General features: G+C 42.6%; 1 protein-coding gene across 2 annotated transcripts; it reads left to right on the top strand.

The window, feature by feature from the left end:
* The first annotated feature begins 4,330 nt into the window (after positions 1 to 4,330).
* Positions 4,331 to 45,787, top strand: RPS6KA6 (ribosomal protein S6 kinase A6). 2 transcript variants are annotated; one of them, XM_075186215.1, is made up of 22 exons: positions 4,331 to 4,565; positions 15,780 to 15,839; positions 16,132 to 16,248; positions 17,324 to 17,405; positions 19,100 to 19,180; positions 19,752 to 19,831; positions 27,677 to 27,783; positions 28,254 to 28,291; positions 29,117 to 29,259; positions 29,536 to 29,606; positions 31,223 to 31,311; positions 32,930 to 32,994; positions 33,196 to 33,298; positions 34,891 to 35,015; positions 35,112 to 35,237; positions 35,684 to 35,773; positions 35,878 to 36,039; positions 36,714 to 36,875; positions 37,769 to 37,845; positions 39,490 to 39,607; positions 39,960 to 40,100; positions 41,346 to 45,787. In XM_075186215.1, the coding sequence occupies exons 1-22, from the start codon at positions 4,518 to 4,520 to the stop codon at positions 41,469 to 41,471; spliced, it is 2,211 nt and encodes a 736-aa protein (XP_075042316.1). In that variant the 5' UTR covers positions 4,331 to 4,517; the 3' UTR covers positions 41,472 to 45,787. The 2 variants fall into 2 exon arrangements, with proteins under 2 accessions (XP_075042316.1, XP_075042315.1); XM_075186214.1 differs by lacking the exon at positions 4,331 to 4,565 and adding an exon at positions 11,967 to 12,080.
* Positions 45,788 to 64,664: the final 18,877 nt, after the last annotated feature.

The following is a 64,664-nucleotide window of genomic DNA, read 5'->3' as shown; positions in this document are numbered from 1 at the left end:
ACGAGCAGAAGTAAAAGTCAGAAGAGGTAGGAGCCGCGAAAAGTCAGCGGAAATCAGGATTCTGGAGGCAGCAAGAAGATGTTCATGCTGCACAGCTGGTGGTAAATGTCACAGAGGGGTTATATAGACGCACAGTAAGAGCACAGCTGAGGGCAACGGGGTAATAAGATTACACCGCAGAGAGCTCCGATAAACACTTGCTGATCTGTAAGATTACTGACGACAGACAGAGAAATCACAGATCAAACACCGAGAGGGGCAGACAACAAACGGTGGAGAAAATGCTGGAACATAACAGTCTCTGAAGATCAGACCTGTCGGGGCATTAAATATGTCTGGAACCTCGTTATCACTGTAGGTGCCTTATCCATCCCGGTTATATAAATGACATCAGCAGCTCAGCTTATAATCTCCAGGTGGATATATTTGCTAATAAATATACTAGTAACAGAATATAAGGAATCCTCCCCAGCACTGACCTCTGAAGAGATTGATTCCTGTGCTATGAAAAATATTTAGAATATGCAGTAAAATGATTATTCTTCTGCATGTTCCAATTAGCAGAGTATCATGGAAAGTTCCCGTTCTTCGACCTTGGCCGTTTCATGTAGAAAAACAAAAAGGTTTTGTTGTTTTCTAGAAGCTAAACACAGCATGGAAACCCACACACACACACACACACACATATATATATATATAAGAATGTCAGCTCCTAGGGTCAGTGTCCTCTCTAGCCCGTGTCTCATGTCTATGTATCTTGTTTGCCCGTACAGCGCTACCTAATATGGTGAAATTATATAAATAAACCATAATAATGAAATCAAATATATTAAATGGTCAATGATTTCACAATTGAAAATTGGCACATATGTACAAACTTTTCACGTTTATCAATCTCATTACACGATCTATCTATACAGTTGTGACGGTTTCCACTTATCAGTGATTATTAAATGCCCGGCCTGAGACACCATCGCCCATCTCTCTATTCTTCTACTGTACTTCTTGCAGATTTAGCCGGCAAACAAGGATCTTTCTGTCTCCTCTCTTATTGATTACAATATCCCATAAAGCCATTTATGTCCCTATTCTCAGCCGAGACAATGACTCTGTTACATTGTTCTCGGAATCTGTTGTTTTAGGATTCTGACGATATTGATTTGCTATTTCCTGACATGTTCTCTGAAATCTGTAACTTCCACCGTTCACATACAGATTGCAGTTTATCCCTGTTCCCAGCCTCTGGAACAATGATGTTATTTGTGGCAATATTTCTTCGATTGTACCTTCAATGCAACAAATGTATCAATCCACAATCTTGTATCATATCTAGAACCTGACACTTCCTCTGTGAGGGCACCACAGTTATTTTTCCTGCATATAACGGTAATACCACAAATTTACTGACCCCCTACATAGGCAAACCGAGGGGGGTTTCCTAGTGCCTGAAACCCCCTCCAAGCCTGGGGCACTGTATAATTGAGGTAGCTGGACCCTGCTCCTGCTTCACCCGGCTCTGCTTGAAAAGGGAGAGCTGCATGCACCTAACAGTAGTGCACGCAGCATTGCCCATGTGTATTATGGGGATAGGAAGAGTTGGAGAGCAGCCAAGCACTGTCTAATATTATAGCCACGCCCCCATGCATGCTGGTCACGCCCACTGGCGACGTGGTGTGGAAACCCCCCTCTACAAATCCTGTGTTTGCCCCTGCCCTACATCACTTACAATTGGCATTATTCTAATTACATCTTGTAAAGCACATATTAATCATTTCTGTAAAGCAACTGATCATCAGACACCAAGAAATGGCCCAAAACCTGTCTGTCCTTTTGCATATCTGGGAGAAGGTTTATTTAGGGTCCCCATGAATCCAGGATAGTCTGTTTTAGCTTCTATCCTGCATTTCATAAGCACTATATGAGCTGCCCGTAACTAGCCAGAAATGTCCAACATCTTAGTTTCATCCAACAAAGGACTTTCAGTAACTGTTCATTGATATCATTTTTGCAAGGCAAAAACTTTTTTTAAAAAACGGCGCATAACATTTGTAACAATATGAACCAACTTTAATTAACTGCACATTTTTCCATAACTGAAAAAAAATAAAAGTAACATTGTCTGATGTTATTTTTCAAAACACTAAATATATTATGTGCATATGACAAAGTTAAATATAAATATTGCATGACAGCAACAGATATCAGAGCATATGGTCATCATCCCTTCTGTCTTTTCATGGGGATTTAATGAAAAAAACGTGCGAGACACGATGATCCAGCCGTTTCCTCTACACATTTATTTCACCATATCGCAGCGTACACCCAGACTGCACTGCTGAAAGATCTGGATGCCAAACATTTTTCTTTTACACAATCTGTGATATTGTCTATCGCTATGGATTATTACATTTCAACAAAGTTATATGAATAGGAAATACAACTACATTAACAACAGATGTCTGTTCAACACAGAATTTCACTTTAAAACGCGAAATCTGCCAGTTCACTAGTCTTGGGATCAGCAGTCGAAGTGGAAAATTAGAAGTGGTGGTAGGACATATCCCCACTTCCACCACTGTATATACTGTATATATAATGTAAGTGACTGGAATGTGATAGTGTACAATGAAGGCAGTAGGAGAAGTGGCGGTGTGACATACCTCCGTATACCCCCAACTTCAAACACTGATTGGGATGATAGCAGCTGAGGCACAGAGGGTGCAGAATGGGAGCACAGTTTTCTGCTAGGCCTCCTATGATGTACTACTGGGTTATTGAAACACAAGTTTGTTGCAGGTAGCCAGGCTATGGATCCAGAGGGCAAACCACCCGACATTATACATTATAACGACATTATAATTTTATAATATATACCAATATAAGTGTGTACTGTAAAGGTCTGCAGAGTACACTGGTGCTATACAAATAATATATATATATATAAATCTTTGATACTGAGGCTAAAATAGGTTTAAACTAAAAGTAAAAAAAAATATAGATAGAGTAGGGAAATATTTACAAATAATACGTAATGGCAGAAACAGATGCACAAGACTCATTCATGTGTAGATTAAACATGTTGCATCTAGAATCCCAATGTACAATGACTGTCACACAGCAAGTGGTATTTCCAGTTCTCAATGTAACATAATAAACAGCATCAAAGAGATGACAGGTATACCATACTTTCCAACTTTACAATGTTGGTATCCGGAGCCTGCGAGGGAGGTGGGCGTCATGGGGGGCGGGCCTCCAAAATCTGTGTCATTTTGGCCCCGCCCCCGTGACGGCATGGCGCAAAAAGTGGCCAAATGCCGCGATTCACCAGGAATCGCGGCGTGAATCGCGGCGTTTGTGACCTAATTCTGCCCACTTCACTAGGAAGTGGGCAGATCCGGGATTTTGCCACACTCGCCCGGGAGACTCTCTCAAAATGCGGGAGTCTCCCGGACATTCCGGGAGAGTTGGCAAGTATGAGGTATACCATTACATCATCACGCCCCCCCCCCACGTCACACAGACCCCCACATGCCTCTCACACCTCCACACATGTGTAGTCTATTAATTTATTTTGGAGCTGCTTTGGGTGGGAGGGGTTCTACTTATTAAATGTGAATACTATTAATTTAACACTGGGGCTGGTTTCAGGTAGGGAGGCCAAATTACTAAACGCGGATGCTATTGATTTAACAGGTTGGGGAGAGGGAGGCCTAGAGTGTTCGCTCATTGCTCGGCTTTCCATGTATTTCTCCTGTTTCAGGAGCCCCAACATTCCAGGACCCAGACGAGCGGCCACTGAGCGGCCGCTGGTAGTGAAAGACTGAAGAACGGGGAGCAGAGGGCAGTGCAGTAACCGTCCTGATTGTGGGGGGCAGTTCTGATATTGGGTGACTGTCCCACCTGGTGGCGCTGGGCTTTAGGGGAGCGGTGTGCACCTAACAGTAGTGCCCAGCGATGCCCATGTAATCAGTGGGCTGGAGAGTGGCCTGACACTGCCTAAAATCACAGCTGTGCCCCTTGTGTGGGGGTCATGCCAACACTGGAGGCACTGTGTGGAAATGCCCCTCTAGAAATCCTGTATTTGGTGTTGCAGTCTCAGCACAGCCATCACATGTATTACACTACAAGGACATTATAAGTAATGTGACAGGAGTATAATAAGAATATAAAGCATCTTCCTCAGGAACCAATAGGGTTGACAGGGTTAATGACGTCACAGCCGCAGGCCCCGCCCCCGCACTCCTCATTAGCATGCAGGACGGGCGGTCACGTGGTCGGCAGGCCGGGGATCTCCTCGGTGACGTCACGATGACGCGGGTTTCCCATGCTGCTCGGGTGACGGCGGCCGCCATCTTGGCGGAGCCTGTGGCTGCGCGGACAGGGGACGAGTACCGGCGGCTCCTGAGGGGGGAGTCCGATCCTCCGCCCCACACACCCCCGCTCCCCCCCCCCGGGTGTCCCGATCACCACGTGAGGAGCTGGCGGGGGATGCGTGGACCGAGCCGCCCGTGAGGGGGATGCCGCAGCGGCTCAGTCATCTGGAGGACCCGGGGCTGACAATGGAGGTGTGTCCGGTCATACGTGTGTCATGTGTGTCTGTCATACAGTGCAGGTGTCATGTGTGTTGTATGTGACTGTCATATGTACATGTGTCATGTGTGTGTGCCTGCAGTACATGTGTGTGTGTGCTGTACATGTGTCATGTGTGTGCTGTACATGTGTCATGTGTGTGCTGTATGTGACTGTCCTACTGTACATGTGTCATGTGTGTGCCTGCTGTACATGTGTCATGTGTGTGTGCCTGCAGTACATGTGTGTGTGTGTGTGTGCTGTACATGTGTCATGTGTGTGCTGTATGTGACTGTCCTACTGTACATGTGTCATGTGTGTGCCTGCAGTACATGTGTCGTGTGTGTGTGCCTGCAGTACATGTGTCGTGTGTATGTGTGTGCCTGCTGTACGTGTGTGTGTGTGTGTGTGTGCTGTACATGTGTCGTGTGTGTGTGTGTGTGCTGTACATGTGTCGTGTGTGTGTGTGTGTGCTGTACATGTGTCGTGTGTGTGTGTGTGCTGTACATGTGTCGTGTGTGTGTGTGTGCTGTACATGTGTCGTGTGTGTGTGTGTGCTGTACATGTGTCGTGTGTGTGTGTGTGCTGTACATGTGTCGTGTGTGTGTGTGTGTGCTGTACATGTGTCGTGTGTGTGTGTGTGCTGTACATGTGTCGTGTGTGTGTGTGTGCTGTACATGTGTCGTGTGTGTGTGTGTGTGCTGTACATGTGTGTGTGTGCTGTATATGTGTCGTGTGTGTGTGCCTGCTGTACATGTGTCGTGTGTGTGTGCTGCTGTACATGTGTCATGTGTGTGCTGTATGTGACTGTCCTACTGTACATGTATCATGTGTGTCTGCTGTGCATGTGTCATATAGTGCATGTGTCTGCTGTACATGTGTCTGCTGTATGTGACTGTCATACTGTGCATGTGTCATGTGTGTCTGCTGTACATGTGTCATATAGTGCATGTGTCTGCTGTATGTGACTGTCATACTGTGCATATGTCATGTGTGTCTGCTGTACATGTGTCATATAGTGCATGTCTCCTGTACATGTGTCTGCTGTATGTGACTGTCATACTGTGCATATGTCATGTGTGTCTGCTGTACATGTGTCATATAGTGCATGTCTCCTGTACATGTGTCTGCTGTATGTGACTGTCATACTGTGCATGTCATGTGTGTCTGCTGTACATGTCATATAGTGCATATGTGTCTGCTGTACATGTGTCTGCTGTATGACTGTCATACTGTACATGTGTCATGTGTGCCTGCTGTACATGTGTCATATAGTGCATGTGTCTGCTGTATGACTGTCATACTGTACATGTGTCATGTGTGCCTGCTGTACATGTGTCATATAGTGCATGTGTCTGCTGTATGACTGTCATACTGTACATGTGTCATGTGTGCCTGCTGTATATGGGGCTGTCATACAGGGCATGTGTGTCTGTCGTACATGGTTTTGTCACACAGGGCACGTGTTGCATGTAAAGTTTTCAGCACTTGGGCCGTGCTTTACTCTCATGTAAAATTGTGTCTTGTTGGTCCTGGTAGTGCGTTTTGTGGCGGGCTACTATGTAACGTGTGTCTGTGCTGTGTTTTCAGATGGAGTTGTGTTGTATTTATTCTGTGTGTCTGTTCTGTACAGTAATGTGTGTGTGGGGTTGTGAATGTCCCGTGTCAGCGCTGCGTACGCGGTTATTTCCATCAGTCACATCTTCTCTTTGCCGTGAGATTTATAGAGAAGTGTTAGATACAATGTTTCTCCTGTATTATTCCTAACCCTACTTGAAGATAGGTATATAGCAGTGTGTATATGTGTGTATGTATATATATATATATATATATATATATATATATATATATACACACACATACTACTATATACATATCTACACTTATACTGTATGCTAGCTTGTGAGCTGCTATATTACACATTATATACACACACATGTTGCATCTCACAGGATAGCATACAGTATAAGTGTAGATATGTATCCCTTCATTATTGTCCACATCCAGGCAGTATATTATCACTGTATATTATTACGTTACAGCTCGTTAAAGCAACCTGTCATATGTGGTCATTTGTCCGGGAGCAGAACTACATAATCCTTAGAGTAACCCTTGGAGTTTGTAAAGTCCTATTTGGGGGGTAGAGGGGGTTGGGCCAAAATATGGTTTAAATTGGAAAACGTAAATGTCATGCTCTGGCGATATGCTCTGGCGATATGAGATTTTAGGAGGGGGGGGGGGCATTGTTTACCTGGGTCCTAAAGGGGAGAAACAAGTACAATAAATACTTTTGTGAGTCTCTAGGTGGATTGTGTATTTACGTTATAATAGTATATTAATAGTGAGTATTATTTATTATACTGTCTGTGAGTGTAATCTCTGCTCTATGTTGGTATAATGCCCCAATGAATGGTAATAGTCAGAAATTGGGTCTTTATGTGTTAGTGTTATTTAAATAAAGAATAATAAATATACTGAGAAGGGGACATTTAGTAAGATTTCTTAAGCACTGAATTTCAAGATATTGTTGCATTGTAGGTAACAATGTAACACAAGATTTTTGTACCTGCTGTCCCGTAATACAAATCTGCTTCCAACTGTGGTCTCTGTTGCCCTTATTTGTGGTGCTGAGATCGCTGAAGTAGGCTAGAAATTTGGGCCAAGAAGTCGATGCTCCTCGGTGATATCATAGATTGGAGCTTGGGCTCTTAGGGCTAGATTTACTAAACTGCGGGTTTGAAAAAGTGGGGATGTTGCCTATAGCAACCAATCAGATTCTAGCTGTCGTTTTGTAGAAAGTACTAAATAAATGAAAGCTAGAATCTGATTGGTTGCTATAGGCAACATCCCCACATTTCAAACCCGCAGCTTAGTAAATCTAGCCCTTAGTGTTCAATGAAATGCATTTAGTGGATGAAAAGATTTAGTCCCTGTGTCACAGAATGTACAGAGGGTTATTTGGTAGTTGTATCATTTGTTGTTGGAGTTATCAATGTGTGTGAATGTATAAATATATATATAATATATGCCACGGTCCCTTAGATACGAAAGTCGGTCATTTCCTGTTGTTCTCCGTTATGACGCTGGGTAGTCGGGATCCTCAGAACCGGTCACTCTAGTGACAGCATGATAAGAGGGGACCAGGTCGCTGGAGATGGGTGTGTAGGGTTTGATGGGCATTGCAGACCCATGATAGAGCGTTTACCTGGGGGGGGGGGGATATGACTAGATAAATGCTCTCTTTGGGTTAGGGTGTTCCCTGCCTCCTCTTATAAGTGGGTATTTGGTTTGGTCTGCTGCTTGTACCCCTGGGCCGCATTATCACCCATGAATTCTGTAAGTGGACGTTGGTTCCTGCCGCTTGGTCTTTTATTGACTGCGGAAAGGGAACAGAAAGTGGGGTCTGCGCATTGTGCCGCTCACGGAACTAGCGGTAGGGAAATTTTAGTTTCCGTATTCATGTGTCCGGAAATTTTGGGAATATTGTTTGGGAATGAAGGTGGATTATCTATAACAATTGTCCTCGGACCAGTCAGCATTTTCCAGGCCGCATCCTGGAATCTTTTCATCTTGGCTTCACGTGCGTTTATTAATTAGTACGGCTGACAAATAAGGTAAAATATGGTAAAATCTGACTGAGCAAATCCTGTATAAAATCTGTTTATCAGCCGGTGAAGTCGTCTTTGCCGTGACGGAATTGTTGTGCGATTTATTAGAGGTTCCCGCTTCTGTGCTGTTGGTCTTTGATCTGCGTAATACGTGAAGGTGGATACATAAAGGGTAACAGTGATACAATCAGACAGCTGTTTTACTCCTGCCCCCTACATGACATGCCACACGGGGTTACATCCATCTCATGGTAACTGTCTGACGTATGTTGTCGGTCTACGGGGTGAGTGTTTAATACCGTGATATTATACACCCATCTAAGTGACTCCTTACTAGAAATGCTCGTCCCCTCCCTTTGTCAGTGAGGGGGGTGGGGATTATAGAGCAGAGTGGGTTTTCATTTCTGGAACCGATCAATGATTTGCTATCAGACACCAGTGATGGCAATGACCAATGATGATGATTATGATGCCAGGGGTTTCCTGCCGGAAGGTAGATGTCACTTTTGGAGTCCTCGCTAGGTCATAGAGGAATCCTGTATCCCGGTCTGTGAAGACTGAGGGAAGAGGGAGTAATACAACTGATTCAGAGGTTCAGGATGAATAATGCAAGTGGGTGGTTTTGAAAAATACTGCAGTGCCTATTTATAAGTAGGGACTGCATCCTCTTTTCTGTGTTTTCTTATCTTTCTCACAGATCTTTCATTAAAAAATGTCTGACTTTTTAGCATGTTGGGTCTGATGTTCATTTGTTTTCTAATCCCCCAGACAGAAAACTTGCGGGTTAAATGGCTGCATTGGTATAAATGAGATGACGGTTGCTGGACCGCCCTGTGGCAATAAGATATATACCACAAATATATACACCCTTCCTAGCGTCTCAATGTGTTTTCTGCACTGCAACAATGTAACGTCTAAATAACGTGTAAAGTCCCTTAAGACTATCCACTTTCTCATTACAGCAGTGTTTTATATTCTCGTTACTAATGTAATGATTTGTCGCTCCGTTGTGGTGTGAGAGCTGTGTCTTCATTACACAGTGTCGCAGTCAGTTAGCCGACGTGCGCTGTGTATTGTTTGTGTTTATAGCGTCGTAAGACCATTAGTGGGGTAACTAGGAGACGATACCTGGAGGTTGCAGGAAGGGACACTAAGACGTGACTCATGGCCACATTGCAGATTTCTTAATAAATAAAAACAAAGCAAATTCTTTTTTAAAATCCTAGCCTTAAAAATCATCACAATTCATGCAGTGACCCAATCATGTCCACCGTCTGCCATAATTTATCTGTAGTACAATAAGTTTACGTTGGTTGTCTTTCCCTAACTCAGTGGTGGTTTAATTCCCAGTAAAAGCACAGTGCGTCTAAGCTTCATAGACATCTACATTACTGGGGAGAGGGGAATGTCCACATTAATGAGACAGTCGGGGGTGAACGGAGAGCCTAGGAGGTAGGTACAAGCTCTGGCAGGGATGAAAGTGATTGTTTTTAATTTTCATATTAATAATATGCTGATAATATGACTCTCTGTGACTACTATGGGGGGTATTCAATTGTTGCCGTTAACGCTCTCAAACGAGCGCTCTAAAAATATTAGCGTTAATACGGTAATTACTCGCTAAATTTCATCTCGCAGCAATATTTTTCGAGCGCTAGTTTTTTTTTGTTTTAGCGCGTTAAAAGCAACAATTGAATACCCCCCATACATCTTGTTGGGGAACACTTAGATACGTAACTTGTGTGAGAAGTGGGCACAGTCTGTTTATTTTAGGTTTGTCAGTGTCTTACGGAGCCAGTCTTATGGTCAGGGTAATGTCTGCATCCCCAGTACTGGGAAACGGGTAATGGTTCTGGACGGTTGGGGTCTGGTGATGTTGGTGGGATATAGTTGCAGACGGGGGTGGACAAATCTTTGGTGCTGAAATCAGCGGGTGAGAGAGAGGAGCCCTGGGGAGGGCACATGTTATGGTAACTGCTGTATGATGATGTTGGACTGTGTCTTTTAGATGGAGTAACGCCAACAAGTGTGGTGACTTAGGGCCTCATTCATTAAGGAAAGTAAAGCAAAAAAAATGAGTAACTTTGTACCTGGACAAAACCATGTTGCATTGGAGGGGGAGGTAAATTTAAAATGTGGGGACAGATTTATAGTTGGGGTAGGACATGTCCTAGATTAACTTTAAATTTCAGTGCAAAAATAAAGCTATCAAGTATTTGTGCTACATGAATAAGCAGCCGGTATTTATCTTATGTGCAAAATAATTAATGTGCTCCCCTTGCATTGTAACATGGTTTGTCCAGGAGAAAACTTGCTAATTTTTTTGCCGCACTTTTCTCAATGAATCCGATCCCTGGTGTTTACAAGTATGTCCTGGGAATCTGACATTCATTGAAGTGGGATTATTCAGAATGATGTTACTTCTCCTTGTTACCAGAATATTTCTGTATTTAGTCAGCAAACCCTTATATTAGAGGCTTGTTCAGTGTGGCCGTTCCTGGCTTTTACCATATCGATGTGACTTGCCTCTGGCGTGGCGATTGTACGATCCAGCGAGTTCTGCTTATACCGCAGCCTCCGCGGTGCAGGAACAGTGCAGCGTTTGGGGAGGTAATCAGAACAGTCTTTCTATGCTTTGATTCCAGCGTATACCCCATGAGACTATAGACCCATATATCCTCTCTTACACTGAGTTTCCAGGTTTTCTTTTCTTCTGCTTGGTTGCACTTTGGAAACAATCCTTCTGGGTCGGCCACCATTGTTGAAGCCTGATCTCACTTCTCCGTCTGGGTTATATATAATGTGTGATGTTACCGCGATGGTGCTGAAATGTCAGCTCTTGGCACACGAGGAAGATCTTCCCAGCTGCTGGTCGGTATGTGGACATGACTTTAAAACCTGATTAGCACCTCATGTAAGTGACGAATGGATACCAGGACTGCAGAATGCTAGCGCAGAGTATTTATGATGACTATGTGCCCCACTGTGTGCACACTTATACATCTGTTGTGTTATATGTATCTATAGGACATCTATGTATGTGATGGATAAACTGTACCTCAAATACCGGGCGCCAACGCAGCTAACACTACTGTCTCCTAAGGTTCCTATTTCTTTGTAGTTTTTATTTAGATTTTTTTATTTGTAAACTGAGTATTATTTTTATCACAATGGTTTCTATATTAATAAATGTACATCTGATATTCTCCCCATCTGTGTTGCGTCCAGATTGTGACAATGGTTTTGTGTCAGTCGCTATCGCCAGTTTAGGAGGTGAACTCGGAGCAATGGTCTGTTGCCGGCACCGACGTATAATGTGTCCTGGAGATCGATTTGGTTTCCGCCTTGACATTCGTTAAGTTGCCGACGATCCTGTATCTGGGCTTCCCAGGAGGGTGGGCAGCTCAGGTGAGGTTTGCGTCGATGACTTGCATCCCCTCTGGCTCCATTAGAGCAGTCACGGACCAACATATGTGCAGTGTGACTGGGCGGGACACCTGCCAAACCGTAACGCGGGGGTCCTAAGGCGGCTCGGGGAGGGCAGACATAAGACTTTACACGTCAGCTGTGACCTGCGAGATGCTCCTCTGGCATCTGCCCCTGTGATCTTCTCGCCCTTGTATCTCAGGAGCGTGGTTGTGTCGCGGTACAAACCTGCTGATTCACTTTTACTCACCCGTGTCACCTTCTGATGCGTACTATTTTTACCTACACTTCCCTTTCAACTTGTACAGACTTATTTTTTGACTTAGTCACCTAACCTGGGAAAATTACATACATTATGCTTTGGGTGTGTGTATCCAAATGACTCTCGTTACAGACAGGAGGAGCAGAAACTTGAACTCTTTTCAAGACTGGTCTCTTGTGAGAGAGAGACTGCTGAGGTTGGGACTGTCCGAGCAGGTGGGTGATGTGCTGACCATTCTGTGTTGTCTCTACCTGGCCTGCAGAGTTATACATTTGGGGCTAGATTTACTAAACTGTGGGTTTGAAAAGTAGAGATGTTGTCTATAGCAACCAATCAGATTCTAGTTATCATTTTGTAGAATGTACTAAATAAATGATAACTACAATCTGATTGGTTACTATAGGCAACATCTCCACTTTTTCAAACCCGCAGTTAAGTAAATATACCCCTTGATGTTACTTTGTGACGAGCAGATATTGGTGAATGTTGTGTTATGGGCATTGTATTAGGTTAGACCCTGAGACATGTCTGCATTGTTTCTTATATTCAGGGTATATAGGGGAAGGGTTTGAATGGCTTCACAAAGTGTGTGATTTGTAGGTAGGTTTGTGTCAGTCCTCTTGTTACACACAGGGACCGGATCTCTGCATTTCCTGCAGAATCCATCTGAAATCCCGGGTGATCCCATCATAATTACTTTGTAGCGAGTGTTTCCTGATTACTTTCTGTGTTTATAAAGACGTTTTGCTGTACCTTGTTGCTGTCTGTATATATAAAGTGCTGAACACTGAATTTTTCGGACAGTTTCTCAGTTTATCTTAAGTTGTTTAGTAATTTTCGGTGCCTGTGACTCGTGGAGATAATGTAACTGATTGAAAGTCACAAGGAGCCGCACCGAGGATTACAGATATGTTACTCCAGCAGTCTCTGTGTTTCTGTTTACAGATTGTGCCCACAGAAAACCACTAAACCTTAAAACTGACAATTCATATCACCCATGAAGATAAAATGTATAATTGTGTTATCCAGATATTGCACTGAAGCCCTGTTACAATGTATCACACCCCACTGCATGACGGAGATGGAGCCCCTCCCACATCATTAGCACAGTGTCCTGATGGGCTCTGATATAGTGTGACATCACTAACCCCTCCCCTATGTAGGAATCAGCCAAGCCACATTGTCCATTTCTGCAGTGCAAGTCTACAAGCCTGTCAGTCAGTCTCTGCCTGTTTAGTTGGAAAAGCCCCTACCTCCAAACATGGCAGTTTGCTGCAGAGGGGTGAGAGAGAGCAGGGTGGACACACTTAGGATAGAAGCGACCAGGGCTTAAAATTTATCTGTTTTCAGACTCTTCCATTCACCATAGACCTCTATTTGCCTGCATAATTCTTGTTTGTGATTTAAACAACGTTGATTGCTGCCAGGGTGTTTTCCAGTGGTCCGCAGTGTATATTGGGGAGCGGGAGTTTTTTATTGACCTCAATTTCTCAGCAATGCCCCTAGGTTAGATGACATAATGGGCAGCACGGTGGCTCAGTGGTTAGCACTTCTGCCTCACAGCGCTGGGGTCATGAGTTTGATTCCCGACCATGGCCTTATCTGTGTGGAGTTTTTATGTTCTCCCTGTGTTTGCGTGGGTTTCCTCCGGGTGCTCCGGTTTCCTCCCACACTCCAAAAACATACTGGTAGGTTAATTGGCTGCTATCAAACTGACCCTAGTCTGTCTGTGTCTGTGTGTGTGTGTGTGTGTGTGTGTGTGTGTGTATTAGGGAATGTACAGTTGACTGTAAGCTCCAATGGGGCAGGGACTGATGTGAGTTCTCTGTACAGCGCTGCTGAATTAGTGGCGCTATATAAATAGCTGATGATGATTATGCCCAGGTTGGTGGGTGAGATAATTGGATAATTACTCCTCTCTGTGTAGTCCATCTGTTCCTGGAGGGGGAAATCCTGGGTAACACTTTTTATGTATGTACTTGAACACGTGGGACTGTCACTTCCTCTCCTCTTCTTATCTACACTAATCAGATAGAGTTCATTATGTAATGATTGTTACATGAGATTTGTTGTTAATTCTGCAATAGACTTATAATGGGCAACTGTGGCCCACTGCATTTCCCCCTTACATGATGTGTGAGAATTAGGGACACTTATGAAGCCCCTGGAAAATAGCATGTTGTCCACAACTGTTATAAGCCATATATTATATAGAAAGGTTACTTTTTTTCTGTCAAATTTTCTTACTTGTATTTTCAATGGGATATGGAAGGAGAAGATGGGGGAAAAACAATAGCAAAAAACAAGATATTTTTAATGTAAATATATTGCAGAGTTTGGAGTAAGGTTCAGACACTTAAAAATGTCTCTTAACAGTTGAATTGTTCAGATTCCTGGAAGTATCCCACCTCGCCACTGGGGGCACTGTTCCATTGGAGTCTATGGCCGTTATTACATTTCCCATTGGCTGAGAATATGACATAGCTATTCCCATTAATATTAATAAGTAGGGACATGAGGCTTCTGTGCAAATTAATTTGACTGAGACTGTATAGGGAAATACATTTTTATTACTATTTGTCTATTTTACCTTTTAAATGCGCAGTAATTAATATGGCATATTCCATTTCCCTGTTTCATAGACCATGGTGGTAGATATTATGTGCATATTATATACAGTATACATTAGTTTGGATATTTACAGCAGTTTGTCTTTGGATTCTCATCGGCTGTCACTTTGTTCTCTATTTTATGTACCTGACAGTCTCTGATTTCTGCAGTTTGCCCAGTAAAATAGGAAAAGCCGAACGTTGTCTTATTGTATATCCTGTAAATGTTTAATTGTCTGCAGAAATACCCTTCTGTTATCCCTGGTTTCTCCTGATAATCTTCGGTCTCATCTGCAGTATGACATCATCTCTCCAACACATTCCAGATCTTATATCTATTCACTACACAGCCTGTGGTCTAGTTTCCTCCGTTAGGTGTTTGTAACATTCACAGATATGTAAATGTTCTTACCTGGGGCCCCCGCCTGCAAATTACAATATTTAAATGTGTATGTACCTTTTTATTACCTTGTCTGCTCGTATATCACTCACCAGACTGTTGTTGGATTCCAGGTTTTTCAATAGAGTTACAGACACAAAGCCTCGGGGAGGGGGGTTTGCAGAACATTAAGAAAGTCTCTTGTGCAGTAACTCTCAGGACTTGGTTTCTGCGACTAGAAAAGTAAGAGGGGGCAGAACACACTGTGTGTATAATTAGGGTGAGGGGACACCAGACATGACGGGTGACTGTCAGATCAGTAGGTCACTATAGTTAGTTCTAAAGTCAAATACTGAGACGTAATCAATCGACTTCGATATTAATTATTTGCTACATGTCTTCCCCCCCCCCCCCCCCCCTACTTCCAGCAAAAGGGGTCTTATTACAGCGACGTCTTTATGGAATCACGGAGAGAACCCAGTAGCCACGTGGTTGTTGATCTTTGAAGATGGATATAGATAAAATTGCAGTTTTAATTATATGTAATATATTGAATATATTTATTGATACTTGTTAAACCTTTTTTTGTTTTCTTATACGGATGTAGCTGCTGTAAGCATCTATTGTCTTCAATCTTTATCTTCTATATCCCACGTTTCTATGTGGAAGTTGTACTGAGCGGCGGATGCTCATATCGTTACTAGTTTTACTAACAGATGGGGATTTTTCTCTATTGGCTGTAGTTTTACTAATGGGAAAAATAGTGTGAAAAGTGAGTGCTTTAGAGAATGAGATTCCCTTTCAGAGCAGCTGGAACTACACACACTGCAGAATAACTGGAATAAACGAGTGGTTATTTTGACTATTAAGCAGTTATTGTATTTGGAATCTTCACTTATTTCTCTTTTACTTCTGAATTGTGTTAGGTGAATGGTGTGACGATGGTGGATGAGCCTATGGACGAAGGGGATTCATTATTATCTTTTGTGAGTATAATTTACCCGTTCCCTTGGTGACTGCACCAGGGGGTAGAAGTGTGGGTGGCGGGGTAGGATGGGAGGTTGCGCTCATAGGAGATGTCCACCATTAATCCTTTGTTATAACTCACCTGTAACTTTTCATTCATGTTATTAAGATGCTTCCCGGTAATTGTTGCATTGTTGGAGAAAGCGCCGTGTTCTGCCGCACATGTCTCTCTCTCTCCCATTGTGTGTCTGTGTGATATCGCACTACCCGAGTGTTGCCCCCACTGATCATATCACACTCACGTTTCACCAGGATGAAGGAAATGTGAAAGAGATCCCGATCACGCACCACGTGAAAGAAGGATGCGAGAAAGCCGACCCCGCACAGTTCGAGCTTCTCAAAGTTCTTGGCCAGGGTTCTTTTGGAAAAGTAAGTGGCTCATACTCCTCGTGTGCATGGCCCGGTAGCCCCGCGCGCGTGTGTGTGTGTGTGTGTGTGTGTGTGTGTGTGTGTGTGTGTGTGTGTGCGCGCGCGAGCGCTTTTGAGGCCCGGTAGACCGCCCCCCCCCCCCCCACATCAATCCGTAATGGATCCGGGACAGTGTGTATTAGGCGGATCTAACCAGGTCTAAGTATAACCACTATGTAGTGGGGTGAGGCCAGAGACAGTGTTTTATTTTGGGGACTATACTCCCCAGCAGTAGATGAGTTATGAGTTGCAGAGGAAATTTGCACCCCCCCCCCCCCCACCCCCAGCAGCATGTACAACCACGTACCGCAATACAATCTCATGTGACCTGGTGACTGAGCAATGTTATTAATGTTTCCAGTGTAATTTAATGCCCACCCAAAGTGAATATAAAGTCTGTAATTAATGTAAAGTGCTCTTTGTTGTCTTGCGAGGAATGTGTAATAATAGAGGGGAAATGATATCACAGACTATCCGTGGGATCCCCGCAGACCAGTCTCTGACATGTATTTAGTAACATTGCTACTAATCCGCAGTACTGAGTCCTTTCCGTTAATTACTCTGTTATTAATACCTCATGCAGTGAGGAGCTATTAACGAGCTATTAGGTTGTTCTACGCTTTGTATCTACCTCCTCTCCTCCTGGGCCGCTGCCCCCGGTATACAGAACAAATAATTACTGCTAGAAAACTGTGCAGCAAACAAATGGCCTAATGTGTCTCTAACGGCGAAGATTTCAGTCAAATACCCAGATTAGTGTTTTCATTTCTGTTTATTCAATGATACAAATTATATTGCAAGTCATCCATTTATTTCATTATGTGGGTATGGTGGACAGTTGTCGGTGGTATAGACTGCCGGTAGCGGTCTGCCAGTTACACGCTTCCTAGTTTCTACTTCTGCTCTTTCATCTTTGTTTGTGGAGTCCCCAGTGCGTGCAGATTTTCCCGTCGCGTAGTTTTGGAACTACTGATCCACGTAATTTGAATATCATCTGCATTGACCCATTACAAGTAATCACATTTTATTCCTGCAGGTTTTCCTTGTGCGTAAAACCATTGGACCAGACGCTGGGCAGCTTTATGCAATGAAAGTATTAAAAAAAGCTTCTCTGAAAGGTGTGTAATGTGATTCTGTTTCCAAGGATCTGGTTGTATTATAGAGCTCTCTGTGATAAACGTGTGTATACACTGACTTTGTGTTCCCGTCTTAATACACACAATGTACATCTGTAATATAACTCATCCGGTCTGTTGTCATGTTGCTTATACAGATCACAGGGGCTGTATGTGTTGTGGTCAGTGTGAGCTGCCTAGGAAATTGCTGCTTATATATATTAATATGGAACAGATATTATCATTTATAACCTTTATATAGTGCCACGGTATCACACAGCGCCCGTGCCCCAATCTATGTTCCCATATCTAGAAAAATGTTTTAACAGACTAAAAAAGCACATATAAAAAATGTTTTTTTCCCAAAGTCACTTCCCTTTAAATCAAGATAATAGAGAGTCAGAGATGTCTGTGTGGTATATAGATGAAAGCAGCTGGTTTTTCGGATGGTAAGGGTAGAAGTATGTAGGTAATTTGCTTACAGAATATATGAACTGTAATAATTATACGGTCTTCACTGCTGTTTCATGCATGACTTGTGTACAATGGTTTTGTGTTTAATTGCTTGCACGTTCATTACTGAAGAATTGTTTCGGTTGAGTACACTTCCTGCAAACCGCTAATTATTTTGCTGATTGTGCTGACTCGCCCGGCAGCCGGGTGGTGTTTGGTTCCTGTATAAGCAGAGGTTTCAGTGAGTCTGCTAGTGGCGAGAGCTGGAATACCGCTGGTCAAGTCTGTAATATATCCCTCTGACTGGACTACTTACCAGTTTCCATGTCTGGTTCCCAGTTATACCCATTATATTACATACGCCTCTACCTTCCCCAGCGCACAGCCACTTACCCATCTGCCTGTGACTTTATTTATACGTCTTACTCATTCCCGCTCCTGTAAACCGGTCTCGCAAACATTTTTATTTTTCTCCTCCGCCACATTGGATTGTAAGCTCTTCTGCACAGCACAACATCTAGGCTTTATAAATATCCTGTACTTTGCTGATCATCTTTATGCTGTACTTCAACACTATGCTGCATGTTTTTGTGTCATCTTCTAAAAATACAATAATATCAATGTGTGACCTATCTATATGTATAAATAGACATATTATAATAATGATGTAATATTGGAAACTGAGCTATGTGAATGGTGTCTGCTGCAGGATAAATGCTGGTTACCGTTTACTACTGATTAGTAACCGGTGTCAGGAGAAGCCGCAGATCTGGCTGTCGTTACGGTTTAATCCGGCGCTTGCTATAGACGTGCGGATATCTACAAGGGGGAGACCTCACAATAATCCCCCTCGTCCTTCGCGCAGGACATAGCGTTACACGTGAAGTGACCTAAACAATTAGTTACATGTCGCGTGAACTTCAGACTGTGACGTTGCAAAAAGAGTAATATGTGCATCCAATTGAAATACAGTAATGAGAACAGGAAGGAGCCACAATTTACACATCATCACATTACAATTTAGTTTTGTTTACAGTAAAATATTTTTAAGATAAGTTTGAAACTTTTTTTCTTCTTTTCTGTGGTTCTCTATCCACCAGAAAACATCAGTGTTAGCGTTTGTCCTACTACCGTGCGCTTTGTAGCGTCGGCTGTGTTGTATGGTCCAGAGCTGTCTGTTTGCCGTTGTAGTATAGCATATAGACGTAAACATCTGCTCTCCGTTTTTTCTCATCCCCGTCCAGTAAGAGACAGAGTCCGTACAAAGATGGAACGCGACATCCTGGTGGAAGTCAACCATCCGTTTATAGTTAAGTTGCACTACGGTGAGTATTGCCTATTATTCCTCTAAACTGATTCAGTATCTGTGTGATATATAGCGGTGTTCTGTGCTACGTGAACGTGAAAGCGTTTTATCCAGTCGTGGAGGCGCCGCGACGGAGGTTAGTATATTTAGAACACTGAGGATTTTTCAGCCCCAGAACTCTATAGATAAAGAACTTTCTGTTAGACATTAACTGGAGAAACGCTGGTCCTCGGTGCGTGTCAGTGTGCCACGTGGTCAGAGCGATGCGGGCGGAGCTTTAACATCCGGTTAACAGCCTTCGTTTTCCCCAGTTAGTGTAATATGGAGTTAGGAAACCTCTGTACTTTTAGGCGTTCCAGAATTCAGCGTCCCAAAGAGTCCTGTGACCGGTTTAATGTTTAATTTACTAAACTTACATCAGAGCCTTTTATGCAGAGAAATTTGGGGAAGTTCTTCCTCTAATGTCTGTACGTTTCTCTAATACGAGAACTGTGATTTCTTCCGATTAGGAGGGGAAGAGGCTGAGGATTGTGTCACTTTTATTCCTTCCATTGGGTTAACGTTTCTTATTCTCTTTTTATTTGAACCAGCCTTTCAGACAGAAGGGAAACTATATCTGATTCTGGATTTTCTCAGGGGAGGCGATGTCTTCACACGGTTATCCAAAGAGGTAACTATCTGCTTTTATACCATTTCTTGTGCTGCGATTGTCCAGTCTATAACTGACCGGACATCTCACCCAATGTGATCTTATTACTACTCTGTGTGTTGGGGGAAACGTGTGGGTTTAGGAGTATAGATTAGCGGAACTGAACCTCAGTCTGGTCGGTCCATATGTTTTGTAAGAGAGATAATACCTTGTAAAGTTGAATAAGTTGCAGCTGTTACCATGTTCTTCCTGTCATCTGGGAACTAGACATTGGGGCTGTTGATGAGAATATTCCTAACAACTAAATCAACAATGCAAAGTTAGTGTTATATTGCACCTTTACACAGCGCCAGGGGCATGTAGACGTTTTATGCTCTATGCCGGGGACCTCACATCCTCGCCGCGACAGTAGACGGCTTTGATGCTCATGTTGTGTCTGTGTTCTGCCTCCATGTTACTGTCCATGCCAGGTGGGGAGGGGCAGCGGAAGGAGGGCTGGCAAATCTTAGCTTAGGGGACTCGACTCAGCAGACTATTAGGAATATATTTAAAGGGAAAAAAAATGCAGGGGACCCAGCCTAAAATAACTCCTTATAGGACCAGCCTGGGGGGCAGATGCCGCCCATCCAGCCCCTGGGAGGGGGTGGATGCCCAAGCTCCCCCCAAAGTTGTTCTTTACCCAAATTTTTCCTGAGTACTTGTTTAACAGACAGAAATAGTAGTATCTGCAGATGGTTTTTAGAATTTAACACTATAACCCCCCCTGTGTGTGAGTTACAGGTCTCTTATGTACGTAACACTGAAACACTCAGACGTTTTCACAAATATTGTGGAAGGTTCTAACTGGTCTGTCTTCATAGGAGTCTCTTATGTGTGTTCCTCCTTCTAATTCAGGGTTACTTATCACCCACAATGCTAATAAAAAATGATTTAGCCAAATTGCATCTTGGTCCAATTTATCACCAGTGTTTGTGAATATGGTATGTGCTGTTCACAGCTGAAGAAGTCAGCAACAAATAACCACTAAATAATGATATTCCTCATCAGATTTACCGGCGAAATGAACCTTTTTTTATTTTTCTAATACGGCTGTAAACTTCTCTGTAAATATATTGTTGCTCATTATATTAGTATTACCTGCTCTTCCTGACTGTTTTCTGACTGCTACTGACAACTTGATGCTGGATGGAGTGTGAACCATTTATGAATGGGGATAGTTTGGGACAAGTAACTGTTTTACACATTGACATGGTCCATGATACATTTGTGCATTACAAAAACGTGGCTTGTTACATACTGATCAGACACGACATTAGAACCACCTGCCTAATATTGTGTAGGTCCCCATCGTGCCACCAGTGTGACAGGGGCATTATCCTGCTGAAAGAGGCCTCTGTCATCAGGGAATACCGCTGCCATGAAGGGGGGGTACGTGGTCTGTAACAATGTTTAGGTAGGTTGTACGTGTCAGAGTAACATCCACATGAATGCCAGGACCCAAGGTTTCCCAGCAGAACATTGCCCAGAACATCACACTGCCTCCACCGGCTGCCTTCTTCCCATAGGGCATCCTGGTGCCATCTCTTCCCCAGGTAAACAACGCACATGCACCCGGCCATGCAAATGTAAAAGAAAACGTGATTCACCAGACCAGGCCACCTTCTTCCATTGCTCCATGGTCCAGGCCTGGCGCTCACGTGCCCATTGTAGGCACTTTTGGTGGTGGACAGGGATCAGCATGGGCACTCTGACCGGTCTGTGGCTACACAGCCCCATACGCAGGAAGCTGCGATGCTCTGCGTGTTCTGAGACCTTTCTATCACAACCAGCTTTAACTTTTCAGCAATTTGTGCTACAGTATCTCCTCTGTGGGATTGAGCCAGACAGGTTTAGCCTTCAGTCCCCATGCGCATCAATGAGCCTTGGGTGCTCATAACCCTGACACTAGTTCACCGGTTGTTTTGGACGTATTAACGTACCATAAAATGATTTCACAGTCTTGGCTGTCATAGGACGTTAGAGATTTTTTGATGCTTTATTAATTAAATCATTTTAAAAGTTTTATTTTTCTAATGTCTTTATCTGACACAGAGGAAGTTGTAATTCTTGGAACTCTGAAGGATATTTAAGGCTACCTGTATATTCCATCGGCAGCTTTGTGTAAACTGGACGGATTACCTGAAGGGTGGGGTCATAATACGCCCTGGCTGGGTGTGTGCTTCACTTCTGCTAATTCATTTGAATGAAATGTTACCTTATTTACATCTCTGGCTCTTTATTGCATGAAACATTTACATAGAGAAGTGTCGTCTAGGAGTATGCAGGGTTGTCTGTAGCACCGTTGAGGTTTGAGGTTCCACATAGCTTAGTAAAAGGCACTTTGGCGCCTCGAGTAAACATATGTTGGAAGCGTGTGACATGTGATTATATTAGTATTAGTCTTGGCGTGTATAGTGACTCAGACACACGGCCCTGAAAGAAAATGTGTATGGAAAGTAAATTACAGAGAAATGCTGCACAAAGGTCCAACAGACACAAAGCTGCTCATTAATTCTGAAGCTGCAAATGCAACGTGACATTCACTTTAATGGGAAAGAAATGTCACAAAAGATTAACCGCGATATCATTGTGTGAGTGGCTGCGCTGTGGCCTCCAGATGGTGCACGGAGACATCCGCGTGGACCTCCCGGATAAGTCGCCTTTCTCATCCTTTATAATATAATGTCCTTACTCAGGGTAGAGATCCGCTATAATGCATAGTACATACTGTATTCTGTGAGATATGAAGCCATCGGTTTTGAAAGCCAGTAAAATTGTAAATAGAAGATGACACATTTATGTTTATCTGTAGTCCTTATATAATGCTCAGCTTCTGTCATTGTCATAAAATCATATTAGTGTCCTAATAAGGCAACTTCAGTTCTTGATTTACTGGCCCTTTAACCTGGACGTACTTTTCTATAAGTATAGAGGAAGCGATCATTGGAAAAGTCCAGAAAAATGTTTTGTTTTTTTTATATTTTATGGTCCCTTAAAGGGCTCATCTACTAATATTTACACTGAACCCCAGCAGCCAATCACACGCTTGCTTTCACTAGCATGCACAGGTGACGGGTTGAATGCAAAATTTAAGCTTTTGGTCTCTTCCAGACAGGGATCTTGCTATGTATAATACACTGGCGACATGCTGCGGTCCATCTCTGAATCAGTCCTTGCGTCTCCATCTTGGAGAGACGTAAAATGCGCAGTCTGGAGGTCACGACGAAGAGATGGCGCGTCCCACGGAACGTGGCTGGTTTTATTACAGTTGTGTGGTAGCCGTTTCTGGCCGTTCTCTCTCCTCGGATCGTTCCCGTATTTAGTGTAAATGAAATCTAAGTGAATGGAGCGGAGAAAAGTACGTGCAACTCAGACGCCGTACTTGATGTGCTAATTATGTTAATTGACAATCAGTGAGAGTAAAGGCAAAACAACGCGGCTTCCCCGTAATTTAGCTTGTAAGCAATGCGGTAAAGGCAACAGTTATTACATTGAGACAACTATAAAGAGACAGAAACCTGCAATTTAACAAAAAAAATGGATGAATAAGTGTTTTGGGGGTACAGTGAATGCAGTAAAAACCCTAAGAGCACTGAACATTCAGGGTGCTATAGATTAGATTAAAAAGAAAAAAGTTCTATCGCACTAGTTTGTCATTTAGAAGTATAACCCCAATGAGTATGTTATCATTTTATTAAATTTATATATATATCAACCTGGGGGTGCCACCTAAACTTTAAATGTAAACATTGTAGAAAAGGAAAGAGAGAAAGTTGTATTGTAGGTGCACTAATACTTTCTAATCGTATTTTATTAATAAAATATAACTTTTATTGGTGTTGGTTAAAATAAAGCGAAATATATATTAAAAGGAATAAAAATACTCGCTATCTGTTAGTATATTCTCTGTTAATGTTTGGACTTGTGCTGATCAGAATGGTAGTAGCATCACAGTAGTTAGTTTAACAAGTATGCTTATTGTTCATGGCCACTCCTTTTAAACCGTTCCCATAGTATTATGTTAAGCTATAGCGCTGTTTATAAGTGCCAAGTATAATAATTAGCACATAGTATAGGATAATCTTAGAGGAAATGCATCATACGGGGAGTGTATTGCTAACTACCTATGAATACCACCGAACTGACTCTGGGTATATCGGGGTATAGTTACAGCTGCCAGTTAAAGAGAAATCAGATAAACAGATAGCGAGGACGCCGACGCGCGTTTCGCTATGGTCTGCTTTGTCCAAGGCAAAAAATACACTCCCCGTATGATGCAAGTCCAAACATTAACAGAGAATATACTAACAGATAGCGAGTATTTTTATTCCTTTTAATATATATTTCGCTTTATTTTAACCAACACCAATAAAAGTTATATTTTATTAATAAAATACGATCATTAGAAAGTATTAGTGCACCTACAATACAACTTTCTCTCTTTCCTTTTCTACAATGCTATAGATTAGATGTCTGTCCCGTAAACTGCGCATTGAAAGAACGCACGGATCCTGCAGCTCAGGTTGTACTGCGCAATGCTACGCTTGCCCTATAGCCGTGGACCTAACATGTGTGATGAGTCATCGGATTGACCCATTTACCATAACAGTAAATCAGATCTCGTTCTGTCAGTATGTGGTCACCTAACGGGCGCCTAATCTGACCGTCTAAATCTGCCTGTGATTGTGCGGTTTATAAGGCATTCGCTCTGCGAAAACCGTGCGTCATTTGCACACCAGTGGACATTGTCTGTTCTGTTTCTGTTGGAAGAAGCCATGAATAGATATCCCCCGTCTTGCAGTAACTGTCTGTAGGGGATTGTGCGTCCTGTTGTCACATGGACATTAAATCATTTGTGCGATGTCCCAGCTACTGACCTTGGGAAATGAGCAGTTTGTGGCCATATGTGTTTGTAACAATATTTGTAATCTATCTATGATTGGAAACGAAATGGCACCGTCACATCCTATTAGGGCGAAAAGGATCTATTTTTATTCTGGGTGAATAGAGATTTTCCTTCTCCGCAGCGCTGGGAGAGGCGGTAATGAGGTTTGCAGGGAGGAAAGATTTTGTCTCTGACCTTCTGGGTTATTAGGAGAAATGGTTTTGCCGGTCAGTCTGTCACTAGACTGTTCTACATCAGACCTGTGGCTGTAAGGTGAACGTCTGCTACCTCTTGTTGGATAAGAGTTTGGTCTTTCTCATGTGTTCCTTTATACACAATAACCCATGTACATTACTATTGTACATCTTCTTCTGTTCTGCATGCGTCCCACCCACGTGTAATCTGGTCCTTGTCTCTACTTCTGGGAAGATTTAATTTAACTGTTATGGTTATATTATCGCTGTGCAGCCTGGTTCACCAGTTCCGCGTCATTCCTGAGTCTCCATAAACCTGATTTAATGGTCCTTTTTATATCCACAGATCTCTGTAGGGTTCCCCTCTCGCATATCTGCGTCACATTGCTTCTGGTCACGAACTCCCGATAGACTTGTATAGAAATCCCTGGCCCCTATAACAGCATAGTCTGAGAATTAAAAACATTGCAATAATGAAACTAGGATGACCCATAAAGTCATTTATAACTAGACTCTGTGAGTAGTTATTGAAAAAAACCAATCCCCCCAAAAATCAGTTTCTTTCTTGATTCATTCGACACATCCGTCACCAACACCGGGATTGCCTGTGTCTTTCTGTCTCCAGATGGGTCTGCTCGGTCTGGTTCCTTGTGTCTCTCCTCCACCTCTAGATGCTGTTGGTGGATTTGTACGATAGATCTTTGTGTGGATGCTGCAGAGAGTCTGTGACTGTGCATTTAACAGGCGACGGAGCGTTTTACAGATGATTGCTCAATAGTTAATATCTGGTTTCCATGCCAGGAACATCTTTAAACACCCACAACACTCCTCTGTGATTCATACGTGATGTTAATCCAGAACGGGGAGAAAATATCTCCTTGACTACACGCGTGTTGTTGTTGTTGTTTTGATGCCGGTTTGTCCACTCTGAAATAGTGCTGTATAATTGCTTATATTAATGAAGAGATATTGTGCATGTATGGATCTTGTCATTGTTTGCTTAATAGGAATTTGCTGTCCTTAAGGTAACATTTCAGATTTCACATTTTAATACATACATACTTTGCATACAAAATAGCGAATATGATTTAATCCCAGACATCTATCTATAATTTTTCACTAAAGTGTTGCCCTCTTATATACCATAACATGCTTAGTTCATGGTAAGGACGGCTGTGGTCCTACATTGTGCTATTTCTGCACTTTTATTACTATGTTACAGCGATGTAGTAAACGTGTTTTCAGTGACCGATGACTGTATCATAGTTTATATTTAGTGGCTTCTTATTTTACTTCGGGTTACATGTGTTTTTCATAAAGGATTATGTTACGGAAACCTTCTAGTAAACCAGCGCCTGTAGATTATACGGAAACCGGTCAAATGTACAGCATCATCATTTATTTATACAGCGCCACTAATTCCGCAGCGCTGTACAGAAAACTCACTCACATCAGTCCCTGCCCCATTGGAGCTTACAGTCTAAATACCCTAATATAGACACACACACACACACACACACACACACGGACTAGCGTCAATTTCTTGATAGCAGCCAATTAACCTACCAGTGTTTTTGGAGTGTGGGAGGAAACCGGAGCACCCGGAGGAAACCCACGCAGACACAGGGAGAACATACAAACTCCACACAGATAAGGCCATGGTCGGGAATCGAACTCATGACCCCAGTGATGTAAGGCAGAAGTGCTAACCACTAGGCCACTGTGCTGCCCGCAGCAGTTTGTGCGCTTCCATTTTTCCTGCAACTCTTGTTCCTGCGCCCACTTGATAATGTCAGATGGGTGCAGGGTACAAGAGAGCTGTATCCTGCTTGTTTCTTATAGTGATCTATTGTCTGCTCGCAGAGAGCCAGCATTATATGTAGCGGTGCACTATTATATCATCTCTCTCGCAGAGTAGTTATAGTAATCCTTACACGTACTTTATACATTTTCTGCACCCTCATGAACTACATGAAAACGGTTGAATAGCTGCAGAGATTTGCTGAGTGAGTGATCTCCTGGAAGGTTACTGTTTGATCAACGCAATGAAATGATGCATCACTTTCCGTGAGCGTTTAGCCAGCAGGTGATTCTGCTGTTATAGTCGCTGTAGTTGATTTCTCGCTTCCGTTCTGCCATGTAAACATTACAGCATGTCCTCTAATCAAACATAATACAGGGAAATGTTATTCTTAGTGGAGAATAAATTATGACTTGTTTTTTTTTTTTTTTTTTTTAATTCTTACTAATCGTAACGAAAATAAGCGCACAGACGTGGGCAAGTTTTGCTCTGAGAACTTTTGTCGCTGTATTGCCCCCCAGCTTCCCCACATCAGTGGTACAAATTGTGGGTGCAGCAAATGTGCCCCTTGTACTTATAAATAGGATAAACCTCTAAAATGAAGATATACTTCCTGCAGACTTGTAATGTAATTACGCTGTTGGTATTCAGCGTGCGGTTATAAGTGTATTTCTGTAATGTTATGCAAGTAGGAAAATGTCTTTAGATGGGCTCCCACATGGGAATAGATGCCGCACTGTTCATCTCACTCTTGGCAGCGCTGGTGCTCGTCTGACTCATGGATATTTGTTAATGGAACACGTACGATGTTTTCTGGGAAAGGAAGTCAGCTGACCACTTGTCTGTGTAGTGAGATGGCTTAGAGAGGACAGTGGAGGGTAATGTTTGTTGCTTTTAATGTGAATGCACTGATAGAACATGAAGTAAATCTATACAGTTCTTATTAGGTTATGTTTACAGAGGAAGATGTGAAGTTCTACCTGGCAGAACTGGCCCTTGCGTTGGATCACCTCCATAGCCTGGGAATCGTCTACCGAGACCTGAAGCCAGAAAAGTAAAGTAAAATCTACCAACAATACCCATTTACATCTAGTTCCCTTACATACTGTGTGTATTTCAGGAGTTCTTATAGCTGTCTGCATGGAGCTAGCACCCTCTGATACTTAGGATAATAATGTGTCTCTATTCCAAGAGTTCTTATAACTGCGTGTACCTAGCTTCCTCTGATACTTAGGATAATAATGTGTTATATTACAAGAGTTCATATGACTGTCTGCATTCACTATAACCATTAGCACCCTCTGATACTTAGGATAATTGTCTACATTCCAATAGTTCTTATAACTGTCTGCATTCACCATAACTAGTAGCACCCTCTGATACTTAGGACAATTATTTATCTGGCTTTGGAGGTAACACAATAGTTTATTTTATTAAGTTTGCTGCATGTTCTATTGTTTTCAATGTGATCCTGTTCTACCATTTCCGTTATGTGTGTTGGTGAATGTACATTTTAATTTTCAGCATTTTGCTTGATGAAGCTGGACATATCAAGTTAACAGGTAGGCCCCAATTCCATCACAAAACATTCATTACAGGGAAGACCGTTGTATCGTGCATGATGGTGGTATCTGCCTCTTTTTGTTGTGTTACCGTTGTACATGTATTTTCTGTTTGTTTTTGGATGCCATACACGTTTCATTTACTGACACACATTTAGGGCAAATTTCCAGAAGGGGTCAAATCCAATCCCTTATTATATATATATAACCATTCTGCTGTTTGTATATTATATGTGTTATCTAGCTGGGGTGCAGCGTTGCTCGGATTCCCGGGATCCCTGATATCTGGCATTTGCTGCTACCTCTTTACGTACCTTGACAGAAATGTCATTAATGTCCCTTTTCCTGTTAAATTACCATGTATGCAAATGAACATATGCCACCCTAAATTTTATTGGGGTGGAGTTCTTTATATAAAGTATTAAAGTATTGTAACATTTACATTAGTCCTCTGCTGGCTTTGTTTTACGTCAGTTGGTGGCTATAATTAGATTGTATAATTGGGCCAGGAAGTAATACGCCAGCATGCGATGTGAGCTTTTTCCCTGTGACGAAGTCTCTTAAATTCCTATTCCTCCAGCTGCTGGGTGCGTCTCTCGTTAACAGCGGTGTCCTCCACAAGTTTCATTCTGTAATGCTCCACTATACATCTGTTGGCGTACAGCGTGTGTGTGTGTGTGTGCGTGCGCGTGTGTGTGTGCGCGTGCGCGCGTGTGTGTGTGTGTGTGTGATGTATGTTAGTCCTACACATGTCAGTGTTTCATGACCAGTACGTGTTTGTGTGGTGAGCGTTGGAGGCACTTTGGCATTTCTTTTGTTTTGCAGACTTTGGGCTAAGTAAGGAGTCCGTAGACCACGAAAAGAAGGCGTACTCGTTCTGCGGTACGGTAGAGTACATGGCGCCGGAAGTGGTCAACAGACGGGGGCACACGCAGAGCGCAGATTGGTGGTCGTTTGGCGTCCTTATGGTACGGTGACCGCCTAACTTACCGCTGTCAGAGTATCTACGCCTGTGCTCCCTTCCTTATACTGACAAGAATCTGGCGTTAGGATTTGGGGGATTATGATGTTACAATGTGAATTAGTAACTTTGGAGAATAGCAAACCTGCTAACGTACATAACACAGCTATTGGCGCTTCACGCGCTTAATTACAATACGTAATGGTTTAATTTTTTAGAGAAAAATTTTTCAATTTTCAAAATGCTCCTTATGATGATGTTATATTCCTCATTTGTCTTTTAGTTCGAGATGCTGACGGGTACGTTACCCTTCCAAGGTAAAGACCGAAATGAGACGATGAACATGATACTGAAGTAAGTCTGTGTGGGGGGATTTGTATCCTAATGCGTTAGAGCGCTACAGGAGAGCACTGCGCCCATAACGTGCCGCTACCGTGGAAGAGATCACGCTGTAATCATTTTGTTGTTGTCCTGTGAAAAAGTGACACTTCCCTGTACTTTTTTGCTACATTAAACGCTGAGATAAGACCATGTTTATATGGGGTATTACAGCTGAATCGTGTAAGCAACAGACATTATGGGTGGCTTCGGAGACTAAAGCAAAATAAATTCTGTCTACAACATCAGGGGGTAAATGTATGAATCTCCGGATTCTTCATCTCCGGCGTGTTCAGCCTCTTCAGCGCTTAAATTTAAAGCGGCGCTGCATTGTAAAGGGAAACTTCCCTTTACAATGCAGCGCCGCTTTAAATTTAAGCGCTGAAGAGGCTGAACACGCCGGAGATGAAGAATCCGGAGATTCATACATTTACCCCCAGATGTTTATTGCATATACCAATCATCATCATCATCATCTTTTATATAGCGCCACTAATTCTGCAGCGCTGTACAGAGAACTCGCTCACATCAGTCCCTGCCCCATTGGAGCTTACAGTCTAAATTCCGTAATATAGACACACACAGCAGACTAGGGTCAATTTTGATAGCAGCCAATTAACCTACCAGTATGTTTTTTGGAGTGTGGGAGGAAACTGGAGCACCCGGAGGAAACCCACGCAAATATGGGGAACATACAAACTCCTTACAGATAAGGCCATAGTGGGGTATCTAACTCATGACCCCATCACTGTGAGGCAGAAGTGCTAACCATCAGGGCACTGTGCTGCCCAAAGCAGTAAAGTACTGTCACTAATATAAGTAGTTACATTATACTTCTCAAAGCCCCCTGATACCCCCCCCCCCGCCCCCCCTTACATATATAATGTTCTTTGCTCCCTGTATTGTAATGTAATATAATTTTATATTATATTATCCACTCTCCCAGCTGCACAGTTATGATGGTTTCTTGGCCAAAAGGCTGAAACCAATCCTGCAAGCTACAATAGGATCAGCTCTGGTTATCAGCGTTTGCATCAGTTTCCCACTGCGCTTTAGTCAGAAGGGGCCGGGAATATTTATAGTGTTGTTTTTTAAGTGCAAAACAATAGAAATACTCTATATAAATTTTGCATAGAACATGGAAAGTGTTGAAAAAAACGACATCTTCATATAGCACAGGCGAGGAATAATCCCATAATCTGATCTGTTTGTAGTATTGCAGCATTGTCCTCCTATCACTCCTGGTTCCTAGATAGCATTGAGCTTACAGTCTGTGATATTACTAACACATTGTGCCTTTCCATGCGAAATTGGGGACAAAGATACATTTCTCAGTATGGTTAATAGTTGAAGTTTATGCAGGATTAAATTTGATTGGTTGTCACATTGATATCATTCATACTTATCATAAGGACTTTCTTGCTGGTAAATATTATAAAAGTGTGAAAAGTAAGTCTTAAAATGTAAAACTGGAGAGTAACAACCTGGATTCTTCTTTCTGAAATGACGTTATGATTCTTAGGGGTCTTTGTATGGTCTGTACTTCCTCAATGCTTTTCTCGGTACATTAACACTTGTATCTTTCTTCTCAGATCTAAGCTTGGGATGCCGCAGTTTTTAAGCCCCGAAGCACAAAGTCTTCTCCGGATGTTGTTCAAACGAAACCCTTTAAACCGGTTAGGTGAGTGGTGTGTGAAATATACCCAATAACATCCATCACACTATGTGTACTGACCGTCTGCCACGGTCTCGCTTTCTGCGCTTACAGACACATGTAAGAGCCAGTATTCGGCAATATCTCAGTAATTTCTGTCATCGCGGATCTTCAAGGTCTTTTTGTTATTGTTGAACGATAAACTGTCCCAATCATTTTCTGAGAATTGCATTTATCATTTAATCAGTATAAATAGTGATCGTTTATATCCAAGTCTGAGGAGAGGATTGTACAGCATCTAAATACAGATTAAGAATAGAAACTGTAAGGGGGATTTATAAAGCGGAACATAAACATCTGCAGGAAATAACTTGCCGGACATAATTGAATGTTCTTTGGACATCTTTGCTCCTCCTGTATGACAGAGAGCGTCTCTTCCCTCTGTCTCCCATTGATCTCTGGATTGATTTGCTGTAGTTTCTCCACCACTTACAGAACTTTGTGTTGGGGCTATGTACACAACCCCCCCCCAACTGCACGTCTCCAGGCAACTCCCTATCACCGCATCGGCGGTGGGAGGGGGGACATTCCTAAACCAACATCGTCCGTTTTCCTTTTTTCTTTTTTATGTAATTGGTTTTGTTATATTACTTAACCATATTGTTATAGTAAATGTGCAGAATTGAAGCATATGTTTAGTATTGCATGGCACCATATGTAGGAGTTTTTATGTCCATGGAACATACTGGAGCTTGGCACTATTCTTACACTTGCCAATTCCCTGGCTCCTAAAGCTACATTTAGCGGGGTCAGGGATCTCTTGTACCAATGTGGACAGTGCTATCTCTCTATACAGTCAAGTCCATAAATATTGGGACATCGACACAATTCTCATATTTTGGGCTCTATACACCACCACAATGGCTTTGAAATGAAACAAACAAGATGTGCTTTGACTTTAATTACAACAGTTTCTATATGAAAAATAGTGGTTCAAAAAGAAGGAGTGAAGAAGATGAGATTTATGATGGCTTATTGCCAGACTACAAGACTTTTCAGTGACTTCACCTGAACCCGTTGAATAATTTTGGGGCAGATGATTGCTGACAAGTTGTGTGTGTTCGGCCCTCGAGCACCTTTTGTGATCCAGCCTGACTTCTCAAGCTCTGAGGAGCCGAATGTATAAATTTAATTTTAGCTTATACACAAGTCTTTTAGAGTTGAACATTTATTCCCCTTGTGCTGGTGAATGGAGGAGAGAGATGCATCTTACTCAGCTTTCCCTGGCTTGTTAACGCCTTAAATCCAACGTTTCTATACCTTAAAATTTATCACAGCCAAGCTCAACAAGATCATACAAGACATATTTTAATTGTTAGTAAATTACGCATAAATAAATACATCAAAAACCGCTTAAAAGCCTATTGTTTGCCAGTATATAAAGGGTGTGTTTAAAGTAAGTGGCAAATGTTGAAAGGCAATTAAATCCTAGAGAGCAGAAATAGGGGGGATCAGTCTCCTGTAGCCGAAATTGTTAAAATATTCTCACATGTTCCAGTAGAGACTTATCAGCATTTATTGGTATTTAAATGTCCATGTTTTGCTAGTGGGATTTAAGAAGGGGTCTATTTCTATCTTTGTGTAGGTGCTGGTCTGGACCGGGTGGAAGAAATTAAGCGACATCCATTTTTTGCTACAATTGACTGGAATGTGAGTTCTTAATTTCAGTTTTGGTTACTTTTTTATGCCTTTTTACATTCCTGTCTGGACTAAGTTCAATTTTTAAGCAATTATTTTGCACACACTTTTTGAATCCTCCGCTGTTGCAATGTGTCTGATCGAAAATATAAATCGTCTGTATGTAACATTTATTTTATAGATGTTTTCAATGGTTCTTTCTGTGTTTTTTAGAAGCTGTATAGGCGTGAAATTCAGCCTCCATTCAAGCCGGCATCTGGCAAACCTGAGGACACGTTCTGCTTTGATCCGGAATTCACAGCAAAAACACCAAAAGGTATTTTCACTCTTTCTGTTGAGACCTTGTAACAAATGGTCATTCTGAAATCGGATTATATGTATTGGTTAATGCTAGTGTATATGGCAATTGTAACCCGCATATAAAAAGAACAGACGTAGAGGCCATTATTTGTCGCAACCAATCAAAATTGTCCAGTGCGATTGTGGTGCCAACGCAGAAAGAGATATAAACTTTTAAGCTAAAGATATAACACAACAAACACACATATATCATTTATCTATTTTTAAGCTAAAGATAGGATAACAACAAACCATAATGATGCATAAACAATATAATAAATAAAATATAATAATAAACAGGAAATTATAAACCGAATACATTACACAAGCGCATTCTGGGCCCAGGTCCATGTAGTCTGTGGTCAGGAAGAGAGATCTAACACTGGCCCAGGAGCTTTTATGCAGTTTGAATTGGCATAAACAGTGATGATGACACAGATAACACTGAGAGAGGTCTTCATTGGTCCAGGATTAACGATGCTCCAGTTGTCTGCTTCCCCCAACTGTTGCCTACTTGTCTTCCCGCCGAATAACCAGTTTACACTGACCCATAAACAAAGTACTTTTGAGTATTAATCTCATATTGCTCATAACTTGCGACCGCTAGATGTGATCGCTACTCTGTTGAAACCGGGTTACTGCTGGTAAAATAAGCTTTAATAAGAGACCAAACTCCACACATTTCTGTGGACTTGAACCATAATTACCGTTACTATAATATTATCTGTGTATAAATAATCTGTAATACATTTTGCGAATAAATAAATGTGTATTATTTACAAGTGTAATTGTAAATGTGTGTTATTAATCCATGCAATTGCGTCATGACACCTGACGTACTAATCGCAATCACACGGTAAAACAATTTTAATTTACCTTCATCCAATTATTTAGATGTGAAATACATGAGAACATGAGGGGACAAGATATGTATAATGATAATTCAATAGAAAAATATATTATTTTTCATGCAAGAATAATACATTATAATGTACGTTTATCTCTGTGTGATATAAAAAGTCTGCAAGTTTAGTTAGCAGACTAAAACCAATATTGGAGTTTGATCTATTGATGAAAATAGTGTGTCCGGGTCACACACGGTCGACCTTCCCACTCTGTGTATAAAGAGCTTTATTTTAATATATCGTTTGGACCTTCTGGTAACTTGATGCCCCAACGCCGTGCGGCGCTCACATGTAATCTGATTAGGGGAATGAGCCCCACTTAGGTCCGCAAACCTGAGACTGATTTGCTGTATTTGCCTCCTCTGATATCTACGTGTTCTGTATGGAACAGGATCGTAGGTATATTTGGCACATTTACAGAGCACTTCTAGTGTAAATATACAAATGTACAACAAAGAGTTGGTGTTACAAAAGTTTAGTTATCTGCAGCTTCTGTTGTAAGGAGGTGAAACGCGTGAGAAATTCCTTTGTGCAGAGATTACTTTAATACAATGCTCATTGCACATAAATCGTGGCATGTGATTACTTAACGCTTGGTAATAACCAGATATAATATACTCATAATACATGTAACGGCTGTGACTCCTCCCCACGCGTTCTGTAGATTCTCCGGGAGTTCCGCCCAGCGCCAACGCCCACCAGCTCTTCAAAGGGTTCAGCTTTGTCGCCCCGTCCTCCATCGAGGAACACAAGATCTCCTCTATTACGAATGTTCTGCCCATTGTACAGGTAAGAGCCGCGACTCCGCTTCAGAGACAGCGTCTGATCTGATTACCAGCAAAGTGTTTGTCAGTCTCCGCTAACTATCTTCTGTTTTTTTTCCAGCAATTTCACGGAAGCCGAGCGCAGTTCACAGACATATACGACCTTAAAGAAGATATCGGTGTTGGCTCCTATTCCATTTGTAAACGCTGTATTCATAGGGTGGCGAACATGGAGTACGCCGTCAAGGTATCAATATATTCTTCCTGCTAGGGGCCGCTGTATATCGGGGTCTTTTCTTAGTCCTTTAGGTTGTGGAGATTTCTTTATATTGCCAATGGAAACATTGTTATCGGGATAAATATTAGCAGTATTAATAAATGTTATTGTTTCTTTATATTTTCTTGTTAAGACTTCAGTAATTGTCCTTTTTATTGAAACATTGGAATTAACTCTTAACAGATTAAGCGAACAAAACCTCTTAATTGATTCTATGTGTATGAGTAGCGATAGATACAGTAGATATTTGTTAGTGTTCCGGTGCGCGGGGCGACCCCCTGTCCTCCTCATTGATATAGAAGTAAGTTCTGTTAAATAAAACTCTGGATATTTTGCTGCAGTTTATTCATTCTTTGTGCAGCAGAAACCTGTTCCTTACATAAGACGGCTTATTAGCTGGTTAATCTCTGTTGCAGATCATTGATAAGAGCAAACGGGACCCGTCGGAGGAGATCGAGATCTTGATGCGTTACGGACAGCATCCAAACATCATCACTCTGAAAGATGTGAGTGCAGAGCCGGCGTTTATCTATAAGCTCCGCACCAGTTCATTGTAAGCGCTCCCTGCGTGGAGAGACCTGACCGCGCTCTTGTGTTTGACATTCGCCAGGTGTACGACGACGAGGGCCGCTACGTTTACCTGGTAACCGAGCTGATGAAAGGAGGAGAGCTGCTCGACCGGATACTCCGACAGAAATACTTCTCGGAGCGAGAGGCCAGCGCCGTTCTCTACACAATCACCAAAACTGTAGACTACCTGCACTGTCAAGGAGTAAGTGTAACATTTACTGTCTATGTGCTGTAGTCGGTCATTGTTCAGTACCCGACACAGGATAAAGATTAATTCGTAGTTATCGAAACTCGCGAGGACCTGAGACACTGATAGATAATTCCTTGTGTATATTTGTGTATTTAAAACCACAGCACAAACCTTTGTTGAGAGAGGGGCAAAAAATACCTCTTAGTTCTGTTTCTCTCTCTTCCTAGACACATTATTCGTGATCAGGTGAATATAGGCTGACAGTGCACAGAGCATTACCCTCATACCCGTCCTCAGGATGATCAGACCACAGAGTATAAAATGTTCATATTGTTTAGGTCCCTTTTAAATGGACTGCGTGTGGAAGCGAAGCAGCTGGGGATCAGATATTACACCTCAGCGTGCAGATAGTTATACAGCACCAGCGTATTCTGTAGCGCTTTACTTGGAACAAACACCGTAATAGAATAATACTGGGTAATACAGACAGAGGTAAGAGGGCTTTGTCCTCAAGCGTACACTCTATGGGACAATATTCTTCATTATAAGGCTCCTCCGTAAACAAAACTCAATTTTTTTTTTATTTTTTTTTTTATATAATTTACAAATTCTGGTCTGCTGAAGACCAATATAATATTATAATGCACTCACACATATATATATAAATCTTATTTTTCCCTTGTCAGGTGGTTCACCGAGACCTTAAACCCAGTAATATCCTTTATATGGACGATTCCAGCAACGCGGACTCCATACGGATATGTGACTTCGGGTTCGCCAAGCAGCTGCGCGGGGAGAACGGCCTCCTCCTGACGCCGTGTTACACCGCCAATTTCGTGGCGCCAGAGGTACGGATATCCGCAGATCACATCCGCGTTATAGTGTATATGTGTATATATATATATATATATATATATATATATATATATATATATATATATATATATATATATATATATATATATATATCTATCTCACCTTAAATCGCTCTGTAATAGGTCGTATGTGGTGCTTCAGTGTTTCTAATTGTAAAAGATATTTGTGCATTGTAATATGCATTATTTCCTTATTTAGTTTATGTCCTTATTTAGGAGTGTTATTATAATATAAGATTATTATTAATATAAAGCTGCATGTAATAGTGTCCGGCCTGTTTTTATGCCTCTCGTCCTGATAAACGGGCCGCAGTTTTTGGGCCGCTTAGTGATTGGGGTAATTGAACGCTGCGCTGCGTTCTGATGTCATTACCCTAAAGAACATTACAATGCACTGAACTGTGAGAATATTATGTCCCTAATTATGGCGCCACAAGTGTTACAAACGATGCAAAATACAAATCGCACAAATCATTTTAGGACCTATTTATAGCGAGGTTATAACACTAATTATAGGTCCCCTCACGCTGCTCATTCTTCTGGAGATTATACAACGGAATAAAAATAGTCATTATATAAAAAGAAGTTGAAAGTTCTTTCCTGCTTATTACAACTAAATCCGTCTTATTGCTGTATCATTCAGACGTCATTAACAAGTCTACTGGTAATCCCAGTGTAGTACCCTTGTGTGGCCTGCAGATGTCAGTGTAGACCTCTATAGGCAGCTGTAGTAATAGACCCAAGTAGGTGACAATGTGTTTACAGTGCATCCAAAATCATCTACACCCATCATACGATAACCTGTTTAAATGTTGCTGTTTATAATCCTTTTCCTGTGCAATTAGTGTGAAATCGTTATGTTGCAGGTACTAATGAGACAAGGGTACGACGCAGCATGCGATATCTGGAGCCTTGGAGTTCTCCTTTATACAATGCTGGCCGGGTAAGATCCTTACAGTACCTGGGGCGATGTTATGTAATGTATTGTGTCCTGCACACAGCATCGGTCAGTCCTTCTTCTTGGGTGTGAAGGACCTCAACGTGCAGAATAATGAACATTACGAACTTGTAGACATTATTTGACATGTTAAACTATCCGCGTCTGTATTTTAAAAACAGATTCTTTGTTCCATGTGTTGCGATATACGTTATAAAGTGACGCCTTGTCTGGACTGTCCCTTTTATTGATTAGTAATGTGCTAAAAATAAATTGTATACATGGCGCTATGCTTTTTATAATACTCTGTATTTCCTGTTAGCGATCTCCGCACAGCCGCCGAAGGGATAATCCGTTAAAGGTCACAGACGACTGATCGATGACCTCGGTATAGAACAAATATGAAATAGTTTTGTCTTCTCGTTTAAACAATTAACTTTCTGCTCTCTCCCATAACAAGTAACATTAATCACCTTAAAACATTTCCCACTTAAAAAATGTCACATTCTACACTTATAAATTGATTCTTTCTTTTAGAAATCTAAATGGTTAATATAGATCTTTGCTCTGGGATAGAGCAGAAAGTTCATTGTTTTTGTATATGATATAAGCGTCTTACGCAGTATAACAGCTGTGTGCCCGCCACGCAGGGATATTACCAATTATATCCCAGCCGGCGTCTGCCACGGTTATCTGGTAACTTGTTACCGTCATTGGAGATTGAAGCTGAGCGTTAGACGGGGAGGTTTAGCAGAGCGCCTTGTGAGATGTCAGATACACAGAGCGAACGTAGATTATATTATTTTTTAAAGTATTTTTACATGTCAAATACACTGAGAGCCCCCTCTTATATATCACCCCACCTCTGATATATAACAGACCTTGTGATGCTGTAATTGGCAGGTTTGAAAATGCTGTTTCATCTTCTATTACCCCACTTAAGTGCTCGTAGACAAGAGGCGCTCAGCCACCCTAATCTTCTATATCCGTGTGTGTGTCAAGCGGCCCTCAAGGGAATTCTTTACATGCTCATGGTGCAAATAAATGTAGTTTAAAAAAAATGGCCGTCCCAGGTTTGGATCTATATCGAGGTTACAGGAAAGCTGATTAGCAGATTTTTGAATACTACACAGAGGAGCGAACCACAGAGTGAATATTACCTTAATGCTGGAGCTGTCCACTCTCTGCTTCTTGGAAAGAGCCGCTCAGTGTTCTACGGAGCAGGGTCCTGGCACCAACATACAGCCGGAGGCTCTGCCATTTGCCTTCTGCAATCCTCGTGTAGCACCGGGGTGGGGAGAATACGACACACGGCTGAACGTGAAGCTGCTGCTTGATACCACATGTTGCAAAAAATCTGTAGAAAAAGTGACAAACTCCTTTGGTGTGTTTTGTGGGGAGAATTGATGTGAATACCCTGTGTGTATGAAAGGCCAGTTATCGCCTATTGCGGTGCAGGACTATTGGAATCCGTGTTATAAAGGAAAACCACCACCAGAGGGAGCAGTACATGTAATAGATATTAGTAGATCTACACTGCAAATGTTATGGTGGGCTACAGTTTATTGAGCTGTATCTGACCCACTTCCATTGTTTTACTTTCTTCATTTGAAATGTGTCCCCGCATGTCATACTTCTCTCCATTTTCAGGTACACTCCTTTTGCCAACGGCCCCAACGACACCCCAGAGGAAATCTTGCTGCGGATGGGGAGTGGAAATTTCTCTTTGAGTGGAGGGAACTGGGATACGGTGTCTGATGCCGCAAAGGTACAATCTCTCCCTGTCCTGAAACCACGGACGTTCTGCTGAATTATTCCTTAAATCCTCGTTAATAGCAGAAAATGCCGTATATAGATACACATTTAGCGCTGCGGCGTCTGGGGGTCACATGACCGTGGACACCATATGATTGGTAACTGTGATGTCTGTCCAGATTCCCTGCACATGTATGTTACATGTTATTTCAGTGTCGCTGGAAGCAGCGCGCCAATGCATAAGCTGCGACCAGACCTCTCGTTATTCATCGGGCTCAGTGACCCCTACATGTAAACACATTACAGTCGCTGGCGTCGCCTGTCTTCTGAATTTATTTGTAACCGTTCTTCTTCTTTCTCTCAAGGACCTGTTATCACACATGCTTCACGTGGATCCTCACCAGCGATACACAGCGGAGAAGGTATTGAAGCACTCCTGGATCGCGTGTAGGGACCAGCTCCCTCATTACCAGCTGAACAGACAGGACGCGCCACACCTCGTCAAGGTAACGCACACCGGGCGAGTAATGATCCGTAGTGGTAGAAGTCGCTGTGGATAAAATAGGCTTAGGGAACTGCAGGGTGGTGGGTGCAGAACGTACGCTACAATACTACAAAGCATCGTTACCGTAGATGGCGAACGTCCGGCATATAGACACACACACACACACGTACACACATATAGACACACACACACGTACATACATGTCTGCGTTACTGGATGCCCGATTATGTCCTTTAGAAATGTCTGGCTTGTTTAATCATCTCCACTAATGAAGTTCCCCAGTAGGAATCCATGTCAGACATTGTCTTCTGTCTCCGATCTTGTATAAAGAGGAAGTGAGGGAACACAACCGATATCGGGAAGGTGCTCAGTGATCCTCTGGATGATTGATAATGATTGATCTAGAGGTACTATATCCGTGTGTCCCCCAGGACACGCTGATATAGCACCGCTAGACATACAGAAGGACAGTTTGAAAATATTTAAAAGGAAATAAAACGGCCCAACCTCACCCGCATTTTCTTCCACCTCTTTATTTTGAAATTGTAATTTTTTTCTTTTGGTAAAATCCACATGAATATTTAAATATCTGATGCTTTGGGTCAGCAGAATACTACTTTATGTGGGATTTGTGTGATGAATCAACATAACAAGAACGTAAGAGGTTGACGGAGTAGGTCCAGACATGGAAGAGAGAGAAGAGCTTACAATCTAGGTGAATATTGTGTCACTGTTTGCAGGTTTCACAATATTCTCTACTTTTCTTCTTTCAAATTCCTGTAAGGTGGCCCACAGGGCGATAGTAACACATCTCCCGTAGGGGGCCCTCGGCAGTTGCCGGGCAGAGGTAATAGACCACCTCCTCTAAGGGGCCCGCAGGGCAGTGCCCTGGCAGAGGTAACAGACCGTTTTCCTGTAAGGGGCCCGCAGGGCAGTGCCCGGGCAGAGGTAATAGACCACCTCCTCTAAGGGGCCCGCAGGGCAGTGCCCGGGCAGAGGTAATAGACCATCTCCTGTAAGGTGCCTGTAGGACAGTGCCCGGGCAGAGGTAATAGACCATCTCCTGTAAGGGGCCCGCAGGGCAGTGCCCGGGCCGAGGTAATAGACCGTTTTCCTGTAAGGGGCCCGCAGGGCAGTGCCCGGGCAGAGGTAATAGACCATCTCCTGTAAGGGGCCCGCAGGCCAGTGCCCATACAGGTAATATACCGTTTTCCTGAGGTGCTAAATGACTGTTTCTCCTCTCCAGGGTGCGATGGCCGCAACGTATTCTGCGTTGAATCACAAGACGTTGCAGCCGGTCTTGGAGCCCGTCGCAGCCTCCAATCTAGCTCAGCGACGTAGTATGAAAAAACGAACGTCAACGGACTTGTAGACCGATCTGAAGCTACGGAACCTGGAGGATCTGTTTTACTTGAATATCCCGTACATGTCTCTTATGGGGAGTTTCATACTGTGCTTTTTATTACCATTATTTTGTCTGTGTTCCTTTAAATATCAGGGTACAATACCGGGACGCCAGATCTCTCTGCATCGAGTATTTCTCGGCTGCCCCCGTTCTGTCTGCTCGGAGGTGGGAGCGACGTGCTGTAAATTCTGGCTGCATCTCCATTACAATCCTACGCCTGGGACCATGTGTACAACCGGCAGCGACCGTGCAAATCTCCCGCCCATATTCCCATTAGGTAAACAGTGTTTTGGGTGGTTTTAGCGCTGACTAATCATGATCTCAACCAGTAGAAATGACAGCGGATGATATAGAGACTTCCAAGTGTCCACTAAGCATGATCTCCGCAGCTTCCTGAAATACCAGACCCGCGACTCTGGCTTAAAGACTCTTATTCCATTTTCACTGTGCACCTCTTGTCGTGGATTCTGTAGCCGTTAGGAATATGCACCGATATCCGAAACTTCATAGGATACATAGAAATTGTTGGCCAACTGCTGTGTAGACCTGCGCTGCGAGATCTCATCTCTCGGGAACTTCTGCAGAAGACGTTGCTGGCGAACTTGCCATATTTTAAAGTAATTTATCTTGGGTTGGACTGTATATATGTGTGTTGTATGATGTTTGTACCTATTGTACAAATTTTATTCAATATTTTTTTGGTTCTATGTTTTTGTTTTATTTTATTTGCAAGGTACCATGAAATTATTTTTTACCAAGTAGGTAAAATTTATATTTTTGTAGAACTACTTATTATCTGAAAACCAAAATAAAAATCAAGAACCTGGCTCGGAATGGAGGCGGGCAGGGGGGGGAAGGTCGCTAGCCAAATTGTGTCTATTGTATGAATGAAACAAGACCGGTATTCATGCATCGCTGCATAAAATACAAGAAGATATCTGGGGTTTATTTACTAAACTGCAGGATTGAAAAAAGCGGAGATGTTGCCTATAGCAACCAATCAGGTTCTAGCTATCATTTTGTAGAATGTACTAAATAAATAACTAGAATCTGGTTGCTATAGGCAACATCTCCACTTTTTCAAACCTGCAGTTTAGGAAATTTAATCTCAGGTTTTAAAATACATTGGGATTGTCTGTAGATGTTCAGATCCTCCCTTTGTTGGGGAAGACAGTTTGGGGCTCATTTAAAAACATGCGTAGAGCATTGATGTGTGCGCGAATCAGATGTCTGCTTGTAGCAGTCTACCGCCATCATTTAATGAAAGCCAGCTTCTGATTGGTTGCCATTAGCTGCTCTAATCTTGTATGCTCACGTAGGTTTATTGAATTGAGATTAGCAACTGAATTTCTCGCCAGCTGACGGTTTAGGTTCTGAAATCTAGAGCTTTGAAGCATGCTGGGTAATTTTGCCTTCGTCCAATTAGAAAGTACCATCATTGTTTGCCTTGCTCACAGAAATGACGCTTTTCATGCATCTGCGCCTTTTCCATCTAGACAGAGTTTGTCGCTTGTCGGCTTTTCATGGGAATTCTGTTGATGGATTCAGCCTTGTCCTACGGCACAAAATTGAGTCGATAGACGTTGGAAAATGAAGTCTTTAATGATTTGTAACAATTGACTGCAAAACGCATCCGGTGTAAAACCAACAGCGGAAACTCCCGAGCGTCTTACCCCAGCAGCTGCTGTGCGTGGCGGTCATGGGAGACTGACCCCTCCAGTTGTAGTGGGATCGCCGGTCCCACGCTCTTAGTCATGTGATATAACACACTGTGTATCGGGATGATGGGTGCAGCGGTATAGATGCTGAGCTTACGGTATATACATTCATAGCTGATGCTACTGGCTGTTCTGTCCTGTCGGCTGCGCACCGGCAGCGGCAGAATCCTGTAATGTTTGTCTGTAACATTGGAGAAACTTTGTTCCCTGCTACGTTTATGTCGATGTTTAGGGGCCAAATCTGTGTTTAAGCTGTTTGTTATTTCAAATACTTGAAAGAGTTATCAAGGGCTGTTTTCGTATGTAAATGCTAGGTCTGGTGTATGTAGAAAGTATATGTGTAGAGAACTAGAGGAAACTAGTGTATATACCACAATACTGTGCGTTCTCCTTTATACTGCAGCTAATTATGCATCTCCTTCCTCGCTTGGTTTTCAAGCTTCTAATTGCAGGGTGTCCGTTTCCTAGTCTAGGTTGTTCCATTTTTCCATTCATGTCCTCCTATAGTCCAGGCGTATTCTGTGGACAGAGCAGTGAGGTCTGTGTGTTTTGGCGAGCGTTCTTCCATCTTGTTTGTCGCTGGTAGCTCTGTTTATATGGCTTATCGCTTGTGAAGAGAGATCAGAAAAATATACCCCTATGTACAGATAGCCAGAGTCTCCGCCGTGTTTCATAAACGGATGTCTGATTTAACGCAGAGTCATTACGACGTGAATTCACAAGTAGGACTTTATGGGTTTTTTCTGTATAGTTACTTGTTCTTTCTCTCTCCGGAAGGCCTTCTCATGCATGAGTCCGCGACATGTATGCCATAATAGAAATTATTTTTGTTAAAACTTTTGGCAACTTTTTTGTTACTTTAAACTGCTTCAGTTTGAGGCTTATAACTCTCTGTGTTTGAAGCCGACGTGTCTCGTTGTTCGTGGTCTTTGAATGTAGGTTTAGTACCGGTAATTAACGTGACCGTTACGCGATCTGCTCTACTAAAGCTGCACTTATTGGTTTGGCGCAGTTTAAGTATTGAGCTCTGCGTAACTCTATGTTGTGTGTCCGTGTGTGTGCGCACTCTTCCTGTTTTAAGGATAGCAAATTCAAGAACAGCCCAATTGAAGTTAGAAATATGCAGAATAAATGATATACCTGCGCAGTCTGTAGTAAATGTGGCTTCCACCTTGTGAGACAGTTCATGTAGCTATTAAATGAGGTATTCATTGTCCAAAATCTCCTCTCTCTACCTAGTAAAACCCCCATAATTGTGGAGTTACTGAATCGAACTCATGACCCCTGTGTGCTGTGAGGCAGAAGTGCTAACCACTGAGCCACCGCGCTGTCCACAGGAGCCTAGAGATTGGACGAGCCTCTGTTCCTTCAGTCAGCAGTGTCTCTATAAAGTGGGCAGGTCACGGCGTCTTGTGGGAAACAAGTGCAACTTACTAGTTACCAGAGGTCATGAGGGAAAAACATTGTTAGACTGGAGTTCACCAGTTTTGGACGATCCCTTAATGTAACCTCCTTAATCCCCCCCCCCCTCCCCCGTGTTTATTGAAGCGTGAATAGCTCGCTTGTTTGAGAACGTTGCCGGCTCTGGTTTGGGGTAACTGATGAAGATTCGGCCGGGGAGGAAAGAAGCTCCTTTTTTGCTTATATGTAGAAAAGTGAATTATAAAGGGGTTCTCAGAAAGTGATTAGCCCCCTGTAAGGAAACTGGGGCACCTTGAAGCCTTGACATGAGGATGCAATACGGTCTCTAGTATAAGATTCATCCACAAACATCACCGCGGCACTTCTTAGGGGCGTTGTTATGGGCGCTTTTCAGACTCACGCCCTTAGAGCACCTCAATTCAGCCTTCAGGCAAATCGCATCCAGTTTTGGAGAGGTGTGACTCGTCAAACAAGGTGATGATCCCAAACTAATTCAGACAAGATAGAGAATATTAATACATTTCATGAAATCGATTTTTGATAAACTGCAAAATACCATCAGTCCCTAAATCTCTCACGGCTGATACTACGTCCTCTCTGGTTCACTGTAAATGTGCTGTAAGATCTAGTCGTTAGATACTTCTATGTGTGTGCACCAAGCTGTAGGCTGTTCTCAATGTTTAACTGCACCTGTCATTGTCTGGTCCCAGTAACAGTTCTAGATCTTCTCTCCTATTGTTCCAGTTCTATAAATCTGCTCCACTAGACAATTGTGCTGTCCCATAGTTTGCGGAACTAAGTGCGTTGCCAAATTTCATAGGGCGAGAAAATCTCCTCAGTTGTATATCCCCCTAGCAATATCTTGTATCCTTGCACTGACGTGGATCCGCAGTTCTACCAGTCTGGCATGTTGGCGTTATCATTAAAACACGAAAGGGCATTATGTAACATGAAAGTGCAATGCAAATCCATGTTGTCTTAGGTACGTCACCTCGTCACATATTGTAAGTAGCACCTGCTCCGTCAATAAGCATATTGTGGATTTTGTATCATATTGTATTTATTTTATTTTTTTTAGAATGTTTTATGATGTTTCTTTTAAAGCTATGTATATATTGTCATTAAAATTTGCATTATACTATACACTTTGTGAGTACATTTTTGGTAATACTTAATATTTTTTTGCGCAGACGATGCTAATTGTGAATAATGGAGGTGCAGCATTTAAGTTTATATGTAGAGCGCACACTGCTACACTGTAACACTTTGTCCTCACCATGAATTGACGCATTCTATTACAACGGTCCAGCAAAAATGACATATTATCGTTTATTTACAAACGTAGCCCAGATATTGCGTGAATAAGAAAGCAATCAGCGTAGCGGTCACACACACCTTCAGCGTAGGATATCACAGGGGCAAAGCAGGTTTGTTAACATGAGTCATAGGGTAGAGGACTTTGCCCTTACATTCTAGAGGGAAGGGGTAGTGAGAGACAGTAGGAGAAAGTGGGATACAAGTGAACGTGGATGGAATGCAGATAAGGGAGTAGGGGATTGTACGGTAGGCAGGCATGTGGATGGGGGTTTTGTGGGGGTGTTTGAAGGATTTTAGGTTGGGGGAGAGTGGTGAGGTGATTTGAGTGAGGAGCAGCACAAGAGAAGTCTTGGAGATGGGAGTGAGAGGAGAATAGAAGAGCTGGAGAGGAGTGGAGGTGTTGGGGGGGTGTATCATGACAAAATCAGATGTAAGGGAAGTGTTAGAGCTTTGTAGTTGAGGATGAGCAACTTAAATTTTATTTTGGAGGGAATGGCGACCCAATAAAGGGACTTAGAGTGGTGCAGAGGGAGAGGAAGCTTTGTCTATTCAGGAAGCATTGTAGAGGAGAAAGGTGGAAGGAGGTTACAATAATCCAGGTGGGAGATGAGTGTGGAACAGGGTTTCACTAACCATTCATGAGGAAGTGCTGTGTTTTGGCAATGTTGCAGATGAGGAAGTGAGAGGACTTTGAGAGGGACTGAATTTGAGGGAAGAAGCGGAGGTCTGAGTCAATGATTATACAAAGGCCGTGGGTCTGGGGAGTGGGAGATTGTGGTGATGTCAACTGAGAGGGAGATTTGGAGAGGGGTAGTGGCATTAGATAATGAGTTCAGATTTGGACATTAAAGTTTACGGCGGCGTGGGGCCATCAACGTGGAGAATGCAGAAACCCTGATGGAGAGAGGAAGAGGAGGGTGCATAAGTAGAGACACTAATTAGAGACACTGAAGCAATAACTTGTGATGTATAAAGTGAACGAGTGTCAAGGAGAAGAGACAGATTGACTGTCGAATAGCAGTGGAGAGTTCAAGAGGTCAAGGAGTATGAGAAGGGAAAGGTGCCATTAGACTTGGCTACAGTAGGTCATTGGTCACTATAGAGCAGGGGTGGGCAAACCTGTCCTCAAGGGCCATATCCAGTTCATGTTTTTAGGGTTTCTGTCTGTAGAAACAGGTGGGATAATTACTGACCCACCCAAATAGATTAACTCAGCTGTACATGATTAAAGAAATCCTAAAAACATGAACTGGATATGGCCCTTGAGGACAGGTTTGCCCACCCCTGCTATAGAGTGAAGAGGTTCAAGAAGATAGAGTGGGTCAGAGGGTTGTTTTCCTTTTGCTTACAAAGTTTGGGAACGGATTGTGTTTAGAGAGTTGGTTTCTTGAGAATCGGGGGGATGTTTGAAGGCAGAGGGGAAAACACCGGTGGAGAGGGAGAAGTTGAAGCAGTGGACAAGGTGGAGGCAGACATAGAGGAAGAAGAGAGAAGAGTGAGGATATCTGACTCTATTACAGGTAAGAAGGGACGGAGGAGGGCGGGTAGGGGGAAGTGCATCTGGTGGATAGTTTTGATTTTGTTTTTGAAGTGGTGAAATCATGAACATTGAGCGAGGATGGGGGAGGATGGGGACAATAGATCTGATAAATTAGGCGGCAGGTCGGAGTATGACGGAGGGATAAGGAGATTCAAGAGTGGGATTAGATGAACTAATAGACTAGGGATTAGTTTATTTACAAAAGTGTGTTGTAATCTTTATATAAGAGACAGACTGACCGGATTTCTTGTAGTTGAAGTAGGAAGATTTCTTTTGGTTTTCTGACTTGTATCTGTAAGATTGGACGATGTCCTTGTGATTGGTCTGTTTGCAGCTAAGTTTGGTTTCAGGGAGTCCAACACCTGAATTAGCTTTTTATTGAGGTCCTTTGCCAGTTAATCTATGGACACCCCTCATTTACGTGTCAGAATAAACCATTACTTTCTGCTTGGGAAATATTCCTAAAGTTTCATTGGAGCGTGCCGTTTCCACACCGGATCACCGGAGATCTGAGATGAAGCAAGTGGATATACAAGTCGTCCACCGCTCCTCAGCCTTCCTGATACTAATTGTTATACTGTTAGGGGGGTATTCAATTGTTAGCGTTAACGAAAAAAAAGGAGAGCTCAAAAAATATTACCATTTATACGGTAATATTGCACGCGAAAAGCGTTAATATGGTAGTTTACTCGCGGAATTGAGCGGCGAGCTGAAATTCCACGAGTAATTACCGCTAAGATTTTTTGAGCGCTCGTTTTTTTTCATTAACGCTAACAATTGAATACCCCCCTTAGTGTGGATGCAACTAGTGTTTACTGAGGAAACTCGCACAAAAGACGTTAATATTTTATAAACCCTGTATCCTAACAAGTTATAATACGTCTCCTCTCACCATGGCATCAAGATTGTCCCTTTTCAGTATAATATTTCTCAACCTCAGGAATTCTATATAATGGTAATCTGATGCAAGAATTTTATTTTTGTAATCCCTATTTGGGATAAATAATACATGAAGCGCTCACTGTCCTGTACTTTTACAGACTTGCCACTGGATGGCAGTGTTGCTCTGCCTGACTGGAAGACTTTCAGTAAACTCAGTTCTGATATTTGAGATCATATTTGCTGGGTTTGAACATTAAAGAACCAAGATAATTATTAGCCTACATCTGTATAATTAGCCTAGTTAATATTTTTTTCTTTGCCACCAGTATTGCACAGTATTAATTGGACTAAAGCAAATTGTAACAGCCCCAAACGGGCCATAATTAATGCAAGATTTCAGGGGCCGATTTCATCTTTACCCAGAGCATCCTACGTCACCATCTCTCAGTATCGTGGGCCGATCCCTTATAAATCTGCAGAGTAAAACTTATCAACTCACAATAAGAGTTTATTCCGTTATCTCTTATTTATTTTTCATATTCAAATCATTCTAGATCTTTATGAACTTTGTGAAATAAAAAAGATATAAAGTGTTGGATCAGTTATAATAGAAGGACATAGGCGGTTTTATGTAAGAAATAGTTTTTAAGAAGGGAATTAGTTGCAAATATTCAGGAAATAAAATGGTTTCTTGTATTTGAAGTTAAGTTGACATTACTGTACCTTAAAGTCTATATATTACAGTGCTGAATAATATGCTTTATTAATGTGTCCACCATGTGATTTCTTTTCTCTGCAGCATTTCCCCTGTTTGAAAGGACTTTTTATGTTTACCAGAGCAGACAGAGAGGGACTAGAAGCCTTTTGGACTTGTTTTTCAGAAATAAATTTTGTGTATTAGTGGATTTATATACAGAGGACAGAAATTAGTCCTAAAGATGTGGGAGCACCTGTCTGTAATGGAGAGTGGGGGTAATGTTAGAGCTGCAGTGAATGTGTATTTCATCCTCATTATTCATATCTAAACATTTACATTTTTGTGTTTAGTATTTTTTTTGAGGTCAGAGTCAGTCTGAAAAATGTAGCAATATGTATTGGAAACAAGGCAACATCCTTCCGATGCCCAGAGAGGACAGGGGGCAGATAATACATATAATATTACAGCACCAGACCTGGAAGTAGGAGATTCCATCCAACCAGTGTCCCACAGACGTTCCATTGTCATATGACCATATACGTTTACACGATGCGTCCACAACAACGCAACGTACCAAGACAATCCTGTCACCTCACATTGTTTTATTCAGATGCCTTTACTGGGGGTCTGATCTATACGTGATTACTTGTGTGTTACCGTCTGGTGGGAAAATAAGTATATACATTATAGTTATTTTCAGCTGACGCAGGTCTGACCTCTTACATTCCATACATATAATATATAAATATATATAATACAATGTGCTATGTATTTACAGACTGCTGTGATTCACATGCAGCTCAGGCTTCACATCAGGATCAGAGTTAGATACCTGTTTATGTATCCGACGTCCCTCCAGCCTCTCCCCACTCCAATCCATCCTCCACTCAAGACAGCCTCACCTCTCCCAGCTCTGACTATCCTTACACTGGGCTCCTCCAAAGCCTCTCTCCTCCTCCTCCCTACATCTCCGACCTCCTCTCACTTCACCCTCCCTCCCACCCTCTCCATGCTGCCTCCGCTTCCCACATATAACCCCATTCCTCTCCCACCTCCGAGACTTCTCCCGTGTGCTTCACACTTACGGAACACACTCCCACGTCCAATCCGACTCTCCACCAGCCTCCAATGCCTCAAATGCTCCCTAAAACCTCATCTGTTCACCAGAGCGCTTCAGTCTATCAAATCTTCTCAAAAGGAAAAGTGAGGCGTGGCCCACAGCAACCAATCAGATTCTAGCTGTCTGTGTTATCTTGTCATTCTAAAGTATAAGCTTCACACTACTGACGCCCGTCCCCCAGCTAAGGCAGACTGGAGTCATCTGATATCGCTTGTCCTGTGCCTGTGTAGGATGTAATCTCCCATGTCCATGACAAGATCATCAGACAGTCAGTCACTCTGTGTCTGCTCTGTCAGAGAAGCTCCTAATTCCGCAGCGCTGTACAGAGAACTCGCTCACATTAGTCCCTGCCCCATTGGAGCTTACAGTCTAAACACATGCGCGCGCACCAACTTTGACAGCAACCAATTAACCTACTAGTATGTTTTTGGAGTTTGGGAGGAACCAAAGCACCCGGAGGAAACCCACGCAAACACGGTGAGAACATAAACTCCTCACAGATAAGGCCATGGTCGGGAATCGAACTAGTGACCCTAGTGCTGTGAGGCAGAAGTGCTAACCACTAAGCCACCATCCAGCCAATCAATTGATAATTACTAAGGTTATTTGTACGAAAATAACTTTGTATTTTTTTTAGATCGTCACCTGTATTTAATAATTCTCCCAGTCACTTTACTAAGTCATAGGGCGCAGATTCTGCCATGGGGAGGGGGGAGTCAGATTCTGATAAATATGGGTGTCAGGAAAAAAAATCTCAGTAAAGTAATAAAACATTCCCAATAACAGCAACTTGCAGCAATCAGCTGGCTGACGCTCTCCTGCACCACGTTCCAGGTACTACAAAAATGCATGAGTTCGATCCCCGAAATTGGCCTTATCTGTTTGGAGTTTGTATGTTCTCCCCGTGTTTGTGTGGGTTTCCTCCGGGTGCTCCGGTTTCCTACCACACTCCAAAAACATACTAGTAGGTTAATTGGCTGCTATCAAATTGACCCTAGTCTCTGTGTGTCTGTGTGTGTGTGTATGTATATCAGGGAATTTAGACTGTAAGCTCCACTGGGGCAGGAACTGATGTGAGTGAGTTCTCTGTACAGCGCTGTGGAATTAGTGGCGCTATATAAATAGCTGATGATAATTCCGGCACGGTCTCTGTACTACCTCCAGTACAAGAAACTACCTGGCTCTACTGATATTTTGGCCAGTGCTGATCTAGCTGCGCCCCTAACTGATCCCTACAGTAACAGGTGCTTTGCACCCACATAAGCTCTCACTGTAAGAAGTATAGATGCACAGTCCCTATTTCTGCTGTCCCTCTCCATGATAAAGTCCCTATATTGGCAGATACAGACCTGACGGCTTCACCTCTTATCCATTCAGCTGCTGCACTGACAGTTATGAATCGGATGGAAGATTTACGCATCTTTAATTCTGTCCAAAATTAATTGCTGAACCGAGAACTTATTCATTTGTTTAAAATTTGCTTTCAAAATAATTAAACTATCTGCAAAAATTCAATTTCTTTTCGCCCCTCAGGCACCTGGTGATGTTTGTGCAGTAAAGTCAAACACAACGCGGCACCGAGTGTTGGAAAAAAATTGTAATATATTAATTTTGCCAGAAGCATTTTAATATGTTTATTCCAGTTAATTCTCTGTCAATAATTTGCCAGCGACTTGGTGATTGCTGAACTGACAGAGAACCGCGGAAGTCGTTACGTAGTTCAGTATTATAAATCCTTTCCCATCGTTACTGGAGCGATCAGCTATAGTGTAATATACACATATACATCATACTTTATATTATGAATGATAATGTGTATGTATGTGAGCGTGTGTTTGGGAATTTAGACTGTAAGCACCTATGGAGCAGGGGCTGAATGATTCCATAGAACAGCAGCTGACCGCGCCAAGATGGCTGCCTCACCCTCTACAAAATATGCAAAGTCCTATCGGGGGACGGGCGCCATATAAATAAAGAATTATTATTATAAGAAGCTTCTTAGGAGAGACTTGTGGAGCTGAACGTGTCCGGCTTAGAAGGAATAGGATAGAGATGTATTAACATGGGACAGCACGGTGGCTCAGTGGTTAGCACTTCTGCCTCACAGCGCTGGGGTCATGAGTTCAATTCCCGACCATGGCCTTATCTGTGAGGAGTTTGTATGTTCTCGTGTTTGCGTGGGTTTCCTCCGGGTGCTCCGGTTTCCTCCCACACTCCAAAAACATACTGGTAGGTTAATTGGCTGCTATCAAAATTGACCTTAGTGTCTCTCTCTGTCTCTGTCTCTGTCTCTCTCTCTCTCTCTGTCTCTCTCTCTCTCCCTCTCTCTCTCCTCTCGAAATTTAGACTGTAAGCTCCAACGGGGCAGGGACTGATGTGAGTGAGTTCTCTGTACAGCGCTGTGGGATTAGTGGCGCTATATAAATAAATGGTGATGATGATTATTAATAGACCTCAGGTGGGCTGTATTTATATAAATAAGAGGATATATAGAACGTGGGAACACTGTGATATTAGAGGAAGACTGAGGGGGAACATTAGGAAGGACATTTATACAGAAAGGGGACAGCCTCCCAGTAGTTGTGTTTGGGACTCGTACAGTAAAATAATCCAACAACGCATGGGCCATGGCATAAGACAAAGGGCGGATTAGATGGACCACAAGGTTTTCTAAGGTTTTGAGTGTTGTTAACAAGAGCAGAATCCTCTTTCCAAGACGCAGGGTTAAATTGAGTTTAATTGGTATAATTTAATGATTATACCTCTGTGCCGAACCTAATTATCAGTTCTCGTTACTCAGTTGGAAGTGAAAGTCATAGAGTGGGGCAATCAGATCCATGCAACCAGACCTTTGGCTATTGGGTGGAGACGAGGGTGCGGATTGATTAATGGAGAGACGTCACCAGGGGCTCTTATCCTGTTGGTCACTATAGTTCATTTAGGACTGGTCCCATGAACCCATCTTTGCTCATTTTTCCTGCATTCCCAACTAATATAACTGATTATAAATACTATAATTATAATATTACAAATCCTGTTATTTTCTCCTGTTTCCTATTCTTCCTTCACTATATATAGTTTGTAGACAGCACAATAGTCATTTAAGAATATCGCTAAGGTCTAAACTAAAAGTGTCGCTTTGGGTGAAGCACCGTGAGATACAATAGAAAACACTTTTTCTTGCATTTCATGCCCCGTTCGCTGCATCCTGTATAGTCCCAGCTCCCTCTATTGGTCGCCTCACCCCAATTTTGGAAAGCCGCTGCTTACCCCCATCGCTATGTACTCCTGTTGTTGGAGTCCCTCCACTACACCTTGTATTCAGGACCCGAAACTGCAGCAACGGGTCGCAGAGGACTATCCTGTCTATGCCGCTGATTGGAGGATTCAAGCTCCTGGCTTTGTAGGTGCGGTACTGTAAGTGGCAGCTGATTGGGCTGGAGCTACAGCCAATCAGGTGTCAGACACAGTACACACCTCCGTCTTAGCTTCTTCAACAAATAGGACCTCATGTTGTCAGTAGGGCTGGGAGTCAAATCTTAGTAACAGTCCCCCACCCAAGCATTAGACAAGAGGCAAAATAACTGCGGTTGTTTAACAGGGGACTTCTGTAATTGTGCCATAATAATAATAATTTGAAGACAGACACACAGCAGCTGCTGCAGAAACTCTTGGTAAGAAGATCTGTCAGTCACCACTGTACATCTATATGATGCCCACTGTGACAGTCCTGCAGTCTTCCTCCCCTGTACAGAATGATCGCTCGGCAGCGTCTGCGCTGTATAGTACAATAGGTATATATTGCTGCCAAGCCGAGAGAGACATACGGACGCTCCTCGCCATCGCGCCTCCACCTGCATCAGAATTGCCTAATTAGTGTGTCAAGGATCAGAAAATACAGATTGCAAATCTAGAAAAAATCCTTAATGTGCCGCCCATCTCGCCAGTGAAATTGTAAACAGTTCATTTAGATATTTACCTGTTCATGCTTTGAAAGCTAACAACATAATCTAAAGCTAATTAAAATTGGCAAAACAATTTTAACATGTTAGACGCCGATGAAAGAGACAGCAGGATTTCTAATTGAGCGATTGAAGGAGATGTGCAGAGAGATGGAGGAGATAATTGCAGTATATCTACCCTAGAATTAGCGTATATCCAATATATCCGTAGGTTTAATCCCAGTTTGTTTCCCAAAAATGCCGTTTTGTACAGGGAAACTCACGTCTGTGAATTTGTGTTTATTACAATCTAGCTGCTCTGCCAACTTGAAATTACGAGGTCTATTTATTAACAGGAGAAGACCCCTAGTTGCAGAGAAAACCAGTTTTTCTCTGGCTTTGGGGCGTCCGCAATGCAGAGACGTCTATTTCATCATCATCATCACCATTTATTTATATAGCGCCACTAATTCCGCAGCGCTGTACAGAGAACTCATTCACATCAGTCCCTGTCCCATTGGAGCTTACACTCTAAATTCCCTAACACACACACTAGAGTCAATTTGATAGCAGCCAATTAACTTACTAGTATGTTTTTGTAGTGTGGGAGGAAACCGGAGCACCTGGAGCAAAACCCACGCAAACACGGGAAGAACATACAAACTCCACACAGAAATCTGATAAACGAGTTTATACAAATAATAGTTTGCAATGTGTTTGTTATTATACGTTTTTCTTCATATAAATGTGACGTCATCGGGTTTATAACGCACAGCGCTGATCATACGTTTGTTGCTGGAGACTTTTTTTACATATATTTTGAGATGCGACAACAGAGTCACATTGACCGACGGAGCTGGATGTTCAACAAGCGGCAATAACCTACTCAAAAAACAAATATATATATTAATTTTAAATTCTGATTTAATGGGTAATATCCTTAGTAAATCTGGCTCATAGTCTTGAGTGGCCTGAAATATATTTATTTTTCAAAACCTGTGATTTATTGAAACTTGTGCGGAATCATAAACTACGTCATCTCGTTGCACAGTTCCGGCTATTAGTAGCCAGGCGTGAGAGCAAGTTAATGCCACTTATATAATAATTGTTCATTTACAATAACTCCCAACATTTATACATGCTAAATCGGGACAAAATATTTCCCCCTTTCTGGTGCCCGCCCAACCTCAGCCCCAGATCCGCCCACTTTTTCGGTGAAGCCCCGCCCACTTATGTGTGATTTGGAACTGTCCACTGAAATCAGGGTGGTTTGGAGGTTTGCATTACTCACCTCATCACATCTGGGGGGTACACAAGTTCTTCTTTTACAAATGCCCCCCCCCCATGTGATGTAACCCTCTAAGCAATGTGCTGTTTGATATATTCCAGTATGAATACGATCTTGTAGCATTCACATTTTAGTTTTATTTACTATAAGTCTCCGCTCGCCACCGTCATTAGATCAGTCACGCAGGAACCACGGGGAGCGAATCAGTATGCTAGAAACCTGTGACATCACTTTGCGCTGCCTGATTAATATTCATGAGCTAATGATTCCTAATAGACCTCATGAATATTCAGGCCACAGACGAGCAGCTTCCAGTATGCGGAGGTAACATTGGGGTCTATTTACCAATCACCGCAAAACGTGAATGAAACATTTCAATCCTCATCACATAGATGCGGATTGAAAGATTTCTCATATTTATTAAAAAAATCAACACAGGAACAGCCGTTCCGAAAAACAGCTGTCTGTGAAGTGTATCACTTACCTAACACTGTCTTCTCTCGTGCGGTCCTTCGGTGAAGTTTTTCGGCTTCTTTGTAATCTTTCTGCGCATGCGCCGATTGCACAACTTGCACAGAGCAGGTTAGTGTAAAAGGAAAAGGACAAATTAGCATAAAACGAAGAGAGATGCAAAGCAGAAGATATCTATGATATCTATGATATCTGCTGCGATGCAATGATGGCAAATTACAATTTTGTGGTGAACTGATGTTTTCGGGGATTTAACTGGGATTTTGTTTGATAAATAGGCCCCAATGTCACATGTAAATGAAAAATGGTTTATTCCTAATTGTAATGGGGGAATCGTTAAGGAATCTAGACTGTAAGCTCCAAAGGTGCAGGGCATAATGTGAGTGACAAATAGTCTCTGTACAGCACTGCGGAATTGTTGGCGCTATATAAATAAACGGTAATAATAATATGTGTGTGAGAGCGAATTTCGGGTGCTTATAGAACACCCAACGCTGTGATCACATCTTCCCTGTGCAGAACAGATATCTTGTGTTTAAGCTGATAGACCAGTGATGGACAACAAGTGGCCCTAGAACCACATGTGGCCCTCCAAGCCTTCACCTTCCTGCTTTGCAGTCAGATGTGTTTGTTATAGCGTGTAACACACGTGTATAATGCTGTTGATGTGTTATTACACATAGGGGTCTCTCTCATTAGATATATTGTTTTACCTTCTTACTAAGATTAAGGGTGTAGTGTGACCCTTTTATTTGCGCATGTCGGGGCTGCTCGCAATATCCTTGGCCGGTCGGTCGTCTCACCAACCGGCGCAGCTTTCTCTGTGTGCTTCAGCCTGGAGAGTGGGGTCAGCAGGGGGGGGGGGGGATGTCCCGAGGATGAGATCCGCCGCGGGGTTTATATTTGGAGAAGGGCGCAGCTGTACAGAGACCCACAGTTTAGGGTCCGGGTAACATATAATGTCTGTGGGATCTGCAGCTTCAGCTCAGACGATGTGAAGAGTTTAAGAAAATAAATGGGAGAGACGCTGGTGGCCGCGGTTCCTGGCACCACGATTAATCTGGTTCTGTATAGAACATGAAAAGCTCCCTTGTGATAAGAGGAGATTGACGCTAAATAGATTAATTACCCATGTGGGGGCTGTTTCTTCGCCCAACTTGGTGGGGAATGTTCTTAACACCTTCATGCCCGCTGAATTATAAGAAGGAGATTATAAATCCACAACCTGCTGCCACTGACGACGAAATGATAATTGGTGTAATATAGAGACTAGACAGAGTTACTCTGTGCAGCCAAATCTGTGTTCTTAAAACCTCAAATAACAATTTGTTTAGTCCACTGTGTTATGATCCAAAAAAACTCTTATAATTATTTTGTCCTTCAAACTACTAGATAGCTGCTCGGTCTGTCATCTTGCTCTAATCTCCTACAAGGAGAGGCGGATTGGAACCTTAAAGTGGCCCTGAAAAAAATTCTTCAAGTGGCCTCATGGGGGCGGAACCAAATGAACTGTAGGTGGGGCTAACACAAAAGTAGGCGGGATTTAGAACTACTGTAATTTGGTTGTAGTAACATTTAAGAAAACCTAGATGTGATGACTTAAGACACAGTGGAGGGGAAAATGCTGCCAGTCTTGTGTTATAAAATGACATGAATCCTTTTACATGATCTACGACTGGTTTATGCCTCTGTGCTTCAACTTGTTTAGTTGCTACTAACACATCCTTCCAATATCCCCTTCATAGAAACATATCTGACTTTGTTTATAAGTTTAACTATTACGTAACATGTTGGCACAATCGTATCTGATCAGTCTGCCAGAGCAGCATATGAGACCTCACCGCTCTGTAGCACCTTCCCATGACGTCATGAGATGCAAACTACCAGTCTGATCTCTGTCTTTAATATATATATTTTCCTTAATAATAATCTTTATAATAAATGACTATCCATTGTGATCACCACAAAGGTGAAATGCGTCAAGAAAACACTTCTTTTGTAACAATTGTGTATGAGCCCTAAATGTGCCCAGTGATTTTTGGTGGTATGAATTAATAACAGTGCAGGGAGGGTTGGCAGACAATGGTATAAGTGAAGGAAAGAGTTATTCCAAGGGATTGCTGGTGATATAGTAAGTGCAAAGGAGGAAGGATTAGTGATCTGAGAATGGGACCAGTGCAAGGTAGGAGGAGGCAATGGAACCAATGCAGGAACCACAAACGTATCACTAGAGCTAGAATAAGGCTCTGGGGGGCCCGGGGTAATTAAACCAGAGGGTTATCATTTTAGATACATTTTAGACAAATAAACAGGCAATAATGTGTGTACTACTGTTAGGTGCACGCAGCTCTGCCTTCACCAGCAGTACAGTGTGAACCAGGACATACCTCCCAACTGTCCTTGTAGTCGGACCAAATCCTGACTAAGCGAGACAGTCACCAAAATTCAGGACTGTCCCTCCACATTCAGGGCAGTTGGCAGATTCCTGCTCTCTCCTACCTGTCTTGTCATTGTCACCACCTGTGACTGCTGGTTTCTTGAGATCAGTTGCTGCTTGTCTGGATCCTGAAATGCTGGAGGCCCTATTTGGAAAAAAATGGATAGGTGAAATTTAAAAAAACTCCAACTAGCCCTGGCATTAAATAAATAGCCCTATCATTAAAATAATAGTACTCACATTTAATAAATAAACCTTTTTCACTCCCTCCAAACAGCCCCAGCAATAAATTAATAGCATTTATGTTTAATATAACCATTAAATAATCAATATTCACATTTAATAAATAGCCTTCCTCGCCAAACTCAGCCCCACATTCAATTAATAGCCCCAAACCACCCCAGTTTTAAATGAAATAACCCACCAATAAATTCAATTGCCCCACCATCACCCCACAAATAAAATAGCACCCATTAAATAACTAGCCCCCAACTAAACCACCATATTAATACCCTACCTCCCACCGAAGTGCTATTAAGGCAGCCCCTCTCCCTTCCCTCATCACACAGTATATTAGGACCCCCCCTCTCCCTCACACATTATTGCATCATACACACTTCTTCCCTCACACATTATTGTATGCCCCCCTCCCTATGGCAGCCCCCCTCTCCCTCCCTATAATTCTGTATGGCAGCCCCCACTAGCTCCCTATAATTTTGTATGACGGCCCTATTGTGACTTTACATGAGTCCTGTACAGGACATTAAGTGAGATATTGCAGCCTAATCTTTGTCCGTCCTGCGGCTGTGGGTGAGACAGGGGTAACAGGGACCTTTCTTCCACTTCTGGGGGTACAGTCTGATAAGCAGTAGGTGACAGAAGGTTCTCAGAGTCTATGAATAACCCTCAGGCTCAGCCAGGAGATCTGTGATTGTCATGAACTGTTTCAGAGTATAAAGGTAACTTAGGAGCCAGAATCCATCATGATATCTCATTTCTTAATGTGAGGATAGTTTATATCAGAGTGAGAGAAAGTCACCAAACCCGAGAATCTCCTTAGGATTCACTGGACCTATTTTATCACTTTCATACTTCTCCCAAACCTATATGTATATTGTATATTGTCTGTCTGTGCTCACAATACTCGATAAATACACCTAATTTATAACACTGCAGAAATGTTTTTAGCATCTACAGTGTCTGACCTGGAACAGCCAAATCCCAGCCGTCCGTCACTGACTGCTGATCGGTTCACCTCACCTGGGCATCACATCTCTATATAGCTCCCCCCCAGTGGATCCTGGGTCTCTTTGTTTCCTGTACTGAATCCTTCCCTCCCGCCCAGCTAATATAATGAGTCAGCGACTAATTCATACAGTGCTACTGCTGATTGGCTGCAGGTCGCTGCACCTTTCAAAATAACCCGAGTCCTGGTCCTTTTGTGTGGAGGATCCCTTGACCTAGTATACGTGGGCACGTCATTGTGAGTCCATAAGGGGAGAAGTCACTCTGACGCCAGATTTAGCACCGACCAATCGTAATCCTGTGACCAGTGGTGTAACGGCAGTCTGACCTTCCACTGTTTGGTTTTGTTATTAGTTGTTTAGCTGACTTGTGTTGCTCTCTCTGCCACCATTATCTTCCTGTTTAAATAAAACTGTGACCTTCTCTAAATTTACATTGGTGTCCATGTGATTATTTTATACTCTCAATCACAGTGATATAAATCTGAACATACAAAGGAGGTTTGGGAAATATCAACACTATGTAGTTTATTATGTTTGTAACATATAAAATAAAGTCTTCACACATGTTCGCAGAGGTGCGTCTGTTGTCAGCCGGTCGTGTCTGACACTGATTCACACCTGGACGGATCTTCCACTATGAACGCGGTCTACGTACACGTACACTTGTGTGCGACTGTTACACTAATGATCTGCGCTTACACTTTTCTTTCACTCTGAATCAGGCACTAAATGGACAAATAAATATAATTTAGTCTCAGCTTCTACCTCACCCTCAGGGGGAAGAGACGTTAGGTTGAATGTTGTGATGTTTCTCTTTGTTGTTGCACTAATATAAATGGCGTCAGCATTAATTCCTATAAAAGTTGCACGCTAAGGATTTATCCTGGATCCTGCCCCATAAACATCGGAAAGTTGAATATCTCAGCGTTCTGCAGCGTCTTCCCTGACGCCGAGGGATGGAGCCGCGTAAATAGACATAAAAACCCCCCATAAAAAACACTGAAATATGGCAAGCAATTAAAATGCAAAAAAAATGGATAGCAAATTTGCTGCCTTGTTTTATCTTTACTGCTGCAAAGTGGATTCCTAACAATAATTTATTGTGTGTTGTGTCTCAACAAGAAAGCGGCACAGATGGAAATACCTAATTATTCACGCCCGCTTGTAAGGCAACATCCAGCCATAAAATACAGACATAATACCTGGGCGAGATGAGCAAGAAGTTTAACCACCTTAACCCCTCGGCGTCCTGCGGTACCGGCTGAGAACTAGTCTCCATCGTCTGGTTGTAGGAAGCCGCACAGTCTGACATTCACAAAGTCCCCGACTCCATAACGTACCAGGTGAGGCTGGAAGGAAATTGGCTACTGACAGCGCATGGGGCGGGGGGCTTCTTGTAACGCATTCTGTCCGTCTATCTCATATCTGTCTGCCTCATATCCATGTCTCCCAACTTTTTCAGTTGGGAAACTGGGACAATGCATCCACAAGAAGGAAGCGTGGACCACCAGCCGGCTTCCTAAAAACAAACTTCCAATGCCATGCCTGCTACTGGCCTCTGTCCGAAAGATGAAGATGAAGAGGAATTTCTCCTTACAACATGATCCAAAGCACTCATTCAGTCAACCAAGGAATGGCTTCAGAAAAGGAAGATCAAAGTCCTGGAATGGCCCAGTGAGAGCCCAGACCTCAATCCTGTTGGAGACCTGTGGAATGACCTAACGTATAAATAGGTGATGATGGTGGTTATGGTGATGATGGTGATGATGGTGATGATGATGGTGGTGGTGATGGTGATGATGGTGGTGATGGTGATGATGATGATGGTGGTGATGGTGATGATGATGATGGTGGTGTTGATGGTGATGGTGGTGGTGATGATGGTGGTGATGGTGGTGGTGATGATGGTGGTGATGGTGATGATGGTGGTGGTGATGGTGGCGGTGGTGGTGATGGTGATGATGGTGGTGGTGATGATGATGGTGATGGTGATGGTGGCGGTGATGGTGGTGGTGATGGTGATGATGATGGTGGTGGTGGTGATGATGATGATGGTGGTGTTGGTGATGGTGATGATGATGATGATGATGGTGGTGATGGTGATGATGATGGTGGTGGTGGTGGTGATGATGATGGTGGTGTTGGTGATGGTGATGGTGGTGGTGATGATGATGGTGATGATGGTGGTGGTGATGATGATGGTGGTGATGGTGATGGTTGCGGTGGTGGTGGTGGTGATGATGGTGATGGTGATGGTGGCGGTGATGGTGATGATGGTGGTGATGATGATGGTGGTGATGGTGGCGGTGGTGATGATGATGGTGATGATGATGATGGTGGTTATGGTGATGATGATGGTGGTGGTTATGGTGATAATGATGGTGGTGGTGATGGTAATGATGATGGTGGTGATGATGATGGTTGTGATGGTGGTGGTGGTGATGGTGATGGTGGCGGTGGTGGTGATGGTGATGATGATGGTGGTTATGGTGATGATGATGGTGGTGGTGGTGGTGATGATGGTGATGATGATGATGGTTGTGGTGGTGATGATAATGATGATGATGAAGGTGATGATGGTGATGATGATGATGGTGATGATAAAGGTGATGATGATGATGAAGGTGATGGTGGTGATGATAATGATGATGATGAAGGTGATGGTGGTGATGATAATGATGATGATAAAGGTGATGATGGTGGTGGTGATGGTGATGATGATGATGGTGGTGGTGGTGATGGTGATGATGGTGGTGGTGATGATGATGGTGGTGGTGATGATGGTGGTGGTGGTGGTGATGATGATGATGGTGGTTATGGTGATGATGATGATGGTGGTGATGATGATGGTGGTGGTGGTGATGATGGTGGTGATGGTGATGGTGATGATGATGGTGATAGTGATGATGGTGATGATGGTGATGGTGATGATGGTGGTGATGGTGATGATGATGATGATGAAGGTGATGGTGGTGATGATAATGATGATGATGAAGGTGATGGTGGTGATGATGATGATGAAGGTGATGATAGTGATGATGATGATGATGGTGGTGGTGATGATAATGATGATGATGGCGGTGATGATGATGATGATGAAAGTGATGATGGTGGTGATGGTGATGGTGATGAGGGACAGACACAGGAGATCTCTTGCTATTTGATGGACTTTTTTTGCGGGGGAGAGAGGGATAAAATTGCAAAGTCCAGGTGTGCGAAATTGATAGAGACTTATTCAAAAAGACTCACTGCTGTAATAAAAGCAAAAAGTGGTTCTAGAAAATACTAGTTTATGGGATGTGTACACTTATGCAGCCCGGGAATTGAAGGTGTTTCATTTTTATTTCTTTTCCCAACAACCAAACTCAGCGATTCCTATTTAGTCCCTGGGACACCTACCTAGCAGGTGTGTATTCATCTCAGACATGTACCAAGGAGGTGCAAGACCGTACCTCCACCATCAGATGCACACTCCGCTGGTATGCGTTCCAGCCTGGACTGTATTAACCAGAGGTGCAATAACGCACTTCTTGTATAACAAGCGTTTTGGTTCCATATTTTCCTAGAAATTCCGTTTTGCTTTGTTTTCAGATACGATTTTGGTGTGAAAAATCAAGTCGTGTTTGTATCGACTCGGAACCCCAAATCTCGGATCTGCTGGATTTCTTGCTCATCTCGCTCATTTCTAGTAGATACGCAATTTTTTTAATGTAAGCTACGCCCAATTTGTGACCAATGTTGCATCAAACCCTGTGTTTATTAATTAATTATTTTTAAGACCCTTTTTTGCAATAAAAATGTCTCTTTTGTGAGTTCAGCCCAGAGTTTTATAATCATTTTGATCCAGTTCTCCTCTTTCATAGTCTGCAGAGGTCACTGTTGCTATTGCTGTCCATGACATTGTCAGATGACAGCTCACAGACATCTCATACTAAGGAGGAGAAACAGAACAAAACACTAAACATATCGCACTAATATTTTCCATTTCCATATGTACAAATGTGTGACGTTAATATTTGTTATTTGACATGTGGGCTGGTAAATCAGGGTCACATTCCTGCCCCTCTCACCCCCTGCGTTTTGGGCTGAAGGACGTTCCGTTGACATTGCAGGTCTGTGTGAAACACTTTCCTCACTTAGACATCAGACGTCCGCGTGTGATTAGAAAAGAATTGGACTTAGCAGAATCCCGGCAGTAAATCGTGTTTTAGTCATTTGGCTGTGATGAGAGTCCTGGATTCCCACAAGGACAAAGGTGAATTGAGCTGAGATGAAACTAACATCTTGCTGCAACGGTCTTTATTGGGTTATTTTCATCAATTGTACGAGTGCTGTGATAGTTATAGACGGACGCCTGTGGGCTCTCTGGGGATGTGTTGATTTTACACCTCCTCGTCGGAGAACAGTGGCCCCGGGGCCGGTACCGGTAACACCAGCATCCCGCCAATCCTCAAGAACCTTTTCTTGGGATCTGCTGGTTGCACGGAGTCCATATTCTCTCTGGCTTCTATCTTGGCCTCCGCGCTGGTCTGTGACGCGGTCACTGGAGAGAAGATCTGTAATGACAGCAGAAGAGCAATCACTGAGATAGGTAGAGAATGACGGGTAATGGTCATGTAATTGTGAGACCTGCTGCTACAAACCATGGTTTATATTGGCTCTTCGTGGGACCACCTCTTATCTCTAAACTGCAGGGGTATATCAGGGGAAAGTCAAAGTTAAAATGTGAGGATAGATATATACTATACTTTCCTTTCTTTCACTAAACTCTAGAATTTGTTGGCAAATACAGCCAGGATTCTCCCTGTATGTAAAAATATATTGCATTTACCCCCTTGTGTCTTAACATGTTGGCCCTGATTGGTTAATGTACGCAAAATGAACATTTTTTTTTTTTTTTTTAAAATGCGCATAATTTGGGCATACATACGCCTGTACTCAACTACAAGTGGATCCGGAGAAACTTCTGTTGTTGAATACAGGTCTAGATGCGTTCTGCTCATACGGCACTTGCTGTATCGAGACAGACACAACACCCTGCGGGATGCGTACAATACATACATAGGGACATATTAAATTG

Source organism: Mixophyes fleayi, chromosome 9 (assembly GCF_038048845.1).
Source record: "Mixophyes fleayi isolate aMixFle1 chromosome 9, aMixFle1.hap1, whole genome shotgun sequence".
Lineage (NCBI taxonomy): Eukaryota > Metazoa > Chordata > Amphibia > Anura > Limnodynastidae > Mixophyes > Mixophyes fleayi.
The sequence above is the reverse complement of the archived record's forward strand: the minus strand, read 5'-3'. Positions and strand labels throughout refer to the sequence as shown.

What these genes read in the sequence shown, in the direction of transcription:
- RPS6KA6 (XM_075186214.1), top strand. Translation starts at nt 11,982, where the DNA reads ATGACTCTCGTTACAGACAGGAGGAGCAGAAACTTGAACTCTTTTCAA. An exon ending in TTGCTACAATTGACTGGAAT is followed by an intron (nt 32,995 to 33,195) that starts GTGAGTTCTTAA and finishes TGTGTTTTTTAG; the next exon opens with AAGCTGTATAGGCGTGAAAT. An exon ending in ACATGGAGTACGCCGTCAAG is followed by an intron (nt 35,238 to 35,683) that starts GTATCAATATAT and finishes TCTCTGTTGCAG; the next exon opens with ATCATTGATAAGAGCAAACG.